General features: G+C 49.5%; 1 non-coding gene across 1 annotated transcript; it reads right to left on the bottom strand.

Moving 5' to 3' along the window:
* Positions 1 to 36,214: 36,214 nt before the first annotated feature.
* On the bottom strand, positions 36,215 to 36,405 carry LOC111590414 (U2 spliceosomal RNA). The gene has a single exon (XR_004853536.1). It is a non-coding gene; the product is annotated as a U2 spliceosomal RNA (small nuclear RNA).
* Positions 36,406 to 72,089: the final 35,684 nt, after the last annotated feature.

Below are 72,089 nucleotides of genomic sequence, written 5' to 3'. Positions count from 1 at the left end.
TTTTGGCAGCAGCTACAAGAAGCTTTGGGCACCCATTTGAACTTCAGCTCAGCTTATCACCCGCAGACAGACGGTCAGACTGAAAGAACTAATCAGATCCTAGAAGATATGTTGAGAGCCTGTGCGTTGCAAGACAAGTCAGGATGGGACAAAAGGTTACCTTATGCAGAATTCTCCTACAACAATAGTTACCAGGCCAGCTTGAAGATGTCACCGTTTCAGGCACTCTATGGACGGAGTTGTAGGACTCCGCTGCATTGGGACCAGCCTGGAGAGAGACAGGTGTTTGGCCCTGACATTTTGCTTGAAGCCGAAGAGAATATCAAAATGGTTCGGGAGAACCTGAAGACAGCCCAGTCAAGACAGCAAAGCTATGCGGACAGAAGGAGAAGAGAACTGAGTTTTGAAGTGGGAGACTACGTCTATCTGAAGGTGTCGCCTATCCGAGGAGTCAGAAGGTTCGGAGTCAAAGGCAAGCTAGCACCCCGGTACGTTGGACCGTATCAGATTCAAGCAAAGCGTGGAGAAGTGGCCTACCAGCTTGACCTATCAGAGAGCTTGTCAGCAGTGCACAATGTGTTCCATGTGTCGCAATTGAAAAAGTGTCTGCGAGTACCAGAAGAACGGTTGCCAGTGGAGGGTTTGGAGGTCCAGGAGGATCTGACCTACATAGAGAAGCCAACGCAGATTCTGGAGTTTGCAGACAGAGTCACCCGGAGAAACACCATCAGAATGTGCAAAGTCAGATGGGGTCACCACTCGGAGGAAGAAGCAACCTGGGAACGAGAAGATGATCTGAAGGCCAAATACCCTGAACTCTTTGCTGACCAACCTTGAATCTCGGGGGCGAGATTCTTTTAAGGGGGATAGGTTTGTAACACCCTGAATTTGGGGGTATAAAATTTCTTTGCTCATATTCACAAATTCAGGTGTTACTTCCTTTTCTCATCCTTCCTCATTCTTTTCTTTCTCATTTCTATAGGAGATAAGTGCTTATTTTATTTGTAATTATAGTTTATTATGTTAAACCCTAAGGGAGTATGAATTGTTGCATCATGTTGAACCCTAGATTTCACTTTTGCTTGGTGCATAATTCTTGGAAGGTTTGGTTTGAATTTGTGGCTTGTTTGGAATTTGAATCAAATAGGGAAAGTAAAAAGAAAAGGGAAAAACAATTCAGAATAAAAAGAAAAGAGAAAGAGGCCCAACCCCGCCGCCCCCTCGGCCTTTCGGCCCAGCCGGCCCATTCCCGCGCGCGCGCCTCCCCCTCCTCTCTCTACCCCGGCGGGCCCGCCCGTCAGCGCAACCGCCTCCCGCGCGCCCGCCTCCGCTCTCCTCTCTCTCTCTGCTCGCGGGCCCGGGATGTCAGCCCCGTCATCCCCGCGTAACCGCCGCCGAGCTGCGCGCGTCCGCCTTCCCCGCGCCCACGTCGCGCGTGGAGCTCGGAACTGACCCGCCCCTGGCCACTTGAGCCCCGGGCCCCACTCGCCCTCACCCCCTCCCCCATTTGCGCTCCAGTAGACCCTCTTTCCCCCTCGCTGCGCGCACGCAGAGCGCCACCGCCATAACCCCCGCCGTCCCGAGCTCGGTTCCCCGTCGCCGTTGGAGCTCCGCCGCGCCCTTAGCCCCGGTGAGCTCCGCCCCGACGTCCGCAACCCGGAACGCGCCCCAATTCCCTCTCCCCCTCCCTATTTCTCTCTGCCCGCGCTCACCCGCCGTTCCCCGTGCAGCCGCGGAGGTCCGCCACCGTCGCCCCGGGCCACCGTCGCGCCATTGCCGCCGCCGAGGAGTCCCCGGAGCCCGTCTTGAGGTAAGGGACCTCTCCCGCCCCTATCGCCCTTTGTTTTGCTCTCTGCCGCGTGTAACTCCTCGCCGGAGTAGAGTAATCCCGCCGCCGAGCCGCTCCGCCGTGAACCGCCCCCCTCCGGTGCCTCTGCCCCGACCCAGACCCCACCAGAGAACCCTCCGTGCCCTCCCCAACCTTCCCGGCCACTCAGGTCGCCCCAGAGACCCGCCAAGCGCCCGCGCCCCTCGTCTCCGGCGAGCCCTCCGCCGCGGGGACGAGCACCGCCGCCCCAGCTAGCCGTAGGAAAGACCCAGGCCGCCCACCCGATCCCCGCCGTTCATCCCAGATCGGGCGGCCCTGATTCAACTCGCCCGGACCTAATCCTGGCCGTCCGCCGGAGATCCAGCGGCCCAGGCCCACTTCCCCCTCACCCCGTCCCCCTGTCAGTTGGGCCCCGCTTGTCAGCTCGCCCGCGCGCTCGCCCTGCCCGCCGGCCCCGCCTGTCAGCCCGCCCGCGCGCTCTGCCCGCCCGGTCCCGCCTGTCAGTCGCCCAGGTCGCCGCGCGCTCGCGCGCCCGCCCACAGGATCTAATCCTGGCCGTTCGCTTGAGATCCGACGGCCGTAGGAGCCCGATACCCCTTCGCCTGCGTATTTTCTTAAAGAGACCCCCGGTTTTCTGGAATTTGAACCCGCCGTCCCTGGTTTCTCGCAGTTAAGCCCCTGGCCCTTTTATTTAATTCAAAATAGGTATTTAGGGTATATTTTTAATCCCCAAACTTGTAAAATTCATAACTTTGTCATATGAGCTCCAAATGAGGTGCTTCAAATTGCAAAATGCTCATTATGTTTTTGTCTATCTATTCAAACAATGTTTCCCTGCTGTTTTCCATGTACTAATTAATAGCTAATCACTATGATAGGATTAAGACTATTGAAACCTTATTTAAGATAATTAGAAATGGGTAGACTTTAATAAAAGTTGGATTACTTAAGTTTATGGACTTAAACACCTAAGTTTAGGAACTTAAAACCAGGTAATGATTTAATTCCACCACTGGCTTAAACTTGATTAGTGGATAATGAATCACTTTGTATAGTCCTCTACCCCAGACCTAGGGAACACCAGAGTGCCTATCCCTTTTCAACTATGAACTTGTAATCTCTCTGCTGCATATGTTTGGCATGTTGCTTTTTGTTTGTTATCTTCCCAAGTGCATAGTGTGAATGATTGCTTTACGTAGACAACGAGCAGTCTGTGTTTCCCGAGGAGGTTGCAGAGGAAGTCCCTGATCAGCAGTTTGGTGAAGGCAAGTGTCCTCTGTCCCATTATGTCCTATTCATTTATAACTTACTACCCCGCACTACTTACTTGAAACCTAAGGATTGACTAGCTTTACACTTTACTTTGTCCTTGATGACCTATTGGGTTGTTATGGTTAGCACTCTGCTTTTGCCTTAACTTAATCAATGAACATGATGTGACTATTTGTGATACTGTTATCCTGATGATGTTCATGATCTTGTGATACTCTAGGGGGCTCAGGCTGTTTCCTGAGTACCTCTCCGTAAGGACTTGTTTGTTGAGAGACCACCCGGGATAACAGTGCAACCATGAGGGTGAAATGGGATGCCCTTAGCTGATTAATTGGATGAACTAGAGGTGTAGTTGCTTAGCCGTCGTGCCGTCAATGGGGTCCAGGCACAGTGCTTGCTCTGCCGAGGCTGAGTGCCGAGGTTCTTTCGTTTTGCTCTTTGTTAGTCACTCTCCTGCGGGGAGGGGTACTGTGTTTATCAAACTGGAGAAACCTAACGGGCAGCTACGATCTCTAGGGAATCTTTGTAAAAGCTACGTAGTGATGCCCTGCCGGACCACCTAGGTAGTGGTCAATGGGGATTAGCTCTCCCCGGGTAGAAAGGGAATCATGACTCATGGGTAAAGTGTGCAACCTCTGCAGAGGGTAGTGAAACTGGTATATCAGCCGTGCTCACGGTTAAGAGCAGCCTTGGGATCCTCATTGATTAGAGATACAGATGGTTCGAGATTCAAGGATTATGTTATGGTTTTTGTTCGACTATGATGATGTTGTTCCTCGATGAGGAAATGGTTTACGGGTTGGTTAATGCTAAAATCTGGCTTCTACTAATGATAAATACTTGACCAACTAAAAGCAACTTCTTGAGCCTAACCCCACATAAAGCTAGTCCACTTCAGCCAAACGGGACATTTGCTGAGTACGTTGATGTGTACTCATCCTTGCTTTACCACAAAACACCAGGTTGCCCGCATTGTAACCGCTGCTCAGGAGAAGGTGAAGCCGTGGAAGGAGACTTCCAGGAGTTCCAAGACTACGATGAATTCTAGGTGTGGGTTGGCGGCAACCCCCAGTCAGCTGCCTGTGAAGGCCTTATCTTTACTGCGTTTCGCTAGTACTTTGATTTACTTGTTAAGACAATGACTATGTGGATGTCTATGACCCTATGATGTAATAAGTACTCTTTTATGTCATTATTCGAGCATTGTGTGATGATGTTCATTTATGTAATCGCTGTGTACGTGAGTTCTGATCCTGGCACGTACATAGTTCGCATTCGGTTTGCCTTCCAAAACCGGGTGTGACAAGCTCGGACACTCACATGATTAATTTATGGAACTAAATTCAATTTGTCATATGCATTGCATCGCAGGTGATGATGTTACTTTTGTTCTACTACTTAATTGGGTTGGTATTTACTTATACTTAGTAATTGCTAATAAAATTTTGACCAACTTTAAAAGCAATGCTCAGCTCTAACCATCCTCTTTGGTGAGCCTTACACTTCACGTGAGCTCCCACCTTTGGTGAGTTCATGCACATTATTCCCCACAACTTGTTGAGCGATGAACGTATGTGAGCTCACTCTTGCTGTGTCACACCCCCCACAGGTCAAGAGCAGGTACTACAGGATGAGGCGCGTGGAGGATGCTGTGATGAGTTCGTGAGTGGTCTAGGCCGTCGTCTCCCAGTCAACTTTGGGTTGCTGGATCGTTTCCTCATATGATGTAATTATTTAATTATTTTATATAGAACTCATGTTATATAGTAAAGATGTGACATTCGATCCTGTGCCACTATGCATCATATGTGTGAGACTTGGTCCCAGCATACCTGGTGTTTATGTTCGCGCCCGGGCTTTGGACCCCTAAAACCCGGGTGTGACACCTCCAAGGGCCTCAGCCCGGCCTACAGCCTCGGCAGCCTGGCTCCGAGATTGGCCCCGCTCGCCAATAACATGGCCAAGCTCCAGCTGCCGTTGTTGCGCCTCCGTCCGTGCCGACGTCGCCTCCGCCCGCGCCACCGCTGCCTCCACCTCCAGCTCATCACAGAGCAACCGAAGGTCCACCGCCTCTGTGCTCCGTTGGGTGAGGCGTTCAGTAGCCTCGGCAAGCGCGGCCCTCAGGAACCGCAGCGAACCCCAGACGTCGGTCTCGTGGTGGATGAACAGCGACTTGGCGGTGCTCAGATCCATCAGTTCCTGAGGAAGGGAAGCAGGGTGTTACAAAGAATGCCCTGGTCACGCGAAAGGTACGCCTGAAATCCTTACCCGGAGGACCCTGGGAACATCCCTGGAAAGGATCTCCATGGTCGACCGAAGCGACCCCATCGCTGCCTCGGCATACTCACGGAGCTCATCCCGAGACTGCTCCTCCCGCTCATCGTCAAGGACGAAAAGGGGTTTCGAGGCGCCGCGGGTCCAGAACTGGAGCGCCTGCCCACGCCACTCATTGGGATCGTGCCACGCGGGGATAAGGTCGCCGCTCCCCAAGACGGGTCGCGGTTCTGCGCGCCCCTCCACCAAGGCGTCGGGACCCCCTGCAGTCGACGCATCGGATACCATCGCTGGCAACGTACTGGGCCTCCTCTCGGCTAAGGAGGCGGGCTTCCGATCACCAACCTCGAGCAGCGGCATCTCAGCCATCCCAGCATCAGCGGCGACGGGTGGCTCCACGGACAAAACAGCGACGGCCTCGGCAGGAGCTGGTGCCGGCGCCGGCAGCACGTCAGGTGGGCTCGAGGCAGCGGACATGCCAGCAGCCTCCCCCGGCACGATGGCCGCCTAGATGGAGGGGTCAGCCTGGGAGGCTTGCCCCATGGCAACTCGTGCCGCCTGAGCACCCCGCTCGAGGGCGTCTTTTGCGGAGGCCGGCCAACCGGCGTGGCGTGCTGCGGCACCGGCTGCAGAAGCCGGCACTGTCTTAAGGGCCTTCCGGGGGGCCAGGCCGGCCGAGCCTTGCCTCCGTTTGCTGAAAAGAAGAGAAAAAGCATGATCAGGACACACGGAGAAAGAGCCAAAACAGAGGTATCCCCGGATACTTACACGCTCCGGACCAAGGCCAATCGTGCCTGCGTGGAGGCCCCTCGGTCCCCGCAGGCACTACCGAGGATTGCCCCGCTGCCGGCTTTGGCGCCGTTCCCGCCTCGGGCGTCCGAGGCGCCGAAGGGACGGCCTGCCCAGGCGCCGTCACGACAGCCCGAGGATCCACCTCCTGTACAGCCGGCACGGGCAACTGTTCTTGGGGGACAGGCGGATCGGCCTGACTCCCCGGAGTCACCTCAACTACCTCGGCCAAGGGGTCAAGTACCCCCTCGGCCTGTCCCCGCTCCTCGAACCGGGACCTTGATGTCCCGGCCCCAGATACCGACGGCGCCAGCCCACTTGGAGGCTGGCTCGACGACCCCTGGCCCAGCCTCAGATCCGGGCTAAGGCCAAGAAGGGCCGCCATGTCGTCGTCCTTGTCATCATCGTCATCGTCATCGTCATCGTCGTCAGGCATCTCTGGCGACGGCTCCCTCGGGAGCCCGTCCCTGTCCTTCCTTCGACGGCGCTTCTCCAAGGCGTCCCGAGCCTGCATCCGCTCGCGGGCCCGAGCCTTTTCCGCGTCCTTCTTCTCCTTTTTCTTCTCCGCGGCGACCCTCCGCGCGGCTCGGTCCACCGCGTCCTCCGGGACCCGTGGCAGGGAGGGCTTGTGAAACCCCAACCCCTGGAGACGAACGGAAATCCCGACAGTGAGAATCAAAGGCAACTCAGCGCAGAATAGGAGAAGGAGCAGACACTCACCAGGGACACGTACCCATGCTCGGGACTCATCACGGGCTGGGTAAGGGCGCCAGCATCCAGCCTCCCTACCGTGCCCGCTATCCGCCTGCGAAGGTCGTCGGCAGAAAGGGGAGCCGAGGACATCTGTGAGCCCTCCAAATCAACCCCCGACTTCATCTCCGAAAGCGGCAACCGCCGCTCTGCCAAAGGGAGCACCCTCTGGCGATGGATGGCGGCGACCACCCCCGCAGCGGTGAGCCCCCCATCTCGTTACCTCTGCAAGGCCTCCAAAAGAGGCTGGAGATTCTCTTGTTTCTCGCGCGTGGCCCCCCAACGCTAGTTGCTGCCGGCGGCGGTCACCACTCATTGAGAAAACGACAGGAGCCTTCCGTCGTCGTTCCGGAGGTAAAACCACCGGCGCTGCCACCCCTTGTTCGAAGACACAAGGATGGCGGGGATGTACTGCTGCGCACGCCCCTGCCTCAACTGGAGGGTGCAGCCACCGGCCCGCACCGCCATGTGGACCCTCTTTTCCCCCGTCGTCAAGGCAAAAAGCTCCGCGGAGAAGAGATGGGTCCACATATCCCAATTGGGGTCAACCCCTAGGAAACCCTCGCAAACCTCCGCGAAGATGGCCGCTTGCGCAATGGAGTTGTGGTTGAAGTTGTGCAGCTCCACCCCGTAGTAGTGCAAGAGCGCCCGCATGAAACGGCTCGCTGGCACTCTGAACCCCCGCTCGTGGAAGGAGACGAAACTGACCACATACCCCAGCGGCGGAGCCAGGTCGGCCCTGCTCGCGGGGGCCATCCACTCCGGCTACGGGTCACTAGAGAGGGGATAGAGCAAACCATCAGCGACGAGGGCCTCCAGATCGTCCACCGTGACGGTGGAGAAAGGCCACTGATCGCGCTGCGGAACAACGGTCACCTTGTCGGCCATCGCCGAACGAAGGGGGTGAAGGCGGAGCAAAAAAGGTGCGCGGTTTCCTTTTCTCTGGCTATTCTCTTAGGTTGCGGAAACCAAAGCAGAAGGCAAGAAACTGAGTAAAGAACCACCGCCGGCCCCTCTTCTGGGTATATAAAGGCCCGGGCGAGATCCGTTCGACACTTCGCCCGAACCCGCCGCGAAATTCAAACTCGAAGGCGAAACGCCCGTTCCTCGAACGACTCGCGCACGCGCAACGGCCGCCCCGCGAATCGCCCGTCCCGTCGCATTAACTCCACGGCGGTGCAAGCAGCTTTGGCAGGCGAAGCGGGCGATGTTTCACCTCCGCCATGATGACCGCGTCAAAAAAGGTGCGCCACACCATTTAAATTCATATCCTTTTCCTCTTCCCCTTTCTCTCTCTTGCTATAGGGACCGGGAAAGGGGATATTTCGGAAGGGATCCTTCTCCACGAAGGAAGCGGGCCCCGAGCCCTCCTACTGATCAGGGGTTCGAAGGCTGGCCCCTCGGAAGGGTTCGACAGCCGCCCTAGAGCACTCGGGCTTCAGGCTCATTACTGATCAGAGGTTCGAAGGCTGGCCCCTCGGAAGGGTTCGACAGCTGCCTCAGAGCACTCGGGCTCCGCGCCCACTACTGATCAGGGGTTCGAAGGTTGGCCCCTCGGAAGGGTTCGATAGCCGCCTCAAAGCACGCAGAGTGAGGGATGACTCTGGGTACGTCCGTTACATGGCCGAGGCTCGGGCTACGCTCCCGAGGTACCTAGGACATTTCCGAGACCAGCAGGAGCGATTTTGTAACGGAATCCCATCAGAGGGAGGCATCGAGCCCTCGGACCCTATCGAACGGGACCGGGTCCGGCAAATCACCTGCAGGTACTTTTGGAGCGCGCCTCTGGGCCACTAGCCGACCCTTATCGAACGGGGCACGGGCGTCCACTCGGATCACCCGTTAGCAACTCACTGGAGACACCATGTTTGGCGCCCTCCGAGGGCAATATGGCACTTTCCCCCCCTTCCTCCTTGCGAAAAGGCGACGAAGGGGCGTATGATAAAAGTCGAGACAGTCCTTGATCGTCCTCTCGCTTCGTGCAGAGGCTCGGGGGCTGCTCTCGCAAACCTGGCTACGGCCAAACCGTTGACAGCGTCAACAAACCAGCCCGAAAACTCGAAACCTGACCACGCACCCGGGCCACGATCAGATCGCATGAGGGAGCAACCAGACCGGCCGAGGCATCACAAAAGGCATTAAGACCTCGGAGGAGTCAAACCACTCCTCTGAGGCCTCGGGGGCTACACCCGGCGTATGCGCTCCTGCGCACCCACCGGAACAAAATGTAACCGAGAAAGGCCGGTCCCCTTGCAAAAAAGTGAGACAAAGCCTCCAAGCGAGTACCAAAACTCCCTTTGAGGCTTGGGGGCTACTGTCGGGTACCATAATTAGGGGTACCCCCAACACTCCTAAACACGGCTGGTAACCACCATCAGTGCAAGCTGCGGAGACTGATGGGCGCAATTCAGGTCAAGGCTCCGTCTACTCAAGGGACGCGATCTCGCCTCGCCCAAGCCCAGCCTCGGGCAGGAACAGTAGTCCCAGACGAATTCACGCCTCGCCCGAGGGCCTCCTCAAGCAACGGGCGCACCCTCGACTCGCCCGAAGCCCAGCTCAGGCAGGCTTCGTTGTGAAGCAACCTTGGCCAAATCGCCTCACCAACCGACCGTGTCGCAGGCGCATTCAATGCGAGGATCGCCTGACACCTTATCCTGACACACGCGCCTCAGTCGGCAAGGTCGAAGTGACCGCAGTCACTTCGCCCTTCCACTGACCGACCTGACAGGAAAACAACACCGCTCGCCCCTCTCCGACTGCTGTGCCACCCGCCAGGGTGAGGCTGACAACGACTAAGTCCAGCCTCAGGCGCAACAGGAAGCTCCGCCTCGCCCGACCTTGGGCCCCGACCTCAGGAGGAGGTCTCCGCCTCGCCCGACCCCAGGGCTCGGCCCCCGCCTTGGCCTCGGAAGGTGGTCTCCGCCTCGCCCGACCCTAGAGCTCGGCCTCAACCTCGACCTCGGAAGGTGGTCTCCGCCTCGCCCGACCCCAGGGCTCGGCCTCAACCTCGACCTCGGGAGGAATCGCGTCCTCGCCCGACCCCGGCCTCGGCCTCAGGAGGAGTCTCCGCCTCGCCCGACCTTGGGCTCGGACCGACCGCGCCATAGGGGATACATCATTGCCCTACCCCTGACTAGCTCAGGCTACGGGGAACAAGACCGGCGTCCCATCTGGCTCACCCCGGTAAACAAGTAATGATGGCACCCCGCGTGCGTCCATGACGACGGCAGTTCTCAAGCCCCCTACAGAAGCAAGGAGACGTCAGCAAGGTCCCGGCAGCCCCGACAGCTGTGCTTCTACAGGGCCCAAGCGCTCCTCCGACGGCCACGACGCCACGCACACAGGGCTCTAGCACCTCTCCGACAGCCACGTTGGCATGTACACAGGGCTCTGGCACCTCTCTGCCAGACACGTTAGCATATAGCTACACCCCCATTGTACACCTGGACCCTGTCCTTGCATCTATAAAAGGAAGGTCCAGGGCCCTCATACGGGAGGGTGGTCGCGCGGGAGGACAGGCTGACGAACAGGCTCGCTCTCTCTCTCTCCCTTGCGAACGCTTGTAACCCCTACTGCAAAGGCATCCCCCTGGCGCAGGATAACACGAGCCGCGGTTTCCCCCCTTGTGTTCCATCTCGCGCCAACACATCTGGGCTGGGACACGCAGCGACAATTTACTCGTCGGTCCAGAGACCCCCGGGGTCGAAACGCCGACAGATATATCCCATTTTCGTTTTCGTCCCACAAGATAAATATGAAAATGAAAACGATAGATGTATTTTTTCGACAGTTCCCGACCGTTTTCATCCCTATGCTAATGATATGTTTGAGTTGAGCAACACCAATACACCAATATAATGCCCCTCCGCAGGGTACAGTACGTTCTTTCGCCTACAATCAGTAGGTGTTTTTACCACTGCACGCATATATACAAATCTAGCGTGGTAAAATAACCTATTTTGATTTTTGAACACCCGCCTGCCGTGCATGTGAAACACGCGGTGCACAGGCACAGCACGGAGGGGATGCAGCCAAGGGGCAGAAAGGGAATCCGAGCAAGCAAAACGATTGGTCGCATCGCATGGTCCGTGCACGCAAATCTAGGTTCTGGAAGTATTCATTTCATTTATTGTTTACATTATCTGCGTCTGACATGCATATGCATTGTCCATGGACATCATGGAGAAGGGACGATGGCATCATCGATCTCCGATGCGATGCGGTAAGTACTATTTTTTAACTGCATTATGGTACAGTATCGTATCATGCAGTCTCTTAACTATCACTTTTAATTAGAAAATTGAACAATATTTTATAGGTTGTATATGCCCTTATTGTGGGATATAGATATCCTCGGTTCTGACGAACACTAAAACATATTCCATTGATTCGTCCTACAGGATGGGCTGACAGGTTATAATCAGGTCGAGCGAATCTAATCCAAGAAGATAAAGACCGGCGTCCGAGTATGTCTACCGAAGCACTGATAGCTCGAGTGGTGCAGTTGCGAGCGCATGAAGATCTAAGCATTCAGCGATAACTGCGATGAGAAGGTGATTAAAACTCTGGATGTGTAGGGCTGCAAGCTGCGACAAAGAAGTAGATAAGTAGAGTATATAGTGATCACAACTTATAAATGGATAACTCTTTGGTCGTGTATATAATGCCGAGAGGGGCCCTACAAAATTATCTCATCTCACCCCACGCTCATCAACAACACATGATCAGTCACAAAAGTTCACTTGTAACCTTCATACTTCAGAAACCAATACACAACCACAAATAAGAAAAGTAGGGTGTTACGCATTTTAAAGCGTCCCGAACCTGTATAAACCCTTTGCATCAGCGATGTGCTCTCGCATGTACCATCTAGTCGCAATTAACGACGCCGTTCTATCCAAAAGCATCACGTGGGTAACTCCATAGTGCACACTCGGATCACAAATTAAACACCTACACTTATGCACGGAAAAGATGCTGAGCATATAGATCCAAGATGTGTCAAAAATAAACAAAAGCATGGAAAAAGTACAAGAAGAGAGCAAGGTGATATCCTAACCAAAAGCAAACGTACCAACTACACACTCAAGATCAACGGCTCAATTTTCCTAAAACTGTTTAATTAATTCCCCAGTGGATGAGCTATGAGTTCCTACAAATCAAAATCTTTCCTATGGATATGATAAACTATTATTTCGTACAAATAAGATGTTCTGCTAAAGATAAGCTAGCTGTTTAATTAATCCCTTCATGATCGTACGTGAACGCTCATTCGAAAACAAGCCAGCCACTACAAATCGAATAAAGCAGCATGGCTCCCCATAAAGATAAGTTATTTGATTAATTTCCTCAAAAGATTAGGTAATGATTAGATGTAATTTAAACAGTATTGAATTAACAAGCATGCATTGACAAGGAACACACCAAGCGCGTGTGATAGCTATGTGATATATGGCACATTATTGAGCCAATAACAGTTACAGGTGCACTAACCTACGCACCATTATCATATACCATATGATTGGTTACCCGCACCATTCCATCCTGAATCAGCACGGACATTGACTTTGGCTGAGAGTCTGTTTGGTTGCCTGTACGCGAGAAATGATGGCTGCATGAGTGGATGCAAAATAAGTCATTCTGATGTCATTTACCTGCATCTGCACATACGCTAGAAATAGCCGTACCTGACCGACCAGGCTCGCGTGGGACTGAATGTGTGGACGCAGTAAACCAATCAGACTCATAGTGTTTCTATTTGATCGCTTCGCCTGAGCCGTACCAACTTCTACTGCTTTTATAATGTTTTATCTCTATAAATTACACGTGCAACTGTCCAAACAACTGTCTTTAATTCGAAGCATACAATCTAGTTCTTAACTATCACTAGTAGAAAAGAGCTCTAAGGTGGCGGCACACAGAAATTTATACTGACGGTTTCAGTTACAGTACAACAGTGAAAAAACAGGTGGGCCCGCCTTATTGAACCGCCAGTGTAAATATATATACACTGACGGTTCACTTAACCGAACCGTCTGTGGAAAGGATCAATTTCCACTAGCGATTGTATTAAGTACACCGCCAGTGGAAATATAATACATACTGGCGGTTCTCTTAAATGAACCGTCAGTGGAAAGGGTGTATTTCCACTGGCGGCCCGCCAGTGGAAATATACTATATACTGACGGTTCTCTTAACTGAACCGCCAGTGAAAATGATGTATTTCCATTGGCGGTTGTATTAAGTAACCCGCCAGTGAAAATACATATACACTGGCGGTTCACTTAACTGAACCGTCAGTGGAAAGTCTCTTAGGGGTTTTTTGAATGCACTAGAGCTAATAGTTAGTGGCTAAAATTAGTTGGAGACACCCCAACACATTTGCTAATAGTTCAACTATTAGCTATTTTTAGTAAGTTAGTTAATAGTTAGCTATCTATTTGTTAGCTAGCTAATTACACTAGCAAATTTTTAGCTAACTAACTATTAACTCTAGTGCATTCAAACATCCCTTTAATCTACGACATTACAGGAGATTGTAGATTCTGATTGAAAAATAGAAACAGATAAATACACCGAGCCAACTAGTGAATTACATTAACAAAATGAGACTTCTTTACAACTTAACTATCGCTACAATTCTGAATAAATAACCTACGACACTAAGGCAGTAGCTATTGCATCTCGAAATGCACTCATGTCTAACTCATCAGATGTGCTACTGCTACTCTCACATAAGTGTATATCATTAACAAGGTTAGTAGGTACAAATTGGTCAAAGTCTTGATCGTGTATAACACTGTCTCGAATGAAGTTATGCAGTGCCATGCAGCAATAATAATCTTCGATTGTTTCCTAAGCGAAAATGGAGGTAGATTTAGCAGGATTCTCCACTCCATTTTGACGACCCCAAACGATCGCTCTATAACATTACGGAGGGAAGAGTGTGCAAAGTTGAACACTTCTTTGCTACCTACTGGTCACCTCACATTTTGCCATTCAGAAGTATAGTACCTATGACCCTTATATGGTGCAAGGTACCCCTTCCTGTTGGGATAACCAGAATCTACAAGGTAGTATTTACCTGCACCAAAACAAATTTGTACTTCAATACATGTGATACACATTAATAACGTATGGTACAAAACTAAAATATAGTTTTACCTTCAGATGGATGCGGGAACCTATCTCGATACGTGATCAAAGTATCCTGTAATACTCTAGTATCATGCACTGATCCAGACCAACCTGTGACGAAAAATGTGAACCTCATATCGAAGTCACAAACGACCATGACATTTTGCGATGCATAACCGTGTCGACCAATATACTTCGGTTGCTCAGAGGCCGGGACAGAAGCGGGAAAGTGGCTTCCATCTATTGCACCTATGCAATCCTTGAAGTGTGACCAAAATCTACTCTCTCGCGGCCTAGGATGAATCTCATTGAAATGTGTGTCCTTAGGCTTGATGACGTCCGAAGACATCATATAAATTGCGTTAAGCACTTCACTAAATTTGCGGCTAATTGTTTCCAACGAGTGACCAAACTTGTTCCTAATCTGTCTAAAAGATTGTGGACCCCCGCATGCCCACAAGAAATTTGCAACCGCTTCCTTTGTACTTACTCCATGACTTGGTTGCAGACCATAATTATGCACCAACATATCATGCAAACGACGAAACACAGTGCAACGCATGCGAAACATGTCATAGCAATCATCACTATTCTCCAATGTACGCTCAACCCATTGGATACCTGTTTCGACCATGCTTCTTCTGGGTACCCTACTTGACGAGCTACCCCAAATATCCAAATTCATTGCTGCCACTAATAATTCCTCATGATCCCTATTAGCATCACTATGGTCGGTATCAGGCCGAAACATCTACACAGATACAAACAATAACCAGTTTTCTGCAATCAGCAATTTAACATACAACAAACTGACGGTTGTACATTTATCATAAGTACAACATAGTTCTCACACATATACAACAGTTATTATTGCAAATACTACCTAAACTCGAATATTTGAAATACTTCTCCGACTGAAAAAAATTACTCATAGGACTCAATGTTTGTAACTACACTGGACAACATAAAAACAACAACAAATTGTTTGTAAAAACACAGGATGATGAAAAAAAGACTCGTAGCCTGACAGTTTGAAGCATAACAGGGCTACCAACACCTAATTTGACTTCTCATTCTTCTCGTAAGCATGGCGCAGCCAAGCGTTCCTTCCTTCTTTGGTCTTGAGGGTAGCAAATACATCTCTATAATGTTTCTCCATTAAAAGATGAGTCGCAAAGAAATGTAAGTCGCTTCCTTCCTCTGCACCATCTTTGATCACTTGTTCTAATTGGGCAGCAACCTCTTTACGCACAGGGTCATTTTTAGATGAGGTTATGGACTTGTAAGAGCCCCTGGACTCGAAAGCATCGATAATCCGTTTCATGTATTCATCCCTCATATCCTTTTTCTTCTTAGGTTTAGGAGAGTCATGCAAAACCTTACGCTTTCCCTTAACTGTAGAGCTAGGGTTAGGTGTGCTGTTTTCACCTGCACCAAAAAAGTCTTCTTCGTGACCATCGGATGATGAATTAGCATCCTCAACTCCAGGAACAAGGGTTGTCTCATTGGTGCACACAATGGGTCCAAACATTATCTTAAGGTTGTCCTTATTTTCAAGTGGGGCAGTTTTAAACATAATACACCCTAGCATTGCTTGCAGTAAAATGGAATTTCCTACTTTTAGATGTCGATCAGTATTCCTAAACTACAAAAAAACAAAAGGCTACTTACTTGATTTTGCTTAGCCCACCACTCATCTGGTGCACTGATTGATCTAGTATGAGGGTCTCGACCAAGACCTGTTGCCCTTTGATTAAGTGTTTTCCATTGCGTGTACATTCTCTTTAAAGAGTCCCACCTATTCCTCATTTGATCCCTGGTGTACGTGCGGCCAGTGCGTTCCTTAAACTTCCTAATGAGGTTAGCATACCCTTTTGCATTTAGAAAGTTATGCGGCCTGTTGCCTGCATTGACCTCTTCTACACAAATTTCTGTGTAAATCTTTGTTGCTCTTGTGTCCCACTTTGCAATCACTTTGCCAGACTTCCCCATCTAATGCAAAACAATTATAAAGTCAAAGAATTAGGAAGTGTACTCGAAAAAAGAAGCAAAATAACACGCTGAAGGTACCATAATACCATAAGGTACTAGCAGAACAACTAAGATTCAGGTTCGACTTATTACATACACTAACATACTTTAGATGAATCCAACCGATCATGGACACAAAACAATTGGAACAGATCACACCTGCGCACTAAGCAAAAGTCTGTTCCTATTTACGTAGGCCTAAACCCTTACTGGCAGGCTAACCATGTACTAACTTAAACCTCATTATCACTAAAGGAAGGCATCTGATCTGATTTGTATTCAACACCCCAAAAGTTTTCAAAGTGCTCAGCAAAATCCCAGTCTTCACCAAGGTCGTCTTCAGCAGGGATTGGTGAGGACAAGTCTGAGGGTTCGTAGTCGGCGTAAACATGGTTGGTAACGTTGTTGGCCTTGTCCAAATGCTCTTGCAACACAAGAGAGTCCTGCTCCATCATGCAAGCAATGTCCTCCAATGCTACACGGTGTTTGGTAGCCTCAAATGAGGCCAACCCTCGTCCAGGACGTATTGTTTCCCTCGCTAGAGAAAATATCTTGTCTGCAATCTCTTGCATCCTTCCAATTGCCTTGTCGGCTATGGAGTTTACTGAATCCATCTGATGTGGATTTAGGTCGTTAGTTTGACATGGGGACAATGTACTAACAACTAGGTATTAATTCTGTCGCCTGGTAACAAACTGAACTTGGGTTGAAGTGGCAAACTAACCGTAAACCGTGATCCTAATAAGCAGTAAAAGAACCCTAAAACCCTAACAGTTCAACCACACTATAACCGGCTCTGTGTACAAACTTGAAATAACCAACAAGTTCAGATTTACATCACCTTTCTTGCAGTGGATCTTTGGACCAAAGATGAAACTAGATTTCTCTCGGATATCTGAAAGGCACATTTCAAAGAAAAATCATTAGTACAAACCCTAAACTCGATCTGATTCAAAGTCAATAGAGGGTGGGATGAACCCTTAACCCTAAACCCTAAACACAAGAGCAAGGTCGTACGGAATACAAATCGGATGAATAAGCCGATGACTCAGTTGGAGGTGTACAGGGGGAGTACAGGGGGAGAACAGTCTTACCTTGGCGACATGCGGGCGATGGTGGAGCTAGAGCGTCTGAAGTGACGGCGGAGACACCGGAACGGCGGGTTAGGGTTGAGGACGGGCCGTGTCGAATGCGAGAAGTCACCCGAAAGCAGACTTAGTGGGCTGTGGTAACTCAGCTGCAGACGGAAGCGCTTCCACCAAATGATTTTCACAAGCGGTTCCAATAGCCAACCGCCCGTAGAAATGATTTACACCGCCGGTTCCTAAAGCCAGCCGCCAGTGTTAATTCACTATTTTCACAGTCGGTTCCTAAAGCCAGTCATCAGTATTAATTCACAATTTCCACAGTCGGTTCCTAAAGCCAGCCGCCAGTGAAACTTTTTCACTGGCGGTTCCTTAAGCCAGCCGCCAGTGAAACTTTTTCACTAGCGGTTATTTAAGCCAGCCGCCATTGTAAACAAGACCTGCTTTATTCATTAGAAAGGATTGTTTTCATCCTAGTACAAACTACTTTTCCTACCAGAATAAGCTATCATGCTGTAGCCGACGACGCTTGCTGGGAGGTATCTCATCTCATTGGCTTGCCCCGCCATCATCATCGCCGTCATCATCGCCACTGTCGTCGATGTCCTCGTCACTGCTGTCGTAGTCACTGCTGCTGTCGTTGTTCTCGTCATCTTCGTCGAAGGAGGAGACCATGCCCATCCAATGTCCAGACATCGGGTCATCATCGTTGTCCAAGGACTCCACATCTGACGATTCTCCGTCGTACGTCCAAGACCACTCAGTGCTGGTGTCGGAGTCTAGCTCCCTGTCAACGAGGAACTGGAAGTCGTCCCCGTCGGTGAGGTCACCGTCGGATTCCGATGCAACTGCAAAGTCCCATCCATCTGCATCCCAGTGCAAAGGTGCCTGTTTTTCATATGCCGCTATAGGATCCCACTCTGGGTTGGTTCACGACTAGAAGAATGGGAGACAAAAGAAGCAGAGGAATCACTCGATGATGTCGACATGGGTAAAGCTAGACGCCATAGTTTTTTCTGAGTTGCGATGAATGGAAATGTGGCCGATGACCATTTAAATACATTAAAATCGAGAACTAGATCGATGTTTACTCGAACTTCGAGGAGCAAAGAGGCGTCAAAATTCACCGCTTCGTGTTCGGCGATTGCCGTTTCAATTCTACAGGGACAGTTGAAAAGACACAACTGTTCAACATGAAATGGTCTCCACAAGCGGCTGAGTTAAGGCTACAGGGATAGTTGAAAAGACACAACTGTTCAACATGAAACGGTCTCCACAAGCGGCTGAGTTAAGGTGCCGCCAGTGGAAAGAAGATTTCCACTGGCGGTTCCGTAAGACAACCGCCAGTGATATGTTTTTCACTGACAGTTTCTTAAGCAAGCTGGCTATGAAATTTGTATTATAAATACCCCCACCCTGACAGGAAGCTAGCTCGCAGCCAACTTCCATTAGAGGCGATTTTGGAGGTCCAGATTATATAAAATACAAGGGTCGATGTTTTGATCTTCATTTTTTGGAGGATGGTTGCTAAGAAAGGTTATGTTTCATTGTCAATTTTTGTTCATATTATTTATCATTTTAGCCAAATTTTGTATCTTGGCTTTTATACCATGTGAGAGAGGAGTGTGTAGCCGTTCGTACGTTCGGCTTATGTTAGAAATATATGTCAATTTTAAATTCCGTTCCTTGGTTGTTAGGAAATGTTAGTTTTTCTCTTGCCAATTTACAAGTGTTCTGGTGTGTTTTCTATTACTTTTTACAGGTAGTGATGGAGAGGACATCGTGGATGTATAACTTATCAAGGCTAGATCCATCATACATATCCGAGGTCCATAGGTTTATTGATGTCGCTACGGAACATGCTTGGAGAACAAAGACAAAGCACATATATTGTCCATGCATGGACTGCAAAAATGTTGTTGTATTTGATGACACAAACCAAATCATATCTCATCTGGTATGCCGAGGATTTGTGAAGGATTACACAATTTGGACAAAGCATGGAGAGGGTAGTGCGCCTTATACGACTGAAGCCGCTGAGGACGAAAGATTTCAGTTTGTTCATGGGACACACCCACCTCTTCCACAGAGCGAACATGTAATGCCAAATGTTACTGATCATGGTTACTGTGGAGGAAGTGAACATGATAGAACTTATGTTCCGTCGAATGTTATTGATGAGGAAGATGCAGAATTGTTAGAGGCAATGATGCGTCGTCATACGGATCCATCGATGTTCTTCAAGAAAGGTATGGAGTCCCTGAAGAAGGCAGCAGAAGAGCCTTTGTACGATGAGTCTAAGGGTTGTACCAAAGAGTTCTTTGTGCTCCGGTCTGTGTTAAAGCTGTTGATGTTAAAAGCTAGATATGGTCTGTCTGATGCTGGCTTTGATGCGTTCTTGAATATCATCGCAAACATGCTTCCAAAGGAGAACAAAGTGCCTGCTAACACGTACTATGCAAAGAAACTAATCAGTCCGCTCACTATGGATATGGAGAAGATCCACGTGTGTAGAAATCATTGTATCCTTTATCGAGGCGATGATTATAAAGACTTGGAGAGCTGCCCAAAGTGCAATGCAAGTAGGTACAAGACAAATAAAGACTATCAAGAGGATGAGTCTGTTGCATCCGTGTCTAAGGGCAAGAAGCGAAAGAATGACCAAAAGAAGACTTCAAAATCCACGAGCAAAGAAAAAGAAGAAGTAGACTATTATGCGCTCAAAAAGATTCCTGCTTTGGTGATGTGATACCTCCCCGTCGTCGATCGATTGAGGTGTTTGTTCGCTAACCCCGAGGATGCCAAACTTATGAGCTGGCATGCTTCTGATGAGCACAAAAACGATGGGAAGCTTCGACATCCAGCCGATTGGAAGCAGTGGCAAGATTTCAAGGACAACCATCGAGACTTTGCCGATGAACCAAGAAATGTTAGGTTCGCACTAAGTACCGATGGAATGAATCCATTTGCTGAGAGGAGCAGTAAGCATAGCACATGGCTGGTGATCCTCAGTTCCTCATCATATACAACCTTCCTCCATGGTTGATGCAGAAATGAAAGTACATTTTGTTAAGCATTCTTATTTCTGGACCTACACAACCTGGAGTTGACATGGATGTATTTTTGGAGCCCTTAATGGAGGATATGAAAATACTATGGGAAATAGGTGTTCAAATGTTGGATGAGTATCGTAATGATTCGTTCACACTAAGAGCAATTATTTTTGTTACGATCAATGATTACCCTGCTCTCTTCACATTATCAGGCCAGTTCAAGGGAAAGGTTGGTTGCACAATATGTATTGATGAAACTGCTTACGTGTCCCTTGCTGCATTTAAAAAATAGTGTACATGAGGCACATACGCTTTTTATTGGAAGGACACAGGTACCGCATGCGAAAGATGAATAAGTACTTCGACAATAATGGTGAACTACATTCTACTCCTCCATTGGGTAACAATAGAGGTCATAGAGTTTTTGAAATAGTCAAGAATATCAACTTTGTTTTCAGGAAGAAGACAAAAGATGGGAAAACAAGGAAGGATGCCAAACCAGCTTTGGGGGCTATATTCAAAAAGAAGTCTATTTTCTTCGAGTACTTGCCTTACTGGAAAGAGTTTGATGTGCGACATGCGATCGATGGTATGCACATTCAGAAAAAACGTTTTTGAAAGCATAATTGGCACCTTGCTAGACATAAAGGGCAATACAAAAGAAGGGCTCAATTCATGCGTGAACATGGTAAATTTAGGCATAAAAAAAACTACATCCTGTTCTTCAAGAAAATGGGAAGTACCATCTCCCGACAGCAATCTACAATCTTAATGTAGATGAGAAACATGCGATGTGTGTTTGGCTCAAGAATTTGAGAGTCCCATCCGGATTCTGTTCTAGCATATGGAGTATTGTGTCAATGAAAGACCTGACGGTCACCAACTACAACTCACATGATTGTCATGTCGTGTTAACTACATTCCTACCTATTGTCATCAGGGCTATAAATCCTCTATTTTTAAAGATGGCAATCACATGGTTGTGCTACTTTTTCAATAGGATTTCACAGAAGGTAATTGACTGTGATGAATTGGCATCTCTTCAGGAATTCGCAGTGGAGACAATATCACAGTTTGAGATGTGTTTCCCTCCATCGTTCTTTGATATTATGGTGCACCTTGTGGTGCAGTTGGTACCACAAATAGAGGCATTGGGTCCTATGCACTTGCACGAAATGTGGATGTACGAGCGTTTCATGTCAATACTGAATGGTTATGTATCAACCCGTGCTCGTCCCAAGGCATCCATGATAGAGGGGTACTGTACCGAAGAGGCCATTGAGTCGGGAGGACCATTTTGCAATAGTATATTAAAAGACCAGGTTGCAATAGGTCTGCCTCCGTCACGACACGAGGGTAGACTGTATGGAAGCGGTAGATGAGACGGAAATCCTTCATCCCAGCGGATTACAATACAGTACTTGAGGCACATCACAATAAATGATAATGAATATAGACATGCATACAAACTACATTCAAAAGTTAATTATTGAAAAAAATTAATCGAAATTGAATTATATTTTAGAATGTGGGGAGGACTATTTTCATATTAAATAATTTATAAAACTATGACAAAATACCAAATGTCGCCTAATATTGTCAGTGTCCCGGAGCTCAAAGTAAAAAGGGAGTTATGATGATCGAAAATGAATTATATTTTAGAATGTGGGGAGAACTATTTTTCATATTAAATAATTTATAAAACTATGACAAAATACCAAAGCCTCCTAATATTGTCAGGGTCCCGGAGCTCTCAATAAAAAAGGGAGTTATGATGATTTACTCATATGACCAACGTATATTGTCGTAACATATCGTCACAAAGTTGCATCCATTTCAAACAATGACGATTTTAATGACGCAAAAAAATTTGTCACTAGATCAGGTCATCTCATAGAAAACATCATAAACAGAACTAATTTATGACAAATATGCTTAGTTTCATTGTATATTCGTCATAGAAGGCATAAAAAGTTATAGTGACAACATCCTACATCAGCTAGAGATAATGGAGCCATTTATCCAATAACACATCAATGAGCTTCGCGAGCAAAATCCTGGGCAAACAAATGATTGGGTAATGAAGCAACATAAGCTACGGTTCAACACATGGCTAATTGTGAAGGACATTCCACACGGAGATACAATAGAAGAAACAAACCATTAAGGGGTTGGCATCTGGAACATCACGCCAGGTCACGACATGGAAAACATATGACATTAGTGGATTTACATTTTGTACCAAGTCCAAGGACAAAAGGAGCATATCACAAAACAACGGTGTTCGAAGCGAGGCCATACACGATGAGACTGGTCATACTATTACATATTTTGGCTTTATTGAGGACATATGGGAACTAGACTATGGTACATTTAATATCTCAATTTTTTGATGTCAATGGGTTGAAGACAAACATGTCACGATAGACAAATATGGGGTGAGGATTCTTGATCCAAATAAGGTAGGTTACAAAGATGACCCATGGATCCTTGCTAATCGTGCTGCACAGGTCTTCTATGTTGAACAGATCATCCCTAACAATGAGAAGAAAAGCACAGACAAATTGAAGCATGTAGTTTTTCCTGGAAAACAACAAGCTATAGGAGTTGATGGTGTATCTGATATGGAGGATTTTAACCAATTCAACGACATGTCTCTTTTCATAGACCATCCAACCAAGATAAGGAACGTTGAGCGAAGCATCCCACGTAAAATGTTGCCCTAGGTACGCCACGATGGACAAGGCAGAATAATAGCTCCCTAGATTATAAACTTGTCTTGTAATTGATTATTGTTAGGACCATGTCTACTACCAGTTTGAGATCAATATATATATATATATATTTCTTCAATGTCCTAATTTACTGGTGGTTCTCAACGACCAAGTTGCCCATTGTGTTAAAAGATATAAAAGATACTTATGTAATAATGGACAATGGAAATCCATTGTAAATATTTTATACTGGCGGTTCTCTAACAAAACCGCCAGCGGAAAACTAATTATACTGGCGGTTCTCTAACAAAACCGCCAGTGGAAAACAATCTATACTGGTGATTCTCTGAGACAACCACCAGTGGAAAACTATATATACTGGCGGTTCTCTAAGACAACCGCCAGTACAAAATGAGCCTTTATAACTAGTGGCGAGCGGGAGCTCGAAAAAATTACAAGTCCCCTGGAGCTAGTTTATCTCATCACGCTATCAGGCTGTTCGATTTCGTCCCCGAGGGTTTCTTCGCCGGTGATCCTCCGTGCCACCTTCAGGTTTTCCTCTCTCCCTTTACTTACTCTTTCCCTTTCGCCTCTGCCACCACCGCCGTCATCTGCCGCGCCGGTCGCCGTGCTCGCCGCTGGTCGTAAACCCTAAGGCGCGCCGCGTCGGTTAGTAAACCCTAGGGCGTACTTGCTTTCGCAGCCACCGCCAAGCTGCAGTATATATATATATAGTTCAAGCTAGTCTTTTCAGTCATCGACACAGCCTCAAAATGGGCCCAGCGGATGCCATCGCAGCGTGTCTCAAGGCACGTACACTAGCGGAGTGGCTGGCAACGGCGCGACTCATGCATCGCCGCCACCTCGAGCTCCGGCGCCAGTCGAGGCTCAATCATCAAGACGCCGTACGCCGTATTTTCGTGTGCGCCTCAAGAGTTCTCTCGAAGCGTCGCCGCCGCCGTCAACACGCCGTTGTGGGCTCCTCAGCTTCGACGAATGCACGTGAGGTTGTCTCCGCGCCCGTGCATCTGGAGCCGGTAGCGCCAGTCATCATCCTCTCTGACGATGAAGATGGGGAGATCGATTGGACGACACTGATGGACGACGACGACGAGTAGAAATTACGATATATGTTCTAATCTTGTATGATGGATGACGTACTATATATCTAAGAACTTAGTATGATGGACTTCGTATTATGTAAGAACCTAGTGTGATTATATATATATATATTGTGTTCTAATATTCTGTTCCAAACTTTCAGTTCAATTTTTTGAATCTTTGTTGCAATCTTTTATATATATATAGCTCAATGAGTTCTGTAAACAAGGACCAAGGGTTAATGATCGACCACATGAACAAGGGTGTTTCTCAAGAACATTCAAGTGATGAAGGATATGAAACGCCTACCGACCCTTGTCCCAGCATAGATAGGGCCGCTCGGCGTCAATTGCATCGTGACCTGAATTATGATCCACAAGAGTGTGGGGTAAAGTACACATCTTTAGTTTCGTATGTGTATACCTAATTAGTTGATTTCACAATGTCTGTTACACATGAATAGGAGGTCTTGTCTCAATATCGTGCGATACTTGATGAAGTTGTGGCACATTACCAAGATGCACCGGTGCTGAACCAAGACGAAGACGCACCGGTACCGACCGATACAACCACCGAGAGGTCAAGTAAAAGGACACAGAGCGACCGGAAAAGAGGTGACAGGGGACTGAACAAGTTTCGTGACAAAACATATAAAATCTCATATGTGAGCCTGAAAGGTCAGCCCCTAGCTCCAGAAGAGACACTCCCTAAGTTCCAGAATGCACTTGGGTTCTTAGTTAGGGATAATCTTGACATCACAATCCGACATTGGAAATATGTGTCAGATAATGTCAAGAATCAAATATGGAATAAGCTATTAACGAGGTTTGTTCTACCTCGGGGTTCAGAAGAACTCGTGAAGGAATACACGATGAAGCAGCTTACAATCAATTTTCGAAACTGGAGGTCTGAGATGTATACAAAAATTGCAAAGAAAGGCCCAGACCTGACAACAAAATATAAAATCTAAGAAGGTCAGTGGGCAATATTTCTAGAGCAGAGGAGCAACCCTGAATTCATATCTCTAAGCGAGGCAAATTCAGAACTATCTAAGAAGAACAAGTACCACCACCACCACTTAGGCACAGGTGGTTACAAGCGTAAAGTTTCTAAATGGAGACAAGAAGACACCGAGAAGAAGGCCACAGGGTTGCCGACGCTTTTCGAGCAACTTGGTGAAAGGACGACAAATTGGATCCATGCTAGAAAACCCAGGGAAACTAAGGCTGGTGTATCTTTTGATGATCCAAATGTCGAAGAAGTTGCGAAAAACATATATGCAATGGCAGCTAAGCAGAGCCAAGGATCATTTAAGCCACAAAGAGAGAGAGACATCCTAACGGCTGGTCTCGGTAACCCTGAGCATCCAGGCCGTGTACGAGGAATCTCGTCTAAGGAAGGATGGAAGGAAGGATTCGGACCACAATGGAAACGTTTGTACAAGAAATGTGATCAATACAAAGAAGAGTTGTCGGATTATTTTAAGCAGGAGGCAAAGAAAGAGTTCAAAGACTTGATGTCTCAAATGCTATCAAATCCTCCACCAGAATCGATGCAGCAGTTCGCAAGTGCGATGTCTGTTCAACAGATGACCACTCCACATATGCAAATAATTCCAGCAGCTCAACCGTCGGCTTCCACCGATTGTACAACCGTCCCAAGGTCTGTCGCGTCAACAGGAAATAAGGTCTGTTATCCAGTTGATGACATAATAAGGCCAGTGACGTGCACACTGGTTATAAGATATGGTATTAACAATAATCGAACGAAGAAAGTAGGAACAGGCATTGCGATCCTAGGACGCAAGTTTCATGGAAGCGACATACCAGATGATTATTGCAGGGTAGAAGTGACGATGGTCGTCCAAGGATCTGAGGACGACATGCTAGACATCCCTGGGCCCGAAGGAATCGAGACACTTGGACAAGCCATCAAAAATTTCATCCTTTGGCCTTGAAGAGATGTCGAATTGGTTGATCCACCAACGCCGTCGTCATCTCATCACCAACCATCTTCGTCTCCTCAAACTTTAGTTTCTTTACATCCATCATCACCTCCACAATCTTCCCATGCTACTCCTCATCCTCTTTCTAATCCATCGTCTCCGCCACAAGCATCAACATTTAGGACACCACCACCTTCTCCACAGCCATCAAGGGATTCACGACAATCAAAGAAATCTAAATTCCCTCTACCAAAATTGGTGTCCACATTCAAGAAAAAGAAGAGTAAAGCTACTACTGCTGGCATAGCTCGATTTTTGAAAGGGATTGGACGGGACCTCACGTCACGTACTGTTGATTTGGCCAAGCACGAGGAGTCTGCAGAAAAGGCTAAGGCAATGTTCGTAAAGATAAAGATCCCAACTAAGGCAGATTATAAAAATGTGCCTAAACATTATGTGTCGGCCAGACCTCTACTAACTCTTGAGAAACTGATGAAGGTCCCTGCTGGTATTAAAAGGTTGCATGACTGGTACATGCGTGCATCATCAGTTGGCATTGACGCCATTAGTGTGCATTTACCAGACCATGATTTTATTGGTTCGGACTAAAAGGCCTTTCTTGCATTCGAGGATATGTGGTTAATGATGAACCTTCAGAAACTCGATGTGCAACTTGTGACTCTGTTTGCACTTTAAGTGTCACTCATATTTCCACATCTATGTGTTATTAATTTTCAATATCTGACACATGCACGTGTGACTTGTAGAATGCAACATGACCAACAAGAGATCCTTTACGGTACCAAGCCTGATGCTAATGTCGGTAAAAGGATTGGGTATTTGAACCCAATACTGATATGTGAGGAAAGCCACACTTTCAGAATCGGCAAAGACAATGAAGAGTTAAAGGGAAAGACGGACGAAGTTAAGCATCGCATAAATACTATGAAGAAGGATTTTGAAGCAAGATACGCCACCTACATAGCAAATGCAATGCTTAAATTTCAAGACAGGGAAGCTATAATGGCCCCGTACAACTTTAAGTAAGTGTGATTTTGCATAAAAATAATAATTTCAATATACATGCATCACAAATTAATTTGATTCGTACAGGGACCACAGGATATGCTTCCTCATTTATCCTAAGGTTGGAAAGGTGCTGGTGCTCGACTACTTGAACTATGACCCTTTAACCTATGCAAAATTCCTTAGTATCTTAGAGCAGTAAGTTTTTTCTATGCATGCATGCATACTTATATCGTTGAGAATTTTAAAATAACATGGAGATTCTACTTGAGATCACAGAGCATTTAGGTTCTGTTGGGGGCCTTCGGCTTCCGAAGGTCCTCAAAAACATGATTTAACAATGTTTCTGGAGTATAATGTGTGAACAGGTATCTTCGGACTTGAATCGGAAAGGGAGAAGCTCAAAAGATACGAAGGTTGACACAGTGCCGAAGCTGTGAAGCAGGAAAGCTTCGGCATGTTGGCAGAAAGGGGAACCGACTTAAAGATGAAAAGGCCATTTAGACCTCGATAGAATGCTATAGAATTATCACCAAATGTAAAGGGCATGTATGTAATTTTGTATGGGTTGTACCCCGTGCCTATAAATAGGTGAACAGTACCCCCGTACTGTTCACGCGGGACTTGGCATTTGCTTTTGCGTCACACTTGTATTTTCATTTCCCTCCAAGCCGAAGGTACATTTATAATTCAATATTGTTTCTATTCCTTTATGATGAGTTAATAAAGTTAAATAAATAATGTTATACGATTATTCACGCTATCTTTTATGTTTTATATGCTTCGTCTTTTACTAATATATATTATAGTGATGAAGGTTAATCCTTCATGACCTTCGTCCGGGGATCGTTATATCCTAAGGGAAATAATGCTTCGAAGGACGAAGGATCTTAATGTTTAACATTTTCTGTGTTGCCTTGTTCTTAACTCATAGCATTTAGGAACAAGTCCCCAACATTGGCGCCCACCTCCGGTGAACTCACTTCCACTTCGAGTCTTCGTGAACACCTTCGGAAGCTATAGACCTTCGCTATGGCGCCGAAGAAAGCTTCAGCGGCTGGGGCTGCAGCATTACAACCGCTGGACCACAACCAGGAGACCGTCTCTCTTCGGGAGGCCAGAAGCCAGAAGAGAAAAGCTGTTAGCCCGACGCTTGAGGAAGAAGAGCTAGACCAAGAAATCAGAGAGATGGAGATGCTACATCAACAAGTGCAGAGGAAGAAGGAGAAGATGGCCCGCCTAGCTGAGTTGCAAAGGCAAATTGACGAAGCTTCTGAGGAAGTTCGCCATCTCACTCACGATGAGCAGAACAGAAGGCCTCATCAGAAAGACCTTCATCAGAAGGGCTTCGTCAACGAAGACGACTGGTATGATAATTTCCATCAGGGAAATTTTGTTTTTGATGATGCTTCTCCTCTGTCTGCTGAGCTGCAGGCTACTCCTTGGCCTCCATCCTATAAGCCACCCCAGCTCCCCATGTTTGACGGCCACTCCGACCCGAAGCAATTCTTGATGAGCTACGAAGCAACAGTGTCTTCGTACGGGGGCAACGCTGCAGTCATGGCGAAGTCTTTCGTCATGGCCGTCAGGAATGTTGCTCAGACCTGGTATTCCTCCCTTCGGCCAGGAACAATCACTTCATGGCAGAAGCTGAAGGATATGTTACTGACCAGCTTTCAAGGATTTCAAACAAAGCCGGTTACAGCTCAAGCCCTCTTCCAGTGTATTCAGGATCACGAAGAATACCTTCAAGCGTATGTCCGAAGGTTCTTACGATTGAGGGCGCAGGCACCAACGGTGCCCAATGAAATCGTTATCGAAGCCATGATCAAGGGGCTTCGTCCTGGACCTGCAGCTCAATACTTTGCTCGGAAGCCTCCTCAGACCTTGGAGAAATTGCTCCAAAAGATGGATGAGTACATTCGTGCCGACAATGACTTTCGCCAGAGAAGGGAGGAGGCCTTCAGATTTTCTGAGATGACCAGGGGCTTCGGAGGGAGATACTACCCGAGGCATGTCCGTTCCATTCACAGCACTCAGAATGATGATAAGGGGAGTCAGCAAAACAGGCCGCAGTGCTCCTCACAGGCTTCGGGGCAACAACAAACTTCCTTTCGGCCACCAGCTCCAAGAGGCAGAGGCGCCAGGGGCTTCGGCGGAAGATTCGGAGATCAGCCAAGGAGACTGTTTTGCCTATTCTGTGGAGAGGGCAAGGGCCACACCACTAGGACGTGCCATGTTACAATCCAGAAGCAAAAGGAACTAGCCGAAGCTGCGTCTCAACAAGCTCAGTCGAAGCAGGTTATGCATACTGCTTCGTTTCATCCGCCTTATGTCCCACAATACATAGACAACCACCCTGCGGCTTCTGTAGCTTCGGCAAGTCAACCTCAAGCTTCCTGGCAACAGCTTCCGCCTCCACCTCCATTGCAGCAAGGTCAACAGCCAGAAGGGAGTCAATACGCTCCACAGCAGAGGGACTTCAGAGAACAGTCCGAAGCTCGCACAGTCAACAGCACTGTGCCAGAGTCGAAGCACATTTATTGACATATCCTACCTTTGATAGCAGTCTTTTCTATTCAGTTTTGTTTTCTGTGAAGCAAAAAACATTGATAGTTTCCATGTAATAATTTCGTTGTTTCCACGGGAAAAATTTATTTGATTCACAGGCCTAAGTTGCCGAAGCCTAAAATTTCTTCCGTTACCAAGAAGGACCTTCGGACTAAAAATCCTTCGGAGTAACAAAAAGTCGTTCTAAGGAACGCAGAGTAAGTTTATAAAGTCACAAAAAGTCGTTCCAAAGGGAGCGCAGCGTAAGTTTTCTGCTCAGAAGTCGTTCCTAAAGGAATGCAGAGCCTACAGCGAAAAATCAACGCTGATACCGTCTAAGTAAAAGACGAAGAAGCTCCTAAGGGAGGCTTACAGCGAAAAGTCAACGCTGATGCCGTCTAAGTAAAAGACGAAGAAGCTCCAAAGACGTTCCTAAGGGAATGCAGAGCTTACGAATATATTTTATGTGTATCTTCGGAACACATGTCACATGCATAACATAACATCATCACATCATTTTGCATAGCATAAGCATCATACATCATATCGCATTTGGCAAGAGAAGGGGACACTCTCAACCTTCGAAGGGATGCTTTGAAAAAGTGACATTGAAATTGTATAGCTTCGGAATACAGTTTCGGGGAATATTTTTACGAAACATGGGCGAGCTTTATCAGATCAATATCAAAGTTGCATAGCTTCGGAAAATAGCTTCGGAAAATGTTTTCACGAGGCATTGATGTCATTCATCAGAATAATTTTGACGAAGGCTATCTTCTTCACGACGCATGAAAAGAAGGGAAGGTGTTTTTTCGCCGAAGGCTCAAAAGTGGTATGTATTTAAAGTTTCATGCATCGTAAAGAATTCAATAATGAAAAGAGACTTGTATATTACATTCAAATGTACAAAGTGTTGCATAGATTACACCTTAAATGTTTTTTCCAAATAGTACCTAATCTTCCCTCAATACTGCTTCGGCGGCTTCATTCAGAAGTTGGTCAACAACCTTGTCCATGATAGTTTCGGCCATTTGATTAATTTCTTCATCCCCTTTTGTGTGGGGGTCGGCAGATCGTCCAACAGTTTCTGAGCGAAGAGAACACTTCTTCAGTATTTTTACAAATCGTGAGCAAAGTTTAAAATGAAAATTACAACGCAACAAGAACGACTAGTTGGTACCTAACTGTCCTTCGGGCTCCCTACTCCTTTCGGCAGCGTCTGCTACTCTTCTAGCATCGTGAATGCCTTTTTCGCTTCTTTCAATGATCTCTCGCGCCATTCCTCGGCCGCCGTCGTTCCAGATATCAGTAAAAAATTTGCCACCAACCACGCTCGCTTCGGCCGAGGGGTCCTTGATGTCTTCGGTAGATAAGGTAGCTTCGGATTGAGCTAAAAATTTTACATGTTCGCAACCTTTCTTCTCTAAAACGGAAGCAATTCCTCTGGCGCCCGAAAAAGCACATATGTCGCCACGACTGTTCAGAATCTCTTCGAAGGCCTCTGCTTCGTGGCTAATCCATTCCAGCGGACCTTCGGGATTGCCTCGAGAGAAATTCTCCTCGCTGGAAAAGGCGCCTACGCTGGCGAAGCTGGATTTAATTTTATTCACACATTCTACAGATTTGACATAGCATTTCCCCTGAGATGTGCGAAGCTCCTTAACTTTTGATTCCAATTTGTTGACCATAAAATCACTAAGTTCTCGTTTCGTTTCCTCAAGCGCGCGCTCCTCTTTAACTCTAGCCAGCTGTTTCTGAAGATCTTTAATCTCGCGTTTTTGAGCTTCGGCCTGGGCCTCTGAAGCAGCTTCGTCTTTTTTCACTTTATCTACCAGTGTAAGTAAAATTTTATCCTTTTCCAAAGCTTCGTTTCTCAGTTTGATAACTTCGGAGCGTAAATTATTAAACGCAATTTCATAACTTTCATCTTCGGCGCTTTTTTGCGCTCTTAACGCGTTGCTTAGGATCAGGCCCTATATGAAAAAAGAATTCATATAAGAAAAAAGGAATGAGTTGCGTAAAAAAAAAAGATAGGGGGTTTTTTCTCAAGTGTTTAATTCCCGTACCTTCAGGCTGTTGTACGCGAGGCTGTCTGCGAGATCCTCTTTCGTCATGGCACTTAACCCAGCTTCAAGCTTCGGAAAGCCTATGCTTCTCGCCATCTCTCGGCAGACGGATAGCTCTTTGTTATCAGGCAGGCAGTATAAGAAGTCATCTTCATTTGTTCCATTGAATATTACTGCCCCCTTCGGATATTTCAGCTCCTTTGCATAATGGTTGGCCTCATGAGTTTCTTCCTCAGATAGCTTTTTCCCCGAAGCATGTCGTATGATGTAATCATGCATGCCGGCAGGTGCTTCGGGGATGACGGTGTCCGTTTCTTCAACTAATATTGGTTCCGGAATTCTTACTGCTTCGAAAGGATGTTCTTTGAAGGGCTCTGAAGGCCCAGCTTCAGCTTCAGCTTGTTGAGCCGAAGCTTCAGTAGAAGCTTCAGCAACTTCAACACTCTTTTTTGGAATTGTGCTTGAAGACTTAATTGTCTCCAAGACGTCTAGTACATTTACCATTCTTTTCCTTTTTGGGGTCACTGATGGCCCCTTTTGGTTTTTTGCTGTCCCAATGATTGCTGTAGGACTCAAAACTTCTGATGTTTTGGAGCCCTCAGTTGCTTCTCTTACCTCCTCAATTTTTTCTGTGAGCGGCGCTTCGGTTTTCTCTTTTGTTTCTGACAACAAAATGTTTGATTGTTCTGATTCTATCTTGGGTGGCACTTCGGCCGTTTCTGCGATCTCTGGCAACAAGGCTGGCTCGATTAGTTTTTCAGCTTCGGTGGCTGAAGAAGTCTTCCCGGTAAACTCCGGCACCGAAGCTGGTTCAATATAACGAGGCCGTTGCGTAAGAACCTTTATCTTTTTCCTTTTGGGTTCTGGCTCGCTAGGAGCAGCTGCAGCTTCTTCTTTTGCAGAGATTGTGTTTTTTCTCTTCTGCCTTCGAATGGGATAGCAGTAATCAGGGTAGACAAACCCAATGGCATCAAATACCCGATTCAGTCTCTTCTTTTTTCGGCCTCCGAAGGCTGCTGACATTGCATTATCTTCAGCCTTCGAGTAGGTCCCGAGTAGCTCATCACTTAAATTGTCAACGCTTTTCAACCACTCGTCATCTGGCTCAATAAATTTATCTCCAAATTTGAACGTGTACTTCAGTCTCACAAGCTCACCTTCGTCGGCCTCTTTTATGGTTTCTTGTGGCATTTCCCATTTCTCAGCAAGCGGCCACACCCTGAAGGCGATATGTTCTTGTACTAAGTCCCTTGCTCCTATAAAAGAGCAGACAACGCCGAAGGCTCTTTGGCACTCTTCGGCGGCTTCGTTCATTTCAACCTTCGGCCTCCGAAGGCCGAAGCTTTGCCAAATAGGACGCATAATTATACCTTTGATGTCTTCTCGTGCTGATAAGTCATTCTTCACATAAAACCATTCTGTCATCCAATCCCCGGGCCATCTCTTCCGAAAGGTTGGTACGGGACAGCTTGCCCCGGACCGAGAAACGAAGCTATAACAGCCAAAGTTGTTATGGTACTGTTCTTTGCCCCAAGGCTTTGTTTCATATAATAATTCATGAACATTACAAAAGCTTCTTGCGTCAGGCTTCAGACCTTGACTCCTCGCGGCCCACACGAAGATATTTAGCCTTATAATTGCCTCGGGAGTAAGTTGATGAAGATAGACTTCGAAGATTTTCAACACCTCCACGACGAAGCTGCTCAAGGGGAATCGCAATCCAGCTTTCAAAAAGCTTCGGTACACCACAACTTCATTTTCTTCAGGGTGTGGACAAGTTTTTTCCCCTTCGTCCGCCCTCACAATAGACAGATCCCGGAAATACCTTCCTCTCATATTAACAAGATGATTCTCTTTGATAGTTGATTTACCATAAACTGAATGGCTTGGTCGCCAGGGGCGATCTTCGGAGTCTTCGTCACCGCTGTCCATATCATAACTTTCACTGTCACCAGTATCTTCAGACAGCCCCTCCAGAATTTCCTTGGTAATCTTTTCTGTGTTGGACTTCGACATCGCTATAAGAAACCCTAGGTTCTTCTCTTCATCAAGATTCAGCTTCATCTCAGCAGCAGCCTTCTTAGCAGCTTCAGACATCTTCGGAAGCGCTAAAAAACTGTTTCTAAAAGCCGAAGCTTCAAAGCTAAAAACTTAGCAGATCACAGTGCACAAGAGCTAAAAAATGAGTGAGCAGGAGTGGTTGGCCAGAAAGCGTGCAAAATAAGTTTGCGGTATGGCCGTATTTATACGCTTGATGCGTTGAAAGTTGAAAGACCCCACTTGTCATTGAATGTTGCTATTCTAGCAAAGGGAAGGTGTTTTTTCGGACCTTCGGCATAAAGCCTTCGTTCATATCGCAATCTGAATTTATTATTTCAAACAAATTAATATTGCGAGGGGCTACTGTTGGGGGCCTTCGGCTTCCGAAGGTCCTCAAAAACATGATTTAACAATGTTTCTGGAGTATAATGTGTGAACAGGTATCTTCGGACTTGAATCGGAAAGGGAGAAGCTCAAAAGATACGAAGGTTGACACAGTGCCGAAGCTGTGAAGCAGGAAAGCTTCGGCATGTTGGCAGAAAGGGGAACCGACTTAAAGATGAAAAGGCCATTTAGACCTCGATAGAATGCTATAGAATTATCACCAAATGTAAAGGGCATGTATGTAATTTTGTATGGGTTGTACCCCGTGCCTATAAATAGGTGAACAGTACCCCCGTACTGTTCACGCGGGACTTGGCATTTGCTTTTGCGTCACACTTGTATTTTCATTTCCCTCCAAGCCGAAGGTACATTTATAATTCAATATTGTTTCTATTCCTTTATGATGAGTTAATAAAGTTAAATAAATAATGTTATACGATTATTCACGCTATCTTTTATGTTTTATATGCTTCGTCTTTTACTAATATATATTATAGTGATGAAGGTTAATCCTTCATGACCTTCGTCCGGGGATCGTTATATCCTAAGGGAAATAATGCTTCGAAGGACGAAGGATCTTAATGTTTAACATTTTCTGTGTTGCCTTGTTCTTAACTCATAGCATTTAGGAACAAGTCCCCAACAGGTTCTATAAGTTTAAAGGTGGAAAGTACGACAAGACCAAAAAATGTGTTCCACTAGACATCCATCATCACTGGCCGGTAAGTATGTGAATTTATGAATACATATCATACACAATAGTGCAACTAAATAAACAATCTCTCATGTTATGTATGTAGTGCCACAAGCAACCACAAGGATCGGTCCTATGTGGGTTCTATGCGTGCGAGTTTATGAGAATGAACAGACGATACATCACAAACCCTAGCAAGGTATTATTAGTAATAGTCATGTTTGTATTTGTCAATTAACGATGCAAATGTGAATAGATGATGTTTATAAACTTCCTTTACAGGAATTTCAAAAAGGAAATCCGGAGAACTTGACCGAAGTTGCATTGTATGGTATAGTTGAAGACCTATGCACATTCATATTAAAAGAGGTCATTCCAGCTGAAGGGAAATATCACGACGCTTCCAGTACATTAGCTATGCCAGAGTTTAGAATATTAACAGAAGCTAGTAAACTATCTTTTAAACGAGATAGTTACTAGCTAGAGCATAGGTGAAAACTTATATGTTCAGTTTTGATGTATAGAATGTATTGAATTTAATTCAGTTTTGATTGATTGAAAATTTATAGTTGTAAACAAAAAAATATGTGTTGTAAACAATATATTGTAAACAGATTTGTGTAAGTAAATATAAAATTCAGTTTTTTTTGAAATTTTAAAAAAAGGCAGGAAAACTTATACTGGCGGGAAATGGTAAGCAGACCGCCAGTGCTAATGTTGTTCCACTGGCGAGCTGCTAAAGAAAACCGCTAGTGATAATAATGTTTCCACATGCGTTTTCTTAAGTAGCTCGCGAGTGAAAATTCAGTTTTGTTTGAAAATTTGAAAAAAGGCAGGAAAACTTATAATAGCGGGAATGGTAAGCAAACCGCCAGTGCTAATGTTATTTACACTGGTGGGCTGCTAAAGAAAACCGCCAGTGATAATCACGTTTCCACAGGCGGTGTCTTAAGCAGACGACCTGTGAAAATCATGTTTCAACAAACGGTTTCTTAAGTAAACCGCCAGTGCTAATGTTATTTACACTGGCGGGCTGCTAAAGAAAACCGCCAGTGATAATAATGTTTCCACATGCGGTTTCTTAAGCAGCCCGCCAGTGAAAATCATGTTTCCACATGCGATTTCTTAAGCAAACCGCTAGTGCTAATGTTATTTACACTGACGGGCTGCTAAAGAAACCCGCCAGTGATAATGTTATTTACACTTGCAGTTGGCAATCAACCGCCTGTGAAAAAGGCCGATTTCTACTAGCCCCTAGCACTGGCGGCACTGAAAAACGCTAGTGCAAATAGCTCTAGGACCGCCACTATAGAGGTTCTGTGTAATAGTGTATATATGCCCTATGAGGCTACCATTAGTAATTGATAGTTACATATGGTCTTAACTATAGTATATGCCAATAACTGACAGTTACAGGTGTGACACACGAACACATGAAACTCATGTTTTAAGGGAGTAGAGATTTGATGGTATTGGTTGGGTAGGTCTGGCGCTACCAGTAGTGCAACGGTCAAATGACACGCGAGAACCTAGTAAGCCAATGTGGTGGACCTTTCCCATAAAAATAAAATTTAATATCGAAGTGAACATATAGTCCCATACAAGATATTAAACTGATAAGAACAAATATTACATTTTATCTTAGTCAAAAGGCTGAGAAAGATATGAGTTTAAAAAGAAGTCTAATCCCTTTTTTATAACTCGCTCGGTCGCTCGTTCTCCTTAATTTAGCTAGTGGGGTGGTGCTACGTGGGAGAACAGATCTCATCCAGTCGTGTTGTGTTTGGGTTGGTTTAGCATGGCCCATGTGCAGGTTAACAACCCACTGATAGGCGAGAAGCGAGTGAGAGGAAACATATTGTTGGGTACCGTAATTAGGGGTACCCCCAACACTCCTAAACACGGCTGGTAACCACCATCAGCACAAGCTGCAGAGACTGATGGGCGCAATTCAGGTCAAGGCTTCGTCTACTCAAGGGACGCGATCTCGCCTCGCCCGAGCCCAGCCTCGGGCGGGAACAGTAGTCCAGGCGAATTCATGCCTCGCCCGAGGGCCTCCTCAAGCAATGGGCGCGCCCTCAACTCACCCAAAGCCCAGCTCGGGCAGGCTTCGTTGTGAAGCAACCTTGGCCAACTCGCCTTCACCAACCGACCACATCACAGGCGTATTCAATGCAAGGATCGCCTGACACCTTATTCTGACATGCGCGCCTGAGTCGGCAAGGTCGAAGTGACAGCAATATCTTCACCCTTCCACTGACCGACCTGACAGGAAAACAGCGCCGCTCACCCCTCTCCGACTGGTGTGCCACTCGCCAGGGTGAGGCTGACAATAGCTAAGTCCAGCCTCAGGCGCAACAGGAAGCTCCGCCTCACCCGACCTTGGGCCTCGGCCTTAGGCGGAGGTCTCCGCCTCGCCCGACCCTAGGGCTCAGCCTCACCCTCGGCCTCGGAAGGTGGTCTCCGCCTCGCCCGACCCCAGGGCTCGGCCTCAACCTTGACCTCTGGAGGAATCGCGTCCTCGCCCGACCTCGGCCTCAGGATGAGTCTCCGCCTCGCCCGACCTTGGGCTCGGACCGACCGCGCCACGGGGGATACATCATTACCCTACCCCTAGCTAGCTCAGACTATGGGGGAACAAGACTGGCGTCCCATCCAGGCTTGCCCCGGTAACAAGTAATGATGGCTCCCCGCGTGCGTCCATGACGACGGTGGTTCTCAGCCCCCTACGGAAGCAAGGAGACGTCATCAAGGTCCCAGTAGCCCCGACAGCTGTGCTTCTACAGGGCTCAAGCGCTCCTCCGACGGCCATGACACCGCGTACACAGGGCTCTAGCACCTCTCCGACAGCCACGTTGGCATGTACATAGGGCTCTGGCTCCTCTCTGCCGGACATGTTAGCGTATAGCTACACCCCCATTGTACACCTGGACCCTCTCCTTGCATCTATAAAAGGAAGGTCCAGGTCCCTCAGGCGGGGGGAGGGTGGTCGCGCGGGAGGACGGGCTGACGGACAGGCTCGCTCTCTCTCTCTCTCTCCCTCGCGAACGCTTGTAACCCCTACTGCAAGCGCACCCCCTGGCGCAGGATAACACGAGCCGCGTTCTTCCCCCCTTGTGTTCCATCTCGCGCCAACCCATCTGGGCTGGGACATGCAGCGACAATTTTACTCGTCGGTCCAGGGACCCCCCGGGGTCGAAACGCCGACAGTTGGCGCGCCAGGTAGGGGCCTGCTGCGTGTTGACGAACAACTTCTCGTTGAGCTCCAGATGGGTAGTCTCCAGCAACCTCTTCAGCCCGGGACGCTGCTCCGTTTTGGGAGTCTCGAGTTCATGTCCCTCGACAGCAGCTACGACATGGTACTCCTTCCCCCGCAGCGCGACAGCGACAACGACGACCATCAGCTCGCTCGGCGGCGGCGGACTCGGCGACGTGTTCCCCCCGTGGCGGAAGAGCAGCATCCGGGTTTGTCCCGCAACCTTCCTCGCCACAGGAGGAGGAGGCGGGGCAACCGTGGCCAGGCAGGAGGCGGCACCTCGTCGGCTGTCGAGCGAGTCGACGACGCCGGCACCCCAGCGGGGGACATGTCGGGCATTGACCTCGCGCCTAAGACGACGACGAGTGTCATTTCCCCGCAACGTGCCAACCCCAAGCGGACAAATGATGCCAACACTCTTGCGGAGGACTTGCTCGGCATTAGCCTTGTACCTGAGATAACGGTGCAGTCCGTCCCCGACGCGACTTTGTCACCGTCCATCAATCGAGAGGTACCATCCGTTTTCCACCCTGTGCCTTTTAGATTCAGCTTCGATCCACCGAGCGACCCCGCTTCGGTGAGCGCTTTCATAAAGGCATATCCTAACCTTCCGGGGTACCATATGTGGTCAACCTGGGACCGACTGACGGCCGTCTCGACCTACGGGCCCCCGGGTTCCGAGGAAGAAGACGAGCCCGACTCTGGTTGGGATTTCTCCGGGCTCGGTAATCCCAGTGCCATGCGAGACTTCATGACCGCATGTGACTACTGCCTCTCCGATTGCTCCGATGATGGCCATAGCCTTGACGACGAGGGTTGTGGCCCAAGTCGTGAATGTTTCCACGTCGATGCGGGGGGTCACGACGAAGGCAACCACCTTGGTATGCCGGAGGATGACGATCCCCTTGGGCCTGCGCCTCGCGTTGACATCCTGCGGGAGCTAGCTGTGGTCCCAGTCCCTGCGAAGGGTCAGGACACACAACTCGAGCAAATCCGCGAGATGCAGGCCAAGCTCGACGAGGAAGCAGGACAACTTGTGAAGCTCCGGCAAAACATCGAGCAGGAGTGGGCAGGCCGAGCACTCGCCGGAGAGGCACGTCATCAGGCCCGGGACGTTCAGCGCCGTATCTCTGACGAAGCCAAGGCAAGGCTGCCCCTGGCCTCCAGCGTGGTCGGTCAGAATCTGGCTGCAGCGGCAATGCTGCTCCGAGCGATGCCGGAGCCATCCACCACCGAGGGGCGGCGTATCCAGGGAGAACTCAAGAATCTCCTGGAGGATGCCGCGGTCCGACGGGCCGAGAGCTCTGCCTCCCGAAGGCAAGGGTGCCCCCCGGAGCATCGCGCAGCGACTTCCCGATTCATGCGGGAAGCCTCGGTCCACATCGGGCGCACGCGGGACGCGATGCCAGCAGCCCCGGGTCGCCTCGGCAACGAGCACCATCGCCGCGACCGTCGAGCCCGCCTCGACGAGACTGTGCACCGAGGCTACCACCCCAGGCGTGGGGGACACTACAACAGCGAGGAGGATCGGAGCCCCTCGCCCGAACCACCAGGTCTATAAGCCTTCAGCCGGGCCATACGACGGGCGCCGTTCCCGACCCGGTTCCGAGCCCCGACTACCATCACTAAGTACTCGGGGGAAACGAGGCCGGAACTGTGGCTTGCGGACTACCGGCTGGCATGCCAGCTAGGTGGAACGGACGATGACAACCTCATCATCCGCAACCTCCCCCTGTTCCTCTCCGACGCCGCCCGTGCCTGGCTGGAGCATCTGCCCCCTGCGCAGATCTCCAACTGGGACGACCTGGTCAAAGCCTTCGCTGGAAACTTCCAGGGCACGTACGTGCGCCCTGGGAACTCTTGGGATCTCCGAAGCTGTCGCCAGCAGCCAGGGGAATCCCTGCGAGACTACATCCGACGGTTTTCAAAGCAGCGCACCGAGCTGTCCAACATCACCGACTCGGATGTCATTGAGGCTGATAGTCGCCTAGAGGGGGGGGGGGTGAATAGGGCGAAACTGAAATTTATAAATATAAACACAACTACAAGCCGGGTTAGCGTTAGTAATATAATCGAGTCCGGGAGAGAGGGTGCAAAACAAATCGCAAGCAAATAAGAGGTGTGACATGCGGATTTGTTTTACCGAGGTTCGGTTCTTGCAAACTTACTCCCCGTTGAGGTGGTCACAAAGACCGGGTCTCTTTCAACCCTTTCCCTCTCTCAAACGGTCCCTCCGACCGAGTGAGCTTCTCTTCTCAAATCAAAACCGGGAACAAAACTTCCCCGCAAGGGCCACCACACGATTGGTGCCTCTTGCCTTGATTACAATGGAGTTTTGATCACAAGAACAAGTGAGAAAGAAAAGAAGCAATCCAAGCGCAAGAGCTCAAAAGAACACGGCAAATCTCTCTCGCTAATCACTAAAGCCTTGTGTGGAATTGGAGAGGATTTGATCTCTTTGGTGTGTCTAGAATTGAATGCCTAGCTCTTGTAAGTGGTTGAGAAGTGGAAAACTTGGATACAATGAATGGTGGGTGGTTGGGGGTATTTATAGCCCCAACCACCAAACTAGCCATTTGGTGGGGCTGACTGTCGTATGGTGCACCGGACAGTTCGGTGTACACCAGACATGTCCGGTGCGCCAGCCACGTCACCAAAGCCGTTGGGATTCGACCGTTGGAGCTCTGACTTCTGGGCCCGCCTGGATGTCCGGTGGCGCACCGGACATGTACTGTAGAGTGTCCGGTGCGCCAGTATGGGCACGCCTGACTTCTGCGCGCGCTGGCGCACATTTAATGTGCTGCAGGTAGCCGTTGGCGCCGAATTAGCCATTGCCCCGCAGTTACACCGGACAGTCCGGTGTACACCGGACATGTCCAGTGAATTATAGCGGAGCAGCCGTCGCAATTTCCCAAAGCTGGCGAGTTCCTGAGGCGCCGTTCCTTGGAGCACCGGACAGTCCGGTGAATTATAGCGGAGCGCCTCTGGAAATTCCCGAAGGTGACGAGTTTGAGTTGGAGTCCTCTGGTGCACCGGACACTGTCCGGTGGTGCACCGGACAGTCCGGTGCGCCAGACCAGAGGTGCCTTCGGTTGTCCCTTTGCTCCTTTGTTGAACCCATTATTTGATCTTTTTATTGGCTAAGAGTGAACCTTTTGCACCTGTATAATTTATACACTAGAGCAAACTATTTAGTCCAATTATTTGTGTTGGGCAATTCAACCGCCAAAATAATTTAGGAACTAGGTGTAAGCCTATTTCCCTTTCAATCTCCCCCTTTTTGGTGATTGATGCCAACACAAACCAAAGCAAATATAGAAGTGCATAATTGAACTAGTTTGCATAATGTAAGTGCAAAGGTTGCTTGAAATTGAGCCAATATAAATACTTACAGGATATGCATGGATTGTTTTTTCATTTTTAACATTTTGGACCACTCTTGCACCACATGTTTTGTTTTTGCAAACTAGTTTGTAAATCTTTTTCAAAGTTCTTCTGCAAATAGTCAAAGGTAAATGAATAAGATTTTGCAAAGCATTTTCAAGATTTGAAATTTTCTCCCCCTATTTCAAATGCTTTTTCCTTTGACTAAACAAAACTCCCCCTAAATGAGATCCTCCTCTTAGTGTTCAAGAGGGTTTTGATATATCATTTTTGAAATACTACTTTCTCCCCCTTTTGAACACAATAAGATACCAATTTGAAATTTACCAATTGAAAATCTCCAATTTTAAAATTAGGTGGTGGTGCGGTCCTTTTGCTTTGGGCTCATACTTTCTCCCCCTTTGGCATGAATCGCCAAAAACGGAATCATTAGAGCCCTCGAAGTACTTTCCCTTTGGTCATAAATAAATGAGTGAAGATTGTACCAAAGACGAAATCCTTTTGCTTTGAACTCTCCCCAAAAAGATGGAGAGATGCGCGGAGCGACGACGAAGGATGAGTTACGGAGTGGAAGCCTTTGTCTTCGCCGAAGACTCCAATTCCCTTTCAATATACCTATGACTTGGTTTGAAATTCACTTGAAAACACATTAGTCATAGTACATAAAGGAGACATGATCAAAGGTATACAAAAGAGCTATGTGTGCAAGTTAGCAAAAGAAATTGCGCGAATCAAGAATATTGAGCTCATGCCTAAGTTTGTTAAAAGTTTGTTCATCAATAGGCTTGGTAAAGATATCGGCTAATTGATCTTTAGTGTTAATGTAAGAAATCTCGATATCTCCCTTTTGTTGGTGATCCCTAAGAAAATGATACCGAATGGCTATGTGTTTAGTGCGGCCATGCTTGACGGGATTATCCGCCATCTTGATTGCACTCTCATTATCACATAGCAAAGGGACTTTGGTTAGTTTGTAATCGTAGTCCCGCAAGGTTTGCCTCATCCAAAGCAACTGCGCGCAACAATGGCCTGCGGCAATGTACTCGGCTTCGGCGGTGGAAAGAGCGACCGAATTTTGCTTCTTTGAAGCCCAAGACACCAAGGATCTTCCCAAGAACTGGCAAGTCCCCGATGTGCTCTTCCTATTGATTTTACACCCCGCCCAATCGGCATCCGAATAACCAATCAAATCAAATGTGGATCCCCTAGGATACCAAAGCCCAAACTTAGGAGTGTAAGCCAAGTATCTCAAGATTCGTTTTACGGCCGTAAGGTGAGCTTCCTTAGGGTCGGCTTGGAATCTTGCACACATGCATACGGAAAGCATAATATCCGGTCGAGATGCACATAAGTAGAGTAAAGAACCTATCATCGACCGGTATACCTTTTGATCCACGGACTTACCTCCCGTGTCGAGGTCGAGATGCCCATTAGTTCCCATGGGTGTCTTGATGGGCTTGGCATCCTTCATCCCAAACTTGTTTAGAATGTCTTGAGTATACTTTGTTTGGCTAATGAAGGTGCCCTCTTGGAGTTGCTTCACTTGAAATCCCAAGAAGTACTTCAACTCCCCCATCATAGGCATCTCGAATTTGTGTGTCATGATCCTACTAAATTCTTCACATGTAGACTCGTTAGTAGACCCAAATATAATATCATCAACATAAATTTGGCATACAAACAAGTCATTTTCAATAGTTTTAGTGACTAGAGTAGGATCGACCTTTCCGACTTTGAATTCATTAGTGATGAGAAAATCCCTAAGGCATTCATACCATGCTCTTGGGGCTTGCTTGAGCCCATAAAGCGTCTTAGAGAGTTTATAAACATGGTTAGGGTACACACTATCTTCAAAGCCGGGAGGTTGCTCAACATAGACCTCTTCCTTGATTGGTCCATTGAGGAAGGCACTTTTCACGTCCATTTGATAAAGCTTAAAGCCATGGTAAGTAGCATAGGCCAATAATATGCGAATTGACTCAAGCCTAGCTACGGGTGCATAGGTTTCACCAAAATCCAAACCTTCGACTTGGGAGTATCCCTTGGCCACAAGTCGAGCTTTGTTCCTTGTCAGCATACCATGCTCATCTTGCTTGTTGCGGAAGACCCATTTGGTTCCTACAAAATTTTGATTAGGACGTGGAACTAAATGCCATACCTCATTCCGAGTGAGGTTGTTGAGCTCCTCTTGCATCGCCACCACCCAATCCTAATCTTGAAGTGCTTCCTCTATCCTGTGTGGCTCAATAGAGGAAACAAAAGAGTAATGCTCACAAAAATGTGCAACACGAGATCTAGTAGTTACCCCTTATGAATGTCGCCGAGGATGGTGTCGACGGGGTGATCTCGTTGGATTGCTTGGTGGACTCTTGGGTGTGGCGGCCTTTGTTCTTCATCCTCCTTGTCTTGATCATTTGTATCTCCCCCTTGATCATTGCCGTCATCTTGAGGTGGCTCATTTGCTTGATCTTCTACTTCATCAACTTGAGCTTCAACCTCATTTTGAGTCGGTGGAGATGCTTGCGTGGAGGAGGACGGTTGATCTTGTGCATTTGGAGGCTCTTCGGATTCCTTAGGACACACATCCCCAATGGACATGTTCCTAAGCGCGATGTACGGAGCCTCTTCAATACCTATCTCATCAAGATCAACTTGCTCTACTTGAGAGCCGTTAGTCTCATCAAACACAACGTCACAAGAAACTTCAACTTGTCCAGTGGACTTGTTAAAGATTCTATATGCCCTTGTGTTTGAATCATATCCTAGTAAAAAGCCTTCTACAGTCTTAGGAGCAAATTTAGATTTTCTACCTCTTTTAACAAGAATAAAGCATTTGCTACAAAAGACTCTAAAATATGAAATGTTGGGCTTTTTACCGGTTAGGAGTTCATAGGATGTCTTCTTGAGGATTCGGTGTAGATACAACCGGTTGATGGCGTAGCAAGCGGTGTTGACCGCTTCGGCCCAAAACCGGTCTGAAGTCTTGTACTCATCAAACATGGTTCTTGCCATGTCCAATAGAGTTCTATTCTTCCTCTCCACTACACCATTTTGTTGTGGGGTGTAGGGAGAAGAGAACTCATGCTTGATGCCCTCCTCCTCAAGGAAGCCTTCAATTTGAGAGTTCTTGAACTCCGTCCCGTTGTCGCTTCTTATTTTCTTGATCCTTAAGCCGAACTCATTTTGAGCCCGTCTCAAGAATCCCTTTAAGGTCTCTTGGGTTTGTGATTTTTCCTGCAAAAAGAACACCCAAGTGAAGCGAGAATAATCATCCACTATTACAAGACAATACTTACTCCCGCCGATGCTTATATAAGCAATCGGGCCGAATAGATCCATGTGGAGTAGCTCAAGCGGCCTGTCGGTCGTCATGATGTTCTTGTGTGGATGATGGGCACCAACTTGCTTTCCTGCTTGGCATGCGCTACAAACCCTGTCTTTCACAAAATGAACATTTGTTAGTCCTAAAATGTGTTCTCCCTTTAGAAGCTTATGAATATCCTTCATCCCAACATGGGCTAGTCGGCGGTGCCAGAGCCAACCCATGTTAGTCTTAGCAATTAAGCATGTGTCGAGTTCAGCTCCATCAAAATCTACTAAGTATAGCTGACCCTCTAACACACCCTTAAATGCTATTGAATCATCACTTCTTCTAAAGACAGTGACACCTACATCAGTAAAGAGACAGTTGTAGCCCATTTTGCATAATTGAGATACAGAAAGCAAATTGTAATCTAATGAATCAACAAGAAAAACATTGGAAATGGAATGGTCAGGGGATATAGCTATTTTACCCAAACCTTTGACCAAACCTTGATTTCCATCCCCGAATGTGATAGCTCATTGGGGATCCTGGTTTTTCTCATAGGAAGAGAACATCTTCTTCTCCCCTATCATATGGTTTGTGCACCCGCTGTCGAGTATCCAACTTGAGCCCCCGGATGCATAAACCTACAAAACAATTTTAGTTCTTGACTTTAGGTACCCAAACGATTTTGGGTCCTTTGGCATTAGAAACAAGAACTTTTGGTACCCAAACACAAGTCTTGGAGCCCTTGTGTTTGCCCCCAACAAACTTGGCAACTACCTTGCCGGATTTATTAGTCAAAACATAAGAAGCATCAAAAGTTTTAAATGAAGGACTATGTTCATTTGATGCACTAGGAGTTTTCTTCTTAGGCAACTTAACATGGGTTGGTTGCCTAGAGCTAGATGTCTCACCCTTATATATAAAAGCATGATTTGGGCCAGAGTGAGACTTCCTAGAGTGAATTCTCCTAATCTTGCTCTCGGGATAACCGGCAGGGTACAAAATGTAACCCTCGTTATCCTGAGGCATGGGAGCCTTGCCCTTAACAAAATTAGACAATCTTTTAGGAGGGGCATTAAGTTTGACATTGTCTCCCCTTTGGAAGCCAATGCCATCCTTGATGCCAGGGCGTCTCCCACTATGGAGCATACTTCTAGCAAATTTAAATTTTTCATTCTCTAAGTTATGCTCGACAATTTTAGCATCTAATTTTGCTATATGATCATTTTGCTGTTTAATTAAAGACATGTGATCATGAATAGCATTAATATCAACATCTCTACATCTAGTACAAATAGATACATGCTCAACGATAGATGCAGAGGGCTTGCAAGATTTTAATTCTACTACCTTAGCATGTAACATGTCATTCTTAGTTCTAAGGTCGGAAATAGTAGCATTGCAAACATCAAAATTTTTAGCCTTAGCAAGCAATTTTTCATTATCATTTCTAAGGCTAGTAAGTGAAATATTCAATTCTTCAATCCTAGCAAGTAAATCATCATTATTATTTCTAGAATTGGAAGTTGAAACATTACAAACATGAGAATCAACCTTAGCTAACAAATTAGCATTTTCATTTCTAAGGTTGGCAATAGTGTCATGGCATGTGCTTAGCTCACTAGTTAATTTCTCACATTTTTCTATCTCTAGAGCATAAGCATTTTTAACCTTAACATGTTTCTTATTTTCCTTAATTAGGAAGTCCTTTTGGGAATCCAAAAGGTCATCCTTTTCATGAATAGCACTAATTAATTCATTTAATTTTTCCTTTTGTTCCATGTTAAGGTTGGCAAAAAGGGTACGCAAATTATCTTCCTCATCACTAGCACTATCATCACTAGAAGATTCATATTTAGTGGAGGATTTTGATTTAACCTTCTTCCTTTTGCCGTCCTTTGCCATGAGGCACTTGTGGCCGACGTTGGGGAAGAGGAGTCCCTTGGTGACGGCGATGTTGGCGGCGTCCTCGTCGTCGAAGAAGTCGGTGGAGCTCTCGTCGGAGTCCCACTCGCGGCACACGTGGGCATCACCGCCCCTCTTCTTGTGGTACCTCTTCTTTTCTCTCCTCTTGCCCTTCTTGTCGTTATCCCTGTCACTGTCACTTGATAATGGACATTTAGCAATAAAGTGACCGGGCTTACCACACTTGTAGCAAACCTTCTTGGAACGGGATTTGTAATCCTTCCCCTTCCGTTGCTTGAGGATTTGGCGAAAGCTTTTGATGATTAAAGTCATCTCCTCGTTGTCGAGCTTTGAAGCGTCGATTGGTTGTCTACTTGGTGTAGACTCCTCCTTCTCCTCCGTCGCCTTGAATGCCACCGGTTGTGCTTCGGATGTGAAGGAATCATCAAGCTCGTTGATCTTCTTTGAGCCCTTGATCATACATTCAAAGCTCACAAAATTTCCGATAACTTCCTCGGGAGTCATTAGTGTGTATCTAGGATTACCACGAATTAATTGAACTTGAGTGGGGTTAAGGAAGATGAGTGATCTAAGAATAACCTTAACCACCTCGTGGTCATCCCATTTCTTGCTCCCGAGGTTGCGCACTTGGTTCACCAAGGTTTTGAGCCGGTTGTACAAATCTTGTGGCTCCTCCCCTTGGCGAAGACGGAAGCGACCGAGCTCCCCCTCGATCGTTTCCCGCTTGGTGATCTTGGTGAGTTCATCACCCTCGTGTGCGGTCTTGAGTAGATCCCAAATCTCCTTCGCATTCTTCAACCCTTGCACCTTGTTATATTCCTCTCTACTTAGAGAGGCGAGGAGTATGGTTGTGGCTTGGGAGTTGAAGTGCTCGATTTGGGCTACTTCATCCTCATCATAGTTTTCATCCCCTACGGATGGTACCTGTGCACCAAACTCAACAACATCCCATATACTTTTGTGGAGTGAGGTTAGATGAAAACGCATTAAATCAATCCACCTAGCATAGTCTTCACCATCAAATGTTGGTGGTTTGCCTAATGGGACGGAAAGTAAAGGTGTATGTTTAGAAATGCGAGGGTAGCGTAGGGGAATCTTACTATACTTCTTACGCTCTTGGCGTTTAGAAGTGACAGACGCCGCGTCGGAGCCGGAGGTGGATGACGATGAAGAATCGGTCTCGTAGTAGACCACCTTCCTCATCCTCTTTTTCTTGTCCCCACTCCGATGCGGCTTGTGGGAAGAGGATTTCTCCTTCTCTTTGTGGTGTGAAGAAGATCTCTTCTCCTTCCCTTTGGAGGAGTCCTTCTTCTTCTCCTTCCTCTTGGTGCGGGACTCTTCCGATGAAGTGCTCCCGTGGCTTGTAGTGGGCTTTTCGCCGGTCTCCATCTCCTTCTTGGCGTGATCTCCCGACATCACTTCGAGCGGTTAGGCTCTAATGAAGCACCGGGCTCCGATACCAATTGATAGTCACCTAGAGGGGGGGTGAATAGGGCGAAACTGAAATTTACAAATATAAACACAACTACAAGCCGGGTTAGCATTAGTAATATAATCGAGTCCGGGAGAGAGGGTGCAAAACAAATCGCAAGCAAATAAGAGGTGTGACACGCGGATTTGTTTTACCGAGGTTCGGTTCTTGCAAACTTACTCCCCGTTGAGGTGGTCACAAAGACCGGGACTCTTTCAACCCTTTCCCTCTCTCAAACGATCCCTCCGACCGAGTGAGCTTCTCTTCTCAAATCAAAACCGGGAACAAAACTTCCCCGCAAGGGCCACCACACGATTGGTGCCTCTTGCCTTGATTACAATGGAGTTTTGATCACAAGAACAAGTGAGAAAGAAAAGAAGCAATCCAAGCGCAAGAGCTCAAAAGAACACGGCAAATCTCTCTCGCTAATCACTAAAGCCTTGTGTGGAATTGGAGAGGATTTGATCTCTTTGGTGTGTCTAGAATTGAATGCCTAGCTCTTGTAAGTGGCTGAGAAGTGGAAAACTTGGATACAATGAATGGTGGGTGGTTGGGGGTATTTATAGCCCCAACCACCAAACTAGCCGTTTGGTGGGGCTGACTGTCGTATGGTGCACCGGACAGTCCGGTGTACACCGGACATGTCCGGTGCGCCAGCCACGTCACCAAAGCCGTTGGGATTCGAACGTTGGAGCTCTGACTTCTGGGCCCGCCTGGATGTCCGGTGGCGCACCGGACATGTACTGTAGAGTGTCTGGTGCGCCAGTATGGGCGCGCCTGACTTCTGCGCGCGCTGGCGCGCATTTAATGTGCTGCAGGAAGCCGTTGGCGCCGAATTAGCCGTTGCCCCGCAGTTACACCGGACAGTCCGGTGTACACCGGACATGTCCGGTGAATTATAGTGGAGCAGCCGTTGCAGTTTCCCGAAGCTGGCAAGTTCCTGAGGCGCCGTTCCTTGGAGCACCGGACACTGTCCGGTGTACACCGGACAGTCCGGTGAATTATAGCGGAGCGCCTCTGGAAATTCCCGAAGGTGACGAGTTTGAGTTGGAGTCCTCTGGTGCACCGGACACTGTCCGGTGGTGCACCGGACACTGTCCGGTGTACACCGGACAGTCCGGTGCGCCAGACCAGAGGTGCCTTCGGTTGTCCCTTTGCTCCTTTGTTGAACCCATTATTTGATCTTTTTATTGGCTAAGAGTGAACCTTTTGCACCTGTATAATTTATACACTAGAGCAAACTAGTTAGTCCAATTATTTGTGTTGGGCAATTCAACCGCCAAAATAATTTAGGAACTAGGTGTAAGCCTATTTCCCTTTCAGAGGCATTCCTCGCCAGCACCTCTTGCCGCGACCTGGTGAGCAAACTGGGTCGCAAGACTCCCACCAAGGCGAGCGAGTTGATGGACATCGCCACTAAGTTCGCCTCTGGTCAGGAGGCGGTCGAGGCCATCTTTTGGAAGGACAAGCAGCCTCAGGGACGCCAGCAGGAAGACGTCCCTGAGGTGTCCGCCCAGCGCAGCACGAAGAATAAGGCCAAGAAGAAGTCGCAAGCAAAGCGCGACGCCGCCGATGCAGATCTTGTCACTGCCGCCGAGCACAGGAACCCTCGGAAGCCTCCCGGAGGGGCCAACCCGTTCGACAAGATGCTCAAGGAGTCGTGCCCCTATCACCAGGGCCCCGTCAAGCACACCCTTGAGGAATGCGTCATGCTTCGGCGCTACTTCCATAAGGCCGGGCCCCCGGCGGAAGGTGGCAAAGGCCAGGACAACGACAAGAAGGAGGGCGACAAGGCAGAGGAGTTCCCCGAGGTCCACGACTGTTTCATGATCTACGGTGGGCATGTGGCGAACGCCTCAGCTCGGCACCGTAAGCAGGAGCGCATGGAGGTCTGCTCGGTAAAGGTGGCGACGCCAGTCTACCTAGACTGGTCCGACAAGCCCATCACCTTCGACCAAGGTGACCACCCCGACTGCGTGCCGAGCCCAGGAAAGTACCCGCTCGTCGTCGACCCCATCATCGGCAACGTCAGGCTCACCAAGGTCCTCATGGACGGAGGCAGCAGCCTCAACATCATCTACGCCGAGACCCTCGGGCTCTTGGAAATCGATCTATCCATGATCCGGGCCGGTGCGGCGCCCTTTCACGGGATCATCCCCGGGAAGCGCGCCCAGCCCCTTGGACAACTCGATCTGTCCGTCTGCTTCGGAACTCCCTCCAACTTCCGAAAGGAAACCCTCACGTTCGAAGTGGTCGGGTTCCGAGGAACCTATAACGCGGTGCTGGGGAGACCATGCTACGCCAAGTTCATGGTCGTCCCCAACTACACCTACCTCAAGCTCAAGATGTCAGGCCCCAACGGGGTCATCACCGTCGGGTCCACATACCAATAGGCGTATGAATGCGACGTGGAGTGTGTGGAGTACACTAAGGCGCTCGCCGAGTCCGAGGCCCTCATCGCCGACCTGGAGTGCCTCTCCAAGGAGGTGCCTGATGTGAAGCGCCACGCCGGCAACTTCGAACCAGCTGAGGCGGTTAAGTCCGTCCCTCTCGACCCCAGCAACGACGCCCGCAAGTAAGTCCAGATCGGCTCTGAGCTCGACCCAAAATAGGAAGCAGTGCTCGTCGACTTTCTCCGTGCGAACGCCGAGGTTTTTGCGTGGAGTCCCTCAGATATGCCTGGCATACCGAGGGATGTCGCCGAGCACTCGCTGGATATCCGAGCTGGAGCCCGACCCATGAAGTAGCCTCTGCGCCGTTTCGACGAAGAAAAGCGCAGAGCCATAGGCGGGGAGATCCACAAGCTGATGGCTGCAGGGTTCATCAAAGAGGTATTCCATCCCGAATGGTTAGCCAACCCCGTGCTTGTGAAAAAAAGGTGGGAAATGGAGGATGTGTGTAGACTACACTGGTCTAAACAAAGCATGTCCAAAGGTTCCCTACCCTCTACCTCGCATCGATCAAATTGTGGATTCCACTGCTGGGTGCGAAACCCTGTCATTCCTCGACGCCTACTCAGGTTATCACCAAATCAAGATGAAAGAGTCCGACCAGCTCGTGACTTCTTTTATCACACCTTTTGGCATGTACTGCTATACTACTATGCCATTTGGTTTGAGGAATGCAGGTGCGACATACCAAAGGTGCATGAACCACGTGTTCGGAGAGCACATCGGCCGAACGGTCGAGGCTTACGTCGATGACATCATAGTCAAGACGAGGAAAGCCTCCGACCTCCTCTCTAACCTTGAAATGACATTCAAGTGTCTGAGGGCGAAGGGCGTGAAACTCAATCCCGAGAAGTGTGTCTTCGGAGTCCCCCGAGGCATGCTCCTGGGGTTCATCGTCTCCGAGCGGGGCATCGAGGCCAACCTGGAGAAAATCACGGCCATCACCAACATGGGGCCTATCAAAGACTTGAAAGGAGTACAGAGGGTCATGGGATGCCTTGCGGCTCTGAGCCGCTTCATCTCGCGCCTCGGCGAAAAAGGCCTACCCTTGTACCACCTCTTAAGGAAGACCGAGCGCTTCACTTGGACCCCCGAGGCCGAGGAAGCCCTCGGAAACTTAAAGGCGCTCCTTTCAAACGCGCCCATCTTGGTGCCCCCCGCTGCGAGAGAAGCCCTCTTGATCTACGTAGCCGTAACCACTCAGGTGGTCACCGCCGCGATCGTAGTAGAGAGACGAGAAGAAGGGCATGCACTGCTCGTCCAGAGGCCGGTCTACTTCATCAGTGAAGTGCTATCCAAGACCAAGACCCGCTACCCGCAAATTCAGAAGCTACTGTACGCAGTAATTCTGACGCGGCGAAAGTTGCGACACTACTTCGAGTCTCATCCGGTGACTGTGGTGTTATCCTTCCCTCTGGGGGAGATCATCCAGTGCCGAGAGGCCTCGAGTAGGATAGCAAAGTGGGCGTTGGAGATCATGGGCGAGACAATCTCGTTCACTCCTCGGAAGGCCATCAAGTCCCAAGTCTTGGCAAACTTCGTGGCTGAATGGGTCAACACCCAGCTACCAACAGCTCCGATCCAACAGGAACTCTGGACCATGTACTTCGATGGGTCGCTGATTAAAACAGGAGCAGGTGCGGGCCTGCTCTTCATCTCACCCCTCGAGAAGCACCTCCGCTACGTGCTGCGCCTCCATTTCCCGACGTCAAACAACGTGGCTGAGTACGAGGCTCTGGTTAACGGGTTGCGCATCACCATCGAGCTAGGGGTTCGGCGCCTCGACGCTCGTGGCGATTCGCAGCTTGTCATTGACCAAGTCATGAAGAACTCTCACTGCCATGACCGGAAGATGGAGGCCTACTGCGACGAGGTTCGGCGCCTGGAAGACAAGTTCTACAGGCTCGAGCTCAACCACGTCGCTCGACGGTACAACGAGACTGCGAATGAGCTGGCTAAAATAGCCTTGGGGCGGACAACGGTTCCCCCGGACGTCTTCTCCAGAGACATACACCAACCCTCCGTCAAGACCGACGACACGCCCAAGCCCGAGGAAGCCTCGGCCCAGACCGAGGAGGCCTCGGCCCACCCCGAGGAGGCCTCAGCCCAGCCCGAGGTATCCTCGGCCGCCGAGGGTGAGGCACTGCGTGTCGAGGGAGAGCAGAATGGGGTCACGCCTAATCAAAACTGGCAGACCCCGTACCTACAATATCTCCATCGAGGAGAGCTACCCCTCGACAAGGCCGAGGCTCGGTCACCATGCAGCACCTCGAGCCCTCATCGGGAATGCCTTCCGACAAGGCTTCTACTGGCCGACGCCACTATGTAACACCCGGTTTTAAAGAACAAAGCCGGGTGCATCTCATACATGCGCCAAAGAAGACAACATATATAATAACAGAGTGTATAGAGATAAATGTCATAAAACATCAGAGTATTTATTACATAGCGGAAGACTTATTACAAAATAAAAGAATAATTATAAAACGAACTAAGGATCGTCGGCGCCAATGTCAACTGAGAAACGCCACCTAGATCAGATCGAACTCCTCGGTGCTAGGCGGCTCCTCTTCGACCACCTGTTCTTCTCCTGTGGGGGGTGTGAGACAGCAAGAGTGAGCTCACATACGATCATAGCTCAACAAGTCGTGGGGAATAATGTGGCATGAACTCACCAAAGGTGGGAGTTCATGTAGTGTAAGGCTGATCAATGAAATAGAGGTTGAGGCTGAGCATTGCTTTTATAAGTTGGTCCAACTTTTATTAGCAATTACTAAGTGTAAGTAAATACCAAACCTTAATAATAATAAAGAACAGTAATAGTAAAATAATCCCAAATGCGATGCAAATGTCAAATTGAATTTAAGTTCCATATTTAATCATGTGAGGGTCCGAGCCGCTCTTGACCGTGAGCACGGCTAGTATACTAGTTTTACACTCTGCAGAGGTTGCGCATCTTTACCCACAAGTCGTGTATCCCATGTCGCCTGGGTTTGCAAGGCCCTTAGACACTACCGAGGTGAATGGCTAGGGATCCACTACGAGGCCTTTACAAAGTTCCACTAGCTTCCGAAAACCCGCTACAGTTTATGGGAAGATCCAGTAAAGGGTTCCTGGCTGATAGCCATCGCAGCAAAATCAACCAGGGACCTCCCCGCACTGACCTCTCCCCTACTGCCCTTGCCCCTTTCGGGTAAGGTAGTCTTCCACTAGCTTTCCTAATTAGTCAGCCAAGGGCGTCCCATTAAACCCTTGTGGTAGCACTGTTTTCCCGGGTGGTCGCTCCATGTTCCCATTAATTTAATGATCTTAACATGAACAATAATAATAACAAGATAATAACAGAATAATCATGAATAATGAATCTCCATACCCAATCCACATAAAGCAATAGCGAGTACTACCCAAAAATATTCCAGGGGTGAACAAGGTATAGAGGTAATCAAAACTGGGGTACATAAAGGCTCCCATCAAAATTATCCTATGCAGATCATTATAATTAATAAGAACATGGCTGGGAAAAGTAAGTGATCAAGGGCACAACTTGCCTGTAATGAGCTCCTGCTCAGCTATCTCTACTTGCTGAACCTCAGTTTCCACAGTGACTTGCTCGTCTACTCGCATCAACACAATACATACATAGTATAGCCAAAATCAACATCACACCAAACAGATGAATGAAATATACAGTAAAAATCTACACATTAAAATGAACCCATAGGAACTGGAATCACTGAATTTGGAGTTATAGAATTTAAGTTATGAATTTCCTAAGATTTAAGGTGATTATAATAGGATTAGATGATAAATTTATTTTCTAACAGAGTTCATGTTAAAACAGTGATTCTAAATGACAGAGAATAATATTACAAAATTTTAGAAATTGGAATGACTCAATTTGGAGCTAAAATGAATTTTCTATGCATTTTACAAGTTTCTAGATTTGTTTTTGTATTAAAAATGAATTTCTAATATTAATTTCTCTGTTTTTAATGCTCTCGGGACTGGGAGTCAAATACCAGAAAACTCAGGGGTCTCTGCGCAAGATATCCTAGACACAGTGAATAGTAACGTATGGACGGCGGGTTTATTATCTAATAAGCGAAGGGCTCTTTAGCAAAACGGCCAATGAAGCGGTATGGGCGAGCCTCGGCCGTTGGATTAGACTTGGGCGCGCCAGATTAAACCTACATCTAAGCGAACCGGTACGCCATCCGGCCCGCTGGATCCGGAATCGATGGTAGCGATTGAAAATAGCGAAACCCGATACGGATCGTGGATTCGACGATCAACGGCACAGATTAAATGACGCGAAGCGGTATGGGAGTCCTGATCTGGGTCGACCATCCCCGCATCAACGGCTCACGCTGGTTCGAACCTAGACCGTCCGATAAGATCAGACGGTCCCACTGCCCCCTACCCTGAGCTACCGGGTCACGGCGGCGCCGCCCACACCCTACGGCGGAGCATCGCCGGAGAAATGACAATCCGACGACCAGGCGCCCTAGAGCTCAATCAAAGGCTACTACACTATGCTTAGGGGATGGCGAACGTGGTAGAAGGGTTATTACCGACAGTCTCGGCGCGCAGAGGGTCCGGCGACGACGAAGGCGGATCCGCGGCGGCGAGTCGAAGTTCGACGAGGAATTGCGCCACGCCCAGTGGCCGACTTCGCCCGCGAATGACACGACACCCTTCCTATGTACTTGGAGATGCTCCAAAGCCGATCACCGGGGACCCGACGTCGACGACGATGCGATTGGGTCGCGGCGGCTGGTTTGGTCCTCGCGGCGGAGAGAAATTCTCGGCGACGAGTTGGCTCTAGTGGTTTGGACGACGGGGCACGGTCAAAGGGTCTCGTGTAGTTGGGTTTTATACCCAGGGCGAGGTGGTTGACGGAGTCCGTCGTTGCCGGCGAAGGATTCGGTCCGCACGGTCATGGCGCGGTGAAGGAAGAAGCGACTGACGCGCGGGCCCGGCGGAGCAGCGACAGGACGATTCAACGCGAAGGCGACACAGCGACTGACACGCGGGTCCACCCGGTCAGCCGCCGCGAGGATGCTGACGCGCGCGCGGGGCGAGACCGACACGCGGGTCCCAGCCCCCAGTGGGCGCGGCGCGGCGTGGCTTGAGTGGGCCGTGCGGGTGCTCCTTTATGATGCAAATAAGACACACAAAATGAGGAACTCTCTTTATTACACTTGGTATACAACTTGAGTATTACAAATCCTACCCCCCTTAAAAATAATCTCGTCCTCGAGATTTAAGAAGATCTAGGGAAAAGGTGGGGAAAATCTATATGAAGTTCTTCTTCTCTTTCCCAAGTTGCTTCATCTTCACCGTGGTGGCTCCATTGAACTTTGCACATCTTTATAACCTTATTCCTCGTAACTCGAGTCAAAGTATCCAAAATCTTGATGGGGTATTCAGCATAAGTCAAGTCCTCTTGAACACTAAGGTCTTCCATTGGTAACTGTTCTTCAGGTACCCTGAGACATTTCTTCAGCTGAGATACATGGAAAACATCATGAACATCCGCGAGATGATCTGGTAACTCCAATTGATATGCAACTTCTCCCACTCGCTTCAAGATTAAGAAGGGTCCAATAAAGCGAGGGGACAACTTTCCTTTGACTTTGAACCTTCTCATACCCCGGAGTGGTGACACCTTGAGATACACATAATCTCCTTCTTCAAATTCCAGTGGTCTCCTTCTATTATTAGCATAGCTCTTTTGCCTGGTTTGAGCTATTCTCAAATTTTCCCTTATCATTCGAACTTGTTCTTCTGCCTCTTGAATAAGTTTAGGCCCAAAGAACTGTCTTTCTCCAGTTTGATCCCAATACAGTGGTGTCCTGCACTTTCTGCCATACAGAGCCTCAAATGGTGACATCTTCAAATTGGCCTGATAGCTATTATTATAAGAAAACTCAGCATAGGGTAAGCTCTTCTCCCAACTACCACCATATTTAAGAGCACAAGCTCTTAACATATCTTCCAGCACTTGGTTAGTCCTCTCTGTCTGTCCATCAGTCTGGGGATGGTAGGCTGAACTAAAATTCAACTTTGTATCCAAGCTCTCATGCAACTTCTTCCAAAATCGAGAAGTAAACTGTGATCCTCGATCAGACACGATCTTCTTAGGTACTCCATGTAGACAAACTATCCGAGTCATATACAATTCTGCTAGCTTGGCCCCCGTGTAATTAGTCCTCACAGGTATGAAATGAGCCACTTTTGTCAATCTATCCACAATTACCCAAATAGAGTCATATCCTGCTGGAGTGCGGGGTAGTCCAACAATGAAATCCATACCAATTTCTTCCCATTTCCACTCGGGTATCTTCAATGGGTGCAATAGTCCAGCGGGTCTTTGATGTTTGGCCTTGACTCTTTGACACACATCACACTTAGCCACATGAGCAGCCACATCTCTTTTCAGTCCATACCACCAATACTTTTGCTTCAAATCTTGATACATCTTAGTGCTTCCAGGGTGGATAGAGTAATCAGAATCATGGGCTTCTTTCAATATAGTCTCACGGAGGCTATCAATCTCTGGAACACATATCCGATCTTTGAACCATATAGTACCTTGCTCATCTTCCGTGAACTCCGGAACTCGACCTTCAGTAATCAGATCCTTAATCTCTTGTATTTTAGCATCACCAATTTGTCCTTTGTGGATTTCTTGTTCCAAGGTAGATTCCACATCAATAGTAACTCCTTCAGTGTGAGCAACAATCCCCAGGTTAAGTCTCCTGAAATTCTCAACAATCTCATCGGGTAGCTGGGCAACAACAGCTGAATGAACATGCTCCTTTCGACTCAAGGCATCTGCAACCAAATTTGCCTTGCCCGGGTGATAGTGAATTTCCAAATCATAGTCCTTAATAAGCTCCAACCAACGACGTTGCCTAAGGTTGAGATCCTTCTGAGTGAATATATACTTCAAACTCTTATGATCCGTGTATACTTGACGCTTAGTTCCCACAATGTAGTGTCTCCAAATCTTCAGTGCATGCACAACGGCAGCCAATTCCAAGTCATGAGTGGGGTAGTTCAACTCATGTTTGCGCAACTGACGAGATGCATAGGCGATCACTTGTCCTTCTTGTATGAGCACACATCCTAAGCCTTGGCCACATGCATCGCAGTAAATGTCAAATCCCTTCTGCAGATCTGGCATAATCAATACTGGTGGAGACATCAATCTCTCCTTCAATTGATCAAAGCTCTCTTGGCACTTCTCATCCCACTTGAATTCTCTTCCTTTCTCCAAAAGCGATGTCATGGGCTTAGCAATCTTAGAAAATCCTTCAATAAATCTCCGATAATATCCTGCGAGTCCCAAGAAACTCCGAATCTCGGTAACTGTAGTGGGCACTCTACACTCCATTATCTCCTTCACTTTAGCAGGATCCACTGCTATTCCTCCATTAGAAATAATATGACCAAGGAATGGCACCTTGTCAATCCAAAACTCGCACTTGCTGAACTTAGCATAGAGTTGATTATCTCGTAACTTCTGTAGCACCAACCTTAGATGTTGTTCATGATCACTTTCATTCTTAGAATAGATAAGAATATCGTCGATGAAAACCCCGACGAATCTGTCCAAATCATGAACACTTTATTCTTTAGATCCACAAAATAGGCTGGTGTTTTAGTTAATCCAAACGACATAACAGTGAACTCATATATTCCATATCGGGTCGATAAAATCGTCTTGGGAATATCCGATGGCCTAATCTTCATTTGATGGTAACCCGATTGGAGATCAATCTTCGAGAATACCTTTGCACCTCTCATCTGATCGAATAAATCCTCAATACGGGGTAACGGATACTTGTTCTTCACAGTAACATCATTAAGTGATCTATAATCCACACACATCCGTTGTGATCCATCCTTCTTCTGTACAAACAGAACTTGCGCTCCCCCAAGGTGAGGAATTCAGACGTATGTAACTAGCCTCTTGTAATTCCGTTAACTGCTTCTTCAGTCCCTTTAACTCTTCTACAGACCTCCTGTATGGCCGTTTGAAAGTAGGGGTAGTCCCAGGTAAGGGATCAATGACAAACTCAACTTCCCTATATGGTGGCATCCCTGGTAACTCTTCTGGGAAGACATCCGAAAAATCTCTAACCACACGGATGTTGACACCAACAAACTTCCCATCTACTAAGAATGTCGCTAGTCTGATGGTGGTAGTTACTGCAACCTCAACTTCAAATCTTTCTCCTTTGGAACTGGTGAGTTCTACGGGTCCCTTAGCACAGTGTATATACTGATTTTGCCTTTCTTAATCATGACATACCAAGGATCATGTCTATAGTGCTCTCTTCTAACACTATAGGAGTAAGACATTTGGGTTAGGAATATAGGGTAAGAAAGGAAGAATTGTAGACAAGGCAAGTAATTACGAGGAATTGTTACTGCGGGGGATTTATTAGTTAGTAGATTAGTGTGTCACCTACTAACGCTAATACATTACCTTATGGTGGTACATGCTAAGATGCCCATCTATACTATTTCAATCAATCAAAGAAGCAAATCAGGCATTGATCATCAGAACAATCAACCAACATTTTTAATAGTGAAAATATTTTTAATTTTGTCTTAGGTTCCCTATCCCTTAAAATATCATAGGGGTAAGGATTCCAAGGTGTGAAATCCATCTTGTGTCAGAGTAGAAAAGGTAAGAATGATCAGAGTAGAATAGTAGAAGGTGAGACAGGATCAAGATAAGCATAGAAAGAATAAGAGTAAGATAAGTATAGAATAAATCAGAATAAGATAAGTAGGTAAGGGTTTTGTCCATTTCTATCTAGGTTTCGTCCTACAGTCAACATTTCCTCTGATACCACTTCTGTAACACCCGGTTTTAAAGAACAAAGCCGGGTGCATCTCATACATGCGCCAAAGAAGACAACATATATAATAACAGAGTGTATAGAGATAAATGTCATAAAACATCAGAGTATTTATTACATAGCGGAAGACTTATTACAAAATAAAAGAATAATTATAAAACGAACTAAGGATCGTCGGCGCCAATGTCAACTGAGAAACGCCACCTAGATCAGATCGAACTCCTCGGTGCTAGGCGGCTCCTCTTCGACCACCTGTTCTTCTCCTGTGGGGGGTGTGAGACAGCAAGAGTGAGCTCACATACGATCATAGCTCAACAAGTCGTGGGGAATAATGTGGCATGAACTCACCAAAGGTGGGAGTTCATGTAGTGTAAGGCTGATCAATGAAATAGAGGTTGAGGCTGAGCATTGCTTTTATAAGTTGGTCCAACTTTTATTAGCAATTACTAAGTGTAAGTAAATACCAAACCTTAATAATAATAAAGAACAGTAATAGTAAAATAATCCCAAATGCGATGCAAATGTCAAATTGAATTTAAGTTCCATATTTAATCATGTGAGGGTCCGAGCCGCTCTTGACCGTGAGCACGGCTAGTATACTAGTTTTACACTCTGCAGAGGTTGCGCATCTTTACCCACAAGTCGTGTATCCCATGTCGCCTGGGTTTGCAAGGCCCTTAGACACTACCGAGGTGAATGGCTAGGGATCCACTACGAGGCCTTTACAAAGTTCCACTAGCTTCCGAAAACCCGCTACAGTTTATGGGAAGATCCAGTAAAGGGTTCCTGGCTGATAGCCATCGCAGCAAAATCAACCAGGGACCTCCCCGCACTGACCTCTCCCCTACTGCCCTTGCCCCTTTCGGGTAAGGTAGTCTTCCACTAGCTTTCCTAATTAGTCAGCCAAGGGCGTCCCATTAAACCCTTGTGGTAGCACTGTTTTCCCGGGTGGTCGCTCCATGTTCCCATTAATTTAATGATCTTAACATGAACAATAATAATAACAAGATAATAACAGAATAATCATGAATAATGAATCTCCATACCCAATCCACATAAAGCAATAGCGAGTACTACCCAAAAATATTCCAGGGGTGAACAAGGTATAGAGGTAATCAAAACTGGGGTACATAAAGGCTCCCATCAAAATTATCCTATGCAGATCATTATAATTAATAAGAACATGGCTGGGAAAAGTAAGTGATCAAGGGCACAACTTGCCTGTAATGAGCTCCTGCTCAGCTATCTCTACTTGCTGAACCTCAGTTTCCACAGTGACTTGCTCGTCTACTCGCATCAACACAATACATACATAGTATAGCCAAAATCAACATCACACCAAACAGATGAATGAAATATACAGTAAAAATCTACACATTAAAATGAACCCATAGGAACTGGAATCACTGAATTTGGAGTTATAGAATTTAAGTTATGAATTTCCTAAGATTTAAGGTGATTATAATAGGATTAGATGATAAATTTATTTTCTAACAGAGTTCATGTTAAAACAGTGATTCTAAATGACAGAGAATAATATTACAAAATTTTAGAAATTGGAATGACTCAATTTGGAGCTAAAATGAATTTTCTATGCATTTTACAAGTTTCTAGATTTGTTTTTGTATTAAAAATGAATTTCTAATATTAATTTCTCTGTTTTTAATGCTCTCGGGACTGGGAGTCAAATACCAGAAAACTCAGGGGTCTCTGCGCAAGATATCCTAGACACAGTGAATAGTAACGTATGGACGGCGGGTTTATTATCTAATAAGCGAAGGGCTCTTTAGCAAAACGGCCAATGAAGCGGTATGGGCGAGCCTCGGCCGTTGGATTAGACTTGGGCGCGCCAGATTAAACCTACATCTAAGCGAACCGGTACGCCATCCGGCCCGCTGGATCCGGAATCGATGGTAGCGATTGAAAATAGCGAAACCCGATACGGATCGTGGATTCGACGATCAACGGCACAGATTAAATGACGCGAAGCGGTATGGGAGTCCTGATCTGGGTCGACCATCCCCGCATCAACGGCTCACGCTGGTTCGAACCTAGACCGTCCGATAAGATCAGACGGTCCCACTGCCCCCTACCCTGAGCTACCGGGTCACGGCGGCGCCGCCCACACCCTACGGCGGAGCATCGCCGGAGAAATGACAATCCGACGACCAGGCGCCCTAGAGCTCAATCAAAGGCTACTACACTATGCTTAGGGGATGGCGAACGTGGTAGAAGGGTTATTACCGACAGTCTCGGCGCGCAGAGGGTCCGGCGACGACGAAGGCGGATCCGCGGCGGCGAGTCGAAGTTCGACGAGGAATTGCGCCACGCCCAGTGGCCGACTTCGCCCGCGAATGACACGACACCCTTCCTATGTACTTGGAGATGCTCCAAAGCCGATCACCGGGGACCCGACGTCGACGACGATGCGATTGGGTCGCGGCGGCTGGTTTGGTCCTCGCGGCGGAGAGAAATTCTCGGCGACGAGTTGGCTCTAGTGGTTTGGACGACGGGGCACGGTCAAAGGGTCTCGTGTAGTTGGGTTTTATACCCAGGGCGAGGTGGTTGACGGAGTCCGTCGTTGCCGGCGAAGGATTCGGTCCGCACGGTCATGGCGCGGTGAAGGAAGAAGCGACTGACGCGCGGGCCCGGCGGAGCAGCGACAGGACGATTCAACGCGAAGGCGACACAGCGACTGACACGCGGGTCCACCCGGTCAGCCGCCGCGAGGATGCTGACGCGCGCGCGGGGCGAGACCGACACGCGGGTCCCAGCCCCCAGTGGGCGCGGCGCGGCGTGGCTTGAGTGGGCCGTGCGGGTGCTCCTTTATGATGCAAATAAGACACACAAAATGAGGAACTCTCTTTATTACACTTGGTATACAACTTGAGTATTACACACTAGGATTGTACGCTCCTGCCAAGGGTGTCAATTCCACGCGAGACAGACGCACTTGCTCGCTCAGGACCTACAGACAATACCCATCACCTGGCCGTTTGCTGTATGGGGTCTGGACCTCGTCGGTCCCTTGCAGAAGGCACCCGAAGGCTTCTCGCACCTGCTGGTCGCCATCGACAAATTCTCCAAGTGGATCGAGGTCCGACCTCTAACAAGCATCAGGTCCGAGCAGGCGGTGGCGTTCTTCACCAACATCATCCATCGCTTTGGGGTCCCGAACTCCATCATCACCAACAATGGCACCCAGTTCACTGGGAAGAAGTTCCTGGACTTCTGCGAGAACCACCACATCCGTGTGGACTGGGCCGCCGTAGCTCACCCCATGACAAATGGGCAGGTGGAGCGCGCCAACGGCATGATTCTGCAGGAGGATCTACAACGACCTCAACAAGTTCAGCAAGCGATGGATGAAAGAGCTACCCTCGGTGGTCTGGAGTCTAAGGACGATGCCAAGCCGAGCCACGGGTTTCTCGCCGTTCTTTCTAGTCTATGGGGCCGAGGCTATCTTGCCCACAGACTTAGAATACGGTTCCCTGAGGACAAAGGCGTACGACGATCGAAGCAACCAGACCAGCCGAGAAGACTCGCTGGACCAGCTGGAAGAGGCTCGGGACATGACCTTACTACACTCGGCGCGGTATCCACAGTCTCAGTGACGCTTCCATGCCCGAGGTGTTCGGCCCCGAGACTTCCAGGTGGGAGACTTGGTACTTCGGCTACGGCAGGACGCCCGAGGGCGCCACAAGCTTACTCCTCCCTGGGAAGGGCCGTTCATCATCGCCAAGATTTTGAAGCCCGGAACATACAAGCTGGCCAACGATCAAGGCGAGGTCTACAGCAATGCTTGAAACATCCAACAGCTACGTTGCTTCTACCCTTAAGATGTTTCAAGTCGTTCATATACCCCGTTCTCCTTACATACACAAATAGAGTCTAACCGTCAAGGAAGGGTCAGCCTTGCCCCGGCAAAGCCCGACCCTCCCTCGGAAAAGGTCTTTCTGCCAGAACATCTTTCGCGCTTTTCGACTACTTCGATAGCGGGGTCCTGAAAACGACGGAGTACACGTAAGCAGCAAGGCCGACTGAGCCGAGGGATTCCTACGCCTCCGGGATATGGATACCTCACTCATCACCTTCCGCGATAAGTAACTCATGCTCGGATAAGCGACTCTGCTGCCGAACAAGTCTTAACGCTCGAAAACTTTTCTGCCAGAACGATTTTCGTGCCTTCTCAACTATATCGATAACAGAATCCTACGAACGAGTAAGAGTGCACGTAAGCGGCGTGGCCGACCGAGCCGAGGGACTCCTACGCCTCCGGGATACGGATACCTCACTCATCACCTCCCGCGAAAAGTTACTCTCGCTCAGATAAGCGATTCTGCTACCGACGAACAAGTCCTGATACTCGAAACAAGAGGAAAGGAAACACAGCTTTATAACACGATAATAATATGTTTAGGCCTCGGCGGCCGCAAAAAACATACGCATACTACAGACAAACTGTCCCTGCAGGTTCAAACATCAACAGAGGGAGCAGCAACACCCTCGGCGTCGTTTCCACCTTCGGTGGGATCTGGCCCGACCTCGGACGGCGACACGGGCGGAAGGATCTCCACGTCGAAGGAGGACGCCAGCACCGCGCTTGGGCCATCGCAGCCAGGGTCTCCTCCAGGGTCCCAGCCCGAGCAGACACCTAGACCGACCTCTCCGTAGCCTCAGCCAGCTGTCCCCCGAGGACATCAGCCCGGCTCACGGCCTCGGCAGCGTGACTCCTAGGTTGGTCCCGCTAGCGGACGACCTGGCCAAGCTCTAGCCGCTGCTGCTGCACCTCCTTGGCCAGGGAGGACACGTGCTCCCGGGCCGACGAAGCCTCTTCTCGAGCCGACTCCGCCTCTGTCCACGCCGACACCGCTGCCTCCGGCTCTGGCTCATCGTAGAGCAGCCGAGGGTTCTATAACTGAGCAAGGGAAGCCTTAAGCGGCAAGGCCGACCGAGCCGAGGGACTCCTACGCCTCCGGGATACGGATACCTCACTCGTCACCTTCCGCACAGGGCAACTCACGCTCAGTTAAGCGGTTCAGCTAACCGACAGGCGAGTCCTAGTGCTTGAAATGAGGAAGAAACACGGTATTACACTCAAATACCCAGATGTTCAGGCCTCGACAGCCACAATGAACAAACACCGGCACTTAAGGTGCCATTACAAACGGAACTCCGGTTCCACTCCCGCGGGTATGAACAACCTCCACATCGGAGGGCCTGTGGGATAGCAAACTCCAGGTGGCTCGCCGCCGACCACTGCAGTAGCAACAACGACCTCCGTCTCGGACGGCAAGACAGCAGCAGCGATGGCCCCAGGGCGAACGCTACCGCTGGATGGCCCTCGTTCACATCCCCTCGCGGGGGACGAGAACCAGCCATTAAAGCCAAAGAGCCGGAGGCCCGGAGCGCAGGTGGCATTGACGGTGTCGTCGGCGGAAAAACCCTCTCCGGTTGCCACCACCTCAGCACCGACGACAGCGGCCACCTACCCACCAACACCGCACCAGCGAACGGCGGCCGCCCCAAAGCGCACCGGCAGGTCCTCACTCCCGTTCTCGCCACGAAAACAAGAACGGGACCGTCCCAGAACACGAGTACCGCCCTCGCGGTGTACGACGTGTTGTGCGACCCCCCGGTGCAGCCGGCCACAGTCGCCCGGATGGAGGACGGAATGCTGCACCCTGGCCAGGCAGGAGTAGTTCGCCTTCCCTCGCATGGCTGGAGGACGCCTCCTCCGCAGAGCTGGAGGATGGTTTCCTCCCCCGGATGCCGGAGGAAGAAGCGGGTCGCCTGCCCACGCGGAGGCAGGCCCCGACTTGCCTCGCCCCCCGCCACAGCAAGGATGATGAAGATCCTTGAAGCTGAGGGTGGGGCAGAGGCCGCAGCCCGGCTTGCTTCTCCCCACCATCGAACTGGTGGTCACCATCCTGGGTGACCATTGGTGAGGGAATGCAGCCGGGCTGCCTGATGAAAATCCTTGAAGCTGAGCGATGGCTGAAGGGTGCCAACCTCCGTGAGGTCACGCTCCTCCAACAACAAGACGAAGGCAATGCGGGCGCTCCCCGTCCGGGGGCTCAGAAGGTGGAAGGACGCGATGCATGAGGGGAGTGTGAAGGCATGGCTACCACCCGGGGGGTCGATCCCTTTTTAAAGGCGGCTCTCCCCACTCGCGTCCTCAGGCGTTGCGGACTAAGTCTTCACCGACGTGCTCCAGGGTCCTCCCCCTACGATACGGGGGCTAGGTCCCACACGTCATGCAAGCTGGCCCGGAACAGAAAAAGCCAAACCGCCGCGCGCGGAGCGTGTAACCGCCCCGCGGTTACAAGCGCTCCTCCAACCTCGTCGAAACTAGCGGTTGAAAGGGCGGATCGCCATGCAGGCGGCGTGCAACCACACCACAGGGATGCACCCCTTCGACTTCGTCGCATCCAGCATGGAGGCCCAGGCCCACACGTCATGTAACCGGCGCGCCAGTTACTACGTGCAAGAAACTGCACCGCCACTTGCGCTAATGTCGCGCCTCCTCGACTGCGGAACCGGTGCCGCGACTCGAGGCAACCCTGCGGGTGGCCCAACAGTGCCAATCGAGCACATCGATCATGGGTCAGTTAGCCGTGGGAGGAGGCGCGATGGTCGATATGGCCAAAACTGGGCCGGTAGTAATGGCGGCAGCAGGCGAGCGGAATCAGTAGTCAAATCGTCTGCAGGCTCAAGTCCCCTCCTGGAGCAGCAGGGGAGCCCTCTCCCACGGCGTGAAGACGACGCGCCCGTGTTCCTCGAATGGCTCGCGCAACGACCGCCCCGCGAACCACCCGTCCTATCGCATTAACTCCGCGGCAGGGCAAGCGACACCTTTGGCAGGCGAAGCGGGCGACGTTTCACCTCCGCCATGATGACCGCGTCAAAAAAGGTGCACCACACCATTTAAATTCATATCCTTTTCCTCTTCCCCTTTCTCTCTCTTGCTACAGGGACCGGGAAAGGGGATATTTCGAAAGGGATCCTTCTCCGCGAAGGAAGCGGGCCCCGAGCCCTCCTACTGATCAGGGGTTCGAAGGCTGGCCCCTCAGAAGGGTTCGACGGTCGCCCCAGAGCACTCGGGCTTCAAGCTCATTACTGATCAGGGGTTCAAAGGCTGGCCCCTCAAAAGGGTTCGACAACCGCCCCAGAGCACTCGGGCTCCGCGCCCACAACTGATCAGGGGTTCGAAGGCTGGCCCCTCGGAAGGGTTCGACAGCCGCCTCAGAGCACGTAGAGCGAGGGATGACTCTGGTACGTCCGTTACATGGCTGAGGCTCGGGCTACGCTCCCGAGGTACCCTAGGACATTTCTGAGACCAGCAGGAGCGATTTTGTAACGGAATCCCATCAGAGGGAGGCATCAAGCCCTCGGACCCTATCGAACGGGACCGGGTCCGGCAAATCACCTGCAGGTACTTTTGGAGCGCGCCTCTGGGCCACTAGCCGACCCTTATCGAACGGGGCACGGGCGTCCACTCGGATCACCCGTTAGCAACTCACTGGAGACACCATGTTCGGCGCCCTCCGAGGGCAACATGGCGCTTTCCCCCCTTCCTCCTTACGGAAAGGCGACGAAGGGGCGTATGATAAAAGTCGAGACAGTCCTTGATCGTCCTCTCGCTCCGTGTAGAGGCTCGGGGGCTGCTCTCGCAAACCCGGCTACGGACAAATCATTGACAGCGTCAACAAACCAGCCTGAAAACTTGGAACCTGACCATGCACCCGGGCTACGATCAGATCGCATGAGGGAACAACCAGACCGACTAAGGCATCACGAAAGGCATTAAGACCTCAGAGGAGTTAAACCACTCCTCCGAGGCCTCGGGGGCTACACCCGGCGGGTGCGCGTCACACGCACCCACCAGAACAAAGTATAATCGAGAAGGGCCGGTCCCCTCACAAAAAAGTGCGGCAAAGCCTCCAAGCGAGTACCAACACTCCCTTTGAGGCTCGGGGCTACTGTCGTGTACCGTAATTAGGGGTACCCCCAACACTCCTATACACGGCTGGTAACCGCCATCAGCACAAGCTGCAGAGACTGATGGGCGCAATTCAGGTCAAGGCTTCGTCTACTCAAGGGACGCGATCTCGCCTCGCCCGAGCCCAGCCTCGGGCGGGAACAGTAGTCCAGGCGAATTCACGCCTCGCCCGAGGGCCTCCTCAAGCAACGGGCGCGCCCTCAACTCGCCCGAAGCCCAGCTCGGGCAGGCTTCGTTGTGAAGCAACCTTTGCCAACTCGCCTTCACCAACCGACCACATCGCAGGCGCATTCAATACGAGGATCGCCTGACACCTTATCCTGACACGCGCGCCTCAGCTAGCAAGGTTGAAGTGACCACAGTCACTTCGCCCATCCACTGACCGACCTGACAGGAAAACAGCGCCGCTCACCCCTCTTCGACTGTTGTGCCACTCGCTAGGGTAAGGCTGACAACAGCTAAGTCCAGCCTCAGGCGCAACAGGAAGCTCCGCCTCGCCCGACCTTGGGCCTCGGCCTCAGGAGGAGGTCTCCGCCATGCCCGACCCCAGGTCTCAGCCGCACCCTCGGCCTCGGAAGGTGGTCTCCACCTCGCCCGACCCCAGAGCTCGGCCTCAACCTCGACCTCAGGAGGAATCGCGTCCTCACCCGACCTCAGCCTCAGGAGGAGTCTCCGCCTCGCCCGACCTTGGGCTCAGACCGACCGCGCCATGGGGGATACATCATTACCCTACCCCTAGCTAGCTCAAGCTACGGGGGAACAAGACCGGCGTCCCATCCAGGCTCGCCCCGGTAACAAGTAATGATGGCTCCCCGCGTGCGTCCATGACGACGGCGGTTCTCAGCCCCCTACGGAAGCAAGGAGACGTCATCAAGGTCCCAGCAGCCCCGACAGCTGTGCTTCTACAGGGCTCAAGCGCTCCTCCGACGGCCACGACACCGCGTACACAGGGCTCTAGCACCTCTCCAACAGCCACGTTGGCATGTACATAGGGCTCTGGCTCGTCTCTGCCGGACACGTTAGCATATAGCTACACCCCCATTGTACACCTGGACCCTCTCCTTGCATCTATAAAAGGAAGGTCTAGGGCCCTCATGCGGGGGGAGGGTGTTCGCACGGGAGGACGGGCTGACGGATAGGCTCGCTCTCTCTCTCCCTCGCGAACGCTTGTAACCCCTACTGCAAGCGCATCCCTGTCGGGGACCATAATTAGGGGTACCCTCAAGACGCCTAATTCTCAGCTGGTAACCCCCATCAGCATAAAGCTGCAAAGGCCTGATGGGTACGATTAAGTCAGGGATCAGTCCACACGAGTGACTCGATCACGCTTCACCCGAGCCTAGCCTCGGCCAAGGGCAGCCGACCTCGAGAGACTTCCGTCTCGCCCGAGGCCCCCCTTTTTACGGCGGACACATCACCGGCTCGCCCGAGGCCTTGGCTTCGCTCCGAAGCAACCCTGACTAAATCGCCACACCGACTGACCAAATTGCAGGAGCATTTAACGCAAAGGTGGCCTGACACCTTTATCCTGACACGCGCCCCCCCCGACAGAGCCGAAGTGACCGCCGTCACTCCACCGCTCCACTGACTAGTCTGACAGAAGGACAGCGCCGCCTGCGCCACTCCGACTGCAGGGCCACTCGACAGAGTGAGTCTGACAGGCAGTCAGGCCTTGCCAAAGGCGCCATAGCGAACTCCGCTCCGCCCGACCCCAGGGCTCGGACTCGGGCTAAGACCCGGAAGACGGCGAACTCCGCTCCGCCCGACCCCAGGGCTCGGACTCGGGCTAAGACCCGGAAGACGGTGAACTCCGCTCCGCCCGACCCCAGGGCTCGGACTCGGGCTAAGACCCGGAAGACGGCGAACTCCGCTCCGCCCGACCCCAGGGCTCGGACTCGGGCTAAGACCCGGAAGATGGCGAACTCCGCTCCGCCCGACCCCAGGGTCGGACTCGGGCTAAGACCCGGAAGACGGCGAACTCCGCTCCGCCCGACCCCAGGGCTCGGACTCGGGCTAAGACCCGGAAGACGACGAAACTCCGCCTCGCCCGACCCCAGGGCTCGGATTCCGCCCTGGCCTCGGCCGAACGACCTCCGCCTCGCCCGACCCCATGGCTCGGACTCGGCCTCGGCAACAGAAGACAAACTCAACCTCGGCTTCGGAGGAGCCCCGACGTCACCCTGCCTAGGGCGCAGACCCGCCACTTCAACAGGGAGCGCCATCATCGCCCTACCCCGAATCGACTCGGGTCACGGAGAACAAGACCGGCGTCCCATCCGGCCAGCTCCGCCAGATGGGCAATGATGGCGCTCCACAAGCTCTGTGACGACGGCGGCCCCCAGCTCTCTTACGGAAGCAGGGCGACGTCAGCAAGGACTCGACCGCTCCAACAGCTGTCCCTCCGCCAGGCTCCGTCGCACCTCCGACAGCCACGACATCATGCCAGCAAGGTGCCAAGACCTCTCCGGCTGCCACATTGGCATGTACCTAGGGCGCTAGCTCTCTCTCCGCTAGACACGTAGCACTCTGCTACACCCCCCATTGTACACCTGGATCCTCTCCTTACGACTATAAAAGGGAGGACCAGGGCCTTCTTAGAGGAGGTTGGCCACGCGGGACCGAGGACGGGACAGGCGCTCTCTTGGGGCCGCTCGCTTCCCTCACCCGCGTGGACGCTTTTAACCCCCCTACTGCAAGCGCACCCGACCTGGGCGCGGGACGAACACGAAGGCCGCGGGACTTTCACCTCTCTCACGCCCGACTCCGGCCACCTCGCCTCTCCCCCCTTCGCGCTCGCCCACGCGCTCGACCCATCTGGGCTGGGGCACGCAGCACACTCACTCGTCGGCTTAGGGACCCCCCTGTCTCAACATCATCTACGCCGAGACCCTCAAGCTCCTGCGTGTCGATCTGTCCTCCGTCCGAGCAGGCGCTGCGCCCTTCCACGGGATCATCCCTGGGAAGCGCGTCCAGCCCCTCGGGCAACTTGACCTCCCCGTCTGCTTCGGGACACCCTCCAACTTCCGAAGGGAGACCCTAACGTTCGAGGTGGTCGGGTTCCGAGGAACCTACCACGCCGTACTAGGGAGGCCATGCTACGCGAAGTTCATGGCCATCCCCAACTACACCTACCTGAAGCTCAAGATGACGGGCCCCAACGGGGTCATCACCGTCGGCCCCACGTACAAACACGCGTTCGAATGCGACGTGGAGTGCGTGGAGTACGCCGAGGCCCTCGCCGAGTCCGAGCCCTCATCGCCGACCTGGAGAACCTCTCCAAGGAGGTGCCAGGCGTGAAGCGCCATGCCGGCAACTTCGAGCCAGCGGAGACGGTTAAGGCCGTCCCTCTTGACCCCAGTGGCGACACCACCAAGCAGATCCAGATCGGTTCCGGGCTCGACCCCAAATAGGAAGCAGTGCTCGTCGACTTTCTCCGCGCAAACGCCGACGTCTTTGCGTGGAGTCCCTCGGACATGCCCGGCATACCGAGGGATGTCGCCGAGCACTCGCTGGATATTCGGGCCGGAGCCCGACCCGTCAGGCAGCCTCTGCGCCGATTCGACGAGGAGAAGCGCAGAGTGATTGGCGAAGAGATCCACAAGCTAATGGCAGCAGGGTTCATCAAAGAGGTATTCCATCCCGAATGGCTTGCCAACCCTGTGCTTGTGAGGAAGAAAGGGGGGAAATGGCGGATGTGTGTAGACTACACTGGTCTCAACAAAAGCATGTCCGAAGGTTCCCTACCCTCTGCCTCGCATCGATGAAATCGTGGATTCCACCGCTGGGTGCGAAACCCTATCCTTCCTCGATGCCTACTCAGGGTATCACCAGATCCGGATGAAAGAGTCCGACCAGCTCGCGACTTCTTTCATCACGCCGTTCGGCATGTACTGCTATGTCACCATGCCGTTCGGTTTGAGGAATGCGGGCGCGACGTACCAGCGGTGCATGAACCATGTGTTCGGCGAACACATCGGTCGCACAGTCGAGGCCTACGTCGATGACATCATAGTCAAGACAAGGAAGGCTTCTGACCTCCTCTCCGACCTTGAAGTGACATTCCGATGTCTCAAGGCGAAAGGAGTCAAGCTCAATCCTGAGAAGTGTGTCTTCGGGGTGCCCCGAGGCATGCTCCTAGGGTTCATCGTCTCCGAGCGAGGCATTGAAGCCAACCCGGAGAAGATCGCGGCCATCACCAGCATGGGACCCATCAAGGACTTAAAAGGTGTACAGAGGGTCATGGGATGCCTCGCAGCCCTGAGCCGCTTCATCTCGCGCCTCGGCGAAAGAGGTCTGCCTCTGTACCGCCTCTTAAGGAAGGCCGAGTGTTTCGCTTGGACCCCTGAGGCCGAGGAAGCCCTCGGCAACCTGAAGGCGCTCCTTACGAAGGCGCCTGTCTTGGTGCCCCTGGCGGATGGAGAAGCCCTCTTGGTCTACGTCGCCGCGACCACTCAGGTGGTTAGCGCCGCGATTGTGGTCGAGAGGCAAGAGGAAGGGCATGCATTGCCCGTTCAGAGGCCGGTCTACTTCGTCAGCGAAGTGCTGTCCGAGACCAAGATCCGCTACCCACAAGTTCAAAAGCTACTGTATGCTGTGATCCTGACAAGGCAGAAGCTGCGACACTACTTTGAGTCTGATCCGGTAACTGTGGTGTCATCCTTCCCCCTGGGGGAGA

This window comes from Zea mays, chromosome 10 (genome assembly GCF_902167145.1).
Source record: "Zea mays cultivar B73 chromosome 10, Zm-B73-REFERENCE-NAM-5.0, whole genome shotgun sequence".
Lineage (NCBI taxonomy): Eukaryota > Viridiplantae > Streptophyta > Magnoliopsida > Poales > Poaceae > Zea > Zea mays.
Note: the sequence above shows the minus strand (reverse complement) of the source record. Positions and strands in the feature narration are given on the sequence as shown.